Here is a 72,089-nt window from a genome sequence, read left to right as displayed (position 1 = left end):
TCGAGGATGTAATGGTGCTTTCTTTCAGCAACATTATTTTGCTCGTGTATGTGAGCACAACACCCTATGAGAAATTTCACACTCATAGAAAAGAATCTAACACCTTATATTCACCCCCTCCATCAGTTTATAAGGCCTTTATGTACCAGTTACCTTCATCCAATGTGTTGGTGGGGGCTTGATATGCTTGAGGAGATGGTGATTCTTGAGAATTGTTGGAGTTCTTCAGAAAGTTTTCAGCAATCTGAAGGCATCGCTTGGCCGTGTAGCCAGGTTTTTCACAGTATTGGCAATAATAGTGCCACGGTTTTGTTCATTTTGATCTTGACGTTGTTGTTGCTTTCCTTTATAACGTCATCTGTCTCCTTGATCAAAAAAGTTTTTGTTATTGGTTTGGTAGTTCCTTGATTGACCGCTAGAGTTTTGATGTTGCACATAGTTTGTTGTCGGACCAAAGACAAATTCATCATGATCAATATCTGAAATCTGAGCCTCTTCAATCAGAAGGAGGCTACGAAGCTCTTCAATGAGCATTGGTTCACTATGTGTGGAGATGGAGGTTTTAAATGCTTAATATTCTTGAGGTAAACCTCTCTATAAATGCATAATCATATCTTCATCGCTAACTAGTCATGAGGCCATGTCTAGGTGATGAAAGAGCAATTTGGCTCTCTGAAAATATTCAATAATGGATTTAGATTATTTCTTCTAAATGTGCAATTGTTCCTTTTAGTTGCAATACCTTAAATCTGGATTGCATAGCATATGTATTTTTTAGTGCATTCCATACTTCATACAAAGATTTAAGCCCAATGATTTGGGCATGCATGAATTTAGAGAGAGAGGAAATGGTCCAGCTAAGTAGAAGATGATCATGCCTTAGCTAGACCAAATAATCTGAATTAATAATATGCATTTTTTTAGCGCTGGACAAAATATTTTTGTCCGGGCTTTTCTTTGACCCATCTACGAATCCATAAAGGTTGTATGAGAGGAGAAGGGGAGTAAACTGAGACTCTCATAATAGAAAATTATTTGTTGTCAGTTTTGTGCTCAGAAAATATTGAAGACTAGCCAGGGCAAGTAAAATGGGTAACACAGAAGAACTTATATGTGAGGAAGACGCTGACATGGTTTTGGCCAATGATAATTGGCAATAAAAGGCTTCGCAAAAACATGAGACTGCAGTGCTCATTGTTGGCTCTGATACCATAAAAAAAACTCACACTATGCAGAAGATCAAAAGCACACATAAGAATAGATAGAAGCACAACAATGTACATGGTTCAGTGAGAAATCACCTATGTCCATGACAGTTCTCACACACTCAATGACCGTTGTGTGTGGTTACCACTATTTAAAAAATGGTTACACATCATTTGAAGGTCCAAAAGATATTTCTTGATCAAGCCTCCTACAAACATGTTTATTGGTTACATTTTGCTAATTACATTTGGTAGGATTTTTATCTTGAGTAGGTGATTGATTTCTTAGAGGTTTCTCACGGTTTCTTAAGATAGAATTTCTATACTGAGAGGAGATCATTGTATCTGGATAGATCTTCTTATCTCTATCCTTGAGTGGTGCCATCTTATCTTCACTAGCTTTCGTCGGTGGATCAATTGGATCTGGGTATGCATGGATCCAATTATCAATGGTTGAATTCATAGCTTTAACAATGGTATCCAATTCTTTTTATGTAAATTTTGAAAATTGATGAGTTTGAATTTTAATATTGAATAGTTGTTAACAAAAAATTTTGTGACAAATGAAATTCACTTACCTTTGGTCTAGAAATTTCTTTTTCAAATCAAATTTAAAAGATTTAAGACCTCATTTCAAGCTGCAGGCATCCTTCTCCACGAGAAGGTAAAGCAAAGATAGTTTTGGCTTTTGCATTTTCAAGTCCACAATATAGAAGATCTAGATCCGTGAGTCCCACAAATACCGCATACAATTCAAACAGAAAAAGATGCATATATATCTTTTCCACAATAATAGAAATAGAAATAGAAATAGAAATAAAGACTCAAATTGAAGGAAAGATGATAGAATGAATTTGGATATTACCTTTTTTAAACTTGAGGTCTGTTTGGTCCTTCGTGCCTCAAAATGCAGGTTTTCTCTGGTGGGTTCCCTTCCTGGGGCTAGATGGGCATTCTAAGAGTCACTTTTCTACTATTGGGCAGCAACTTCATGTAGGGATATGAATCATAGCAAGGGAGTTACAAAGTGAGGACAAGGTTAGGAAACTCTTTTCTTTTTAAGGCCAACACTCGAATAAGGACTTCTTCCATGCCTCGGTCCTGAGAAGCATTCCTTATTTATTGGTCTCAAGAATAAATTATGGGTCATAGGAGATTTGAACTTAGATCCACTCCATCAAGTTCATCCATATGGATAGGATAGGGTTTATCTAGAAGTTTTTCACATAGGATCTTGTGTCTGAAATGCATGTGGAGATTGGGGATAGAGGATAACGGTGAGGTCCAAAGCCTATCGAACATTCATTGTAACTAATGGCAAAAGTTTTTTGTTGTCTCAAAGTAGATGGTAATTTTTTTTGCCGTCTGAATTAAAAAATGGGCAAAACCAAGGGGGGTGGAAAGATTTTGTTGTTCGGCTAGTAGACAGCGAAAACTTTTTGTCGTTTTGCAAATATTAGCACTTGGGCATCATAAAAAATTGGGTGTTTACAATAGTAAATCTGGTCCATCTGGACTCTGTAGTCCTTGAGGCTTTGCTCTCCAGCTTTCAATAACATCATCATAGAAGAATAGTAGATTGTTTTTGTCTATTAGAACAAGCATATTCCAGTGTGGAGTGTATGGTTTCAACCTCAAGTGTCATTAACAGACATGAATCTCAACTATTTTTATGAGTATGAATCCACATAGACGTAAGTTAACTCTTCAAAAAAGTTTAGGTGTGTTTTTAATTATTCTTAAAACTTAAGTGTGCTTTTATTTTGGCTAATAGTTTAAGCTCATTTTTGAAAATTTTGCTTAAAAAACTCTCCTTGTTTATTTATCATTGCAGAAAGAAGATTCACAACCTCCAAAAAGTAGAGAAACTTACAGGCCTTTCCAATAGGCCTGCCCCTTCTGCGTGGGACATGAGTGCACTTGGAATGCCAAATTATTGTTGTCCAAAAAGGGCTACTTTAGATTGATCATAAAGGTTGTAATGGGGTCGGTTCTAATATTCCACAATTGTTAAGATTTGATCCAACGACCAGCACATTCACTATAAAGATTGAGCAGAATATCTTTCTTTATGTCTCACTATATATATATATATATAGGTTACTAGAATATATTTATTGGAAATATGCATTTTGTGTGTGATGTGAACTGCATCCATGTAGTGATGTGAACTGCAGTGTGAACTAGGCATTTTGTGTTGGAGCCATTGCTCGATTGTGGAATATTAGAGTCGACGTTGTACGACCTTCATGATCAATCTAAAGTAGCCCTTTTTGGATAGAAATCATTTGGTGTTCAAGTGCGCTCATGTCCCACGCAAAAAGGTCAGGCCTATTGGAAAGGCCGGTAACTTATTAAGATCCAACGGCCAACGCAGTTGCTTTTTGATTTAGCTACTAAAGATTGAGTATATATATATATAGGTCACTAGAATATGTTTATTAATTAGAAATATGTGAACTAAGCATTTCGAATACCTTTTTTGCAAATCCAACCCTGCCTGTGCATTCGAAGTGGTCTATTTGCTAGGAATTGACTGTTGGATCATGTATTTTTTTTATGAAAAATGTGATTTTTGAATGCTTGAATATTTGTGAAAATTTTGAGTCGTTGATTTTGAAGCCTTAAAATATTATTCTTATGCATCGTAATCAGATGATCCAAGCACCTGTTTCTATAAAACCAAATATCTAGATCACATATGCAAGGTGAAATTTAAGAAAAAAAATCATAAATATCTCGTTTCATAATCCAGTTCATATTTTTCCAATTAACATATTATAGTGGCTCTCTATATATAGGGTTTATATTTAATACAATGGATTATAGGTACAATTTAGTTGAAATCTCATGATGCAAGTTATTTTTACTCAATCTAACGTTGTAGATGTGTTCAACATGCTTGAATTAATGGGAAACAACCCTATGATTGATTTGTTTTATACTTCGGTCCAATATATGTACCAACATGCACATTTATAATTATGAGAGAGAGAGATCAAAGGTAGTAAGAGCACATTTAAAAATGGGAAAGATGTAGGAAAAGTGATACAAAATGAAAAATTCTTACGGATTTTTTAACCCATCCAAACGAGAGACTTTTTTGTTGAGAGATTTTTTTCTAAAAAGTATATTCTTTTGATAGGAAATGTTCCTCCATCGAAGGTGGAACCCTAATTAAAGATATTTGATTCAAATTTCTAATAAATAAATAAAAAAAACCTAATAAATGAAAATAAAAAATACCCTAATAAATGAAAATCAAATATCATAAATAAATCATAAAACCCTAAAATATAATAAAATAAATCATAAATAAACCAAAAAAACCTAAACTACAAGAAAAATTAACCATAAAATCAAAGAAATCATAAATAAACCATAAGTCCTAATCAAATTAAATATTTAAACCCCTAATTAAATATATTTGATTCAAAGCCCTATCAAATCAAAGAAAGTTCTAATAAAATTGAATAACAAAAGTCCTAATTAAAGATATTTGATTGAAAACCCCATCAATGAAAATCAAAGAAAAAAACCCTAATCAATGAAAATCAAAGTAAAATTCTAATAAGTGAAAATTAAAGAAAAAACTCAAATTATTTAGAGGATCTAACATAATCAAAGAAAAAGAGCCCTAAGAAGAAGAAGAAGGGAAAGAGAGATAGGAATGAAGAAGGGAAAAAAGAAGAAAAGGGAGGAGAGAGAGGAATGAAGAAGGGACAAAAAGAAGAAAAGGGGAGAGAGAGATAGATGAATGAAAAAGGGGGGAAATGAAGAAAAGGGGGGGAGAGATAGATATAATGATGGTAGTGGATCGGGGAAAACGGGGCCCCACCCCTCCCTGCCCCGTTTAGATCGGAAATGGAGGACATGAAATAGGGATGGAGGCGGGTTGAAGGTTAAAATCAAAACCCGTGCAGGGATTGACTTATGCTTTCACCCACCCTGTTTGGATCGAGGATGGAGGACATGAAAGAGAGATGGAGGTGGGGATGGAGGTTAAAATCAAAACCCATGTGGGGATGAAGGCGGGGATGGAGGGTAGAATTTTGAGATGGGGCGAGGGTAAAGACCTTGTCCCCAGCCTCCGCTCTTGTCCACTGCCATACAGAGAGAGAGAGAGAGAGAGAGAGAGAGAGAGAGAGAGAGAGAGAGAGAGAGAGAGAGATGGGGTTAGAACCCCCTCCGCCTGATTTTTTGTTTTTAAGTATGTTCCTCTCATTCCTGATCTCGACATAACAGGGGGGTGGAACAGTGAAATATCATTCCAGAGATGTAACAGATGTGCCTTCTGCGTGTTTGCTGCATCCAATGATTGGTGGCAACCGTGTGATTTGTGGTCGTGCCATGCCAAATCCCATAGTGAACGAGCCATCAAACATGTCATTGAGGTCCTCCCTACCCATCAGGAAATATACCCAGCTTCGACCTTGCGGCAAGGGACACCTTCCGTGTTTTGAACTCATTGTGTCCCCTCAACTTGGTGTCGTTCACAAATCAATCCTGCCAGATAAGCACATCCCTTGTGGCCTACGTCCATTTAGTCATAAGTTTCCCTACTTGTTCAAATGAATAACAAATTTATTGGATTTCAAAGTTTTGGGACTCTTACCACATGAGGGTCCAAAATCCTCTTACCAGGTCCGCCTATTATGTAATTAGCTAGAGGCTAAGTGAACCTAGGACTTCAGATCAGGCAGGGCTGCCTGTATCCCACTCTAAACCCAGATTAGTCCTTAAGGGTGTGTTTGATGCGCTTTGTTCTGGACACGCCAGCCACAACCCCCCCCCCCCCTAGAAGTGTGACTGGTATGTTGCACCAATTGCAAAATAAAAGGGGAGGGAACAAAGTAGTCCCCACGAGGATCAATTTATCCCATAAATTAAATACGATATAGTAACCCGTGAGGGCGCTTTGTCCGTGTGCAGGTAAACCCGATATCCAACCTGTATCTAAATGTGATCAGTCAAATTTGGATCCAATTAAAAAATGGATTGAGATTCTCTATTAATTTTGCATTGAAATTCAAATTCAAAACTGATTAAAACTTGAATCCAATTAAGTGTAAATATTGTGTTTTAAACTAGTCGGATCCGGATTCGGTTTTATCCTTTCTCCATCTGACTCTAAATTTCATTATATCAGATCTAATTAAGTCAGATTCTGTAATATGCATAGATCCGATCCTCATCTGACGTGTTGACATCCCTAGAATTCAAATTGGCCAGATGTCTAATTTGGACCAAACCCATAGATATCTTCTATATAGTTTCAAAGAAGGATCCAGATTAAGCTGATGTAGCCAGCTTGATACCAATCTTCTCAATTGGCTAAAAAAGGAAAAGAATAAGAATTACCCACATTTAAGAGGATCAATATCAACGCCTAAAATACTAATCAATTTATAAACGTACACGTCAAATGCACATGCCCCAGTACTCAGGTTATTGGCTATGATATTCTCTGTCCAAATCATAACACAGAAAAAGATGATAACGACGGATATCAACCTACATGTATAACGTACATGCATTGATTATGTGACTGCCAAATCACTATTATGATAAAAAAAAACTCTGATTTCTAAGAGAGAGAGAGAGATTTGATAGTTTGATTTGAAATATAAAATTAATCCTCTCTGCATAAAAATATTGGAGACACAGACACTGTAATTCATAAGAGAGTGAGTGAGCGAGAGTTGATACTTTGATTTGAAATGTAAAATTAATCTTATCTCTGCATAAAATCTTGGAGACATACTGTAATTCTTGAGAAAGATAGAGAGAGAGATTTGATACTTGGATATGAAATGCAGAACTAATCTTATTTCTGCATAAAATCTTGGAGACAGACACTGTAATTCATGAGAGAGAGAGAGATTTGATACTTTGATTTGAAATGTAAAATTAATCTTATTTCTGCATAAAATCTTGGAGACACAGACACTGTAATTCGTGAGAGAGATAGAGAGAGAGATTTGATACTTGGATATGAAATGTAGAACTAATCTTATCTCTGCATAAAATCTTGGAGACAGACATTGTAATTCATAAGAGAGAGAGAGAGAGAGAAAAATTTGATACTTTGATTTGAAATATAAAATTAATCTTATCTCTGCATAAAATCTCGGAGACAGACACTGTAATTCGTGAGAGAGATAGAGAGAGAGATTTGGTACTTAGATATGAAATGTAGAACTAATCTTATCTCTGCATAAAATCTTGGAGACAGACAATGTAATTCATGAAAGAGAGAGAGAGAAATTTGATACTTTTATTTGAAATGTAAAATTAATCCTATCTCTGAATAAAATCTTGGAGACACAGACACTGTAATTTGTGAGAGAGATAGAGAGAGAGAGAGATTTGATACTTGGATATGAAATGTAGAACTAATCTTATCTATGCATAAAATCTTGGAGACAGACACTGTAATTCATGAGAGAGAGAGAGAGATTTGATACTTTGATTTGAAGTGTAATTTGTGTCAATTATGGATTCTTAAATAACAAATACGTGTATGCACATCTTGTTGAACATATGGATCAGGTCCAACCCATTGGGTGACTCGGTTCGACATTAAAAGAAAGAAGTAGGCTAACGAGCATGATAGTGGAGGGCAGTTAATGCTATTAGAGAGGAGGTTACGTGAATGTGGATGTCCACATTCACTGTATCCCCTCTCCCTCCTCCACTATATATTGGGTTGGCTGGCTGCAATGGATGATGAGTGACATTGCATAGCCTTAGCCTAGCCCACGTTAAGCTCCAATTGGGTTCAGAGTCCTACTCACCGTCGATCTTAGGCCTGAGCTCATTGTGGGCATCGATCGGCTGAAGAGAATGCTGAATACCCTGCACACGCTCTATGGCAAATACAAGTACGCTTTTTGTGTTTATTTTACAGAAAATGCTAACACTGGATTATGAGCCCATAGTGAATAACATGATTTATTTTTAATCTGAAAAGTTAGATCCATCTAAACGGAGGATATTACTAGAACCTTCGATAAGAAAGAAACCTGATATAACAAGGAACAAAAATGAAAAGACATTACTATTATTGCTCAGTCGAGACTCGTGTTGAAAAAGGTAAAAGTGAGACCTTTTATTTTCACATTTTCTGAGACAAGTATAGTTGAGCCATTATCATTCAACTTTAATGGAAATGACAATACTCATAGTTATTCCGTCTCTTTAATTCTCAAGGAATTGACTTCAGTTGGTGAAACTAGCAGATCATGTATCTAGAAGCAATTCAACATTGTACCTTTAGGTACGAACTTGGGTTATGGGCCCACGTCCCACACATTCTGCTGCGCGTGTGGGCGCATTGGGCCTTCGGGTGCTTGTCTAAATTTTGGCCATGCATCGGTATCGCTGACCAACATGTCGTCGTGGGGTGACATGGGTCACCGATCATTCTGGCAGTCTGTCGCAAACAATTCTGGATAAGGCGATTGTTATTTCCAGCATACTGTCATCAAAAGGCGACAACGTTTCTGGTAGACTGTTGTCGTGGGGAGACAACCTTCACTGGCGACAGAGCCATTCTAGTCGGTGATCGCCCATCGTTGTGGGGCGACGTTGGTTGATGGACGATGACAACTATCACCGTGGGGCGACAGCCATTTCCGGCAGTCGTTGGCTCAGGCGACCCTCTATAAAAACAAATATGCAGAGAGTCATGGGTTTAACTTGCGCCATTAGGCAGCAGGGTAGTCTGACGGCGTAGGGATCGTCGCAGGATGTCGCCGGGGGAGGGGGTTTTGCCAGATCGCTGGATTGCCGACAAAGTGTGGCAAACTCCTTACCTGTTGTGCCGGTCGTCGAAAAAAGCAGGGTTGAAAAATCGCCAATTTTTTTAAAAACTCTTCAGCCATCAGGATGGGGATTTCGACCGGTGGCTTTTTGCCGAGGAGGTGAAGGGGCAGTGGCAGCCTTGTCGGTGCCGCTGGTTGCCCAGTGGCATTGTCAATTTACCGGTTGTTCTGACGGTAGATCCATAAAACATACTCTAATGGTCATATAGAAAGGTACAAGGCTAGGCTTGTTGTAAAAGGTTTCACACAGATAAAGGGCATTGATTATAATGAGATTTTTTCTCTTGTCTCAACTAAGGAATCATTGAGGATAATCATGGTCCTCGTAGCTCATTTTGATTTAAAGCTACATCAGATGAATGTGAAAACTGTTTTCCTGAATGGAGGTTTGAATGAGGAGGTATACATGCAACAACCTCTTGGTTTCAGTATAGATGACTTGAATAACTTAGTTTGCAAATTTAATAAGTCAATTTATGAACTTAAACAGGCTTCCCGCCAGTGGTATAAGAAGTTCAATCAGGTAATTATGAACTTTGGATTCACTGAAAACATTGTTGATCAGTGTATTTACATTAAGACTAGTGGGGGTAAGTTGATAATTTTGGTTTTATATGTTGATGATATTCTTCTTGCAACTAATGATTTGAGTCTATTACATGAAACAAAAGATTTTTTTTCCTCTCATTTCGATATGAATGATATGGGTGAGGCCACTTATATCCTTGGAATCGAGATCTGTCGTAAAAGAACTAAGGGTGTCCTTGACCTCTCTCAAAAATCCTATATCATTAAGGTTCTTAAAAGATATGGGATGAAGAATTGTTCTCCTGGTTCGACACTTATAGTGAAAGCGGATAAATTGAGCAAAAAGGATTGTCCTCAGGATGATATTATAAAAGCTCAGATGGATGCTATTCCATATGCTTCAGCAGTTGGAAGTTTGCAGTACGCGTAGACCTGCACTCGACCTGATATAGCATTTGTTGTAGGAATGCTTGGTAGATATCAGTCAAATCCAAGCATTACGCACTGAAAGGCAGCAAAGAAGGTCATGCACTATTTACAAGGAACAAAAGACTATATGTTGACCTATAGAAAAGCTGATCACCTAGAGGTCGTTGGATACTCTGATACGGACTTAGGAGAGTGTATTGACAGTAGAAAATCCACTACTAGATACATTTTCCTACTAGCGGGTGGTGTTGTCTCATGGAGAAGTGAAAAACAGTCTACCACTACTGCTCATACCATGGAGGCAGAATTTATTGCTCTATACGAGACTTTGTCACAAGCCATTTGGATAAAAAACTTCATTATAGGTCTTGGTATTGTAGACTCTATTGAGAGATCACTAAAGATCTTTTGTGATAATGAAACAGCCGTGTCATTTTCAAATAACAACAAGAGCTCAACATCGGGTCGACACATGGAGTTAAAATATTTTGTCGTTAAAGAAATGATTGAGAATCATCTGATATGTAATGATACAATTGGGATGAAGGAAATGACTACGGATCCCCTTACTAAAGGGCTAGCACCGGGATTGTATTCTCAACATGTAAATGGGATGAGTCTTTTTTATTCTTTCTGATGTATGACAATACATTAAGTGATCACATTTATGTATATAAATTTGATTCTCTATGACTTTGTATATCGTTGATTTTACATAAAGGATCTCTCATATGGGTTAGAGAGAATAGCAGAATAACAATATTAAAGGACCAATAGGATAAATAAGAGGCCAACCTATTCATAAAGGTAATTTCAATATGCTTAAGCACTGAAGGTGAATTATAGTATATTACATGAGAATATGACATTTCATAAAGAAGTGTTCATCTTTATGACTCATTTGATTCATCCTTGTGATAAAAGGTAGCATGTGAACCCACATGAAGAATTAAATCGAGATAACAGTATAAACCTCATTTTAGTACACTTTTAGTATCAATGGGTCAAGTGAGAGAATGTTGGACATATGGATCAAGTCCAACCTATTGGGTTACCCGATTTGACATTAAAAGAAGGTAGTGGGCTAATGAGCATGATAGTGAAGAGCAGTTAATGCCATTAGAGAGAAGGTTACGGGAATGTGGATGTCCACATTCACTGTATCCCCTCTCCTTCCTCCACTATATATTGGGTTGGTTGGCTGCAATGGATGATGAGTGACATTGCATAGCCTTAGCCTAGCCCATGTTAAGCTCCAATTGGGTTCAGGGTCCTGCTCACCATCGATCTTAGGCCTAGGCTCATCGTGGGCATCGACCGGCTGAGGAGAACACCAAATACCCTACACGCGCTCTATGACGAATACATGTACGCTTTCTATGTTTGTTTTATAGAAAACGCCAACACAACTAACTTTTGAAATTTAATGCCTCTGTAGCGAGAAAATATTTGCTATCAGCTAATCTCTTGTTTTTTTTTTTTTTGTTCTTTTGGTAGATCTGACCTTTTAGATATATATGATCTGCATTGCTTGTTTCATTAAGATCGACATTTGGACCTATCAGATTTTGACGTGTGAGTGAGTTTTCTTGGCAATCAAAAATTTGATGGCGTAAATTTTTTTTATCATAAGCGTGTTTGAATAGCAGGATTTACCCGAACGGGGACAGACCTGTCCCTGCACGGGTGTTGTCTCGCATTTGATAAGTGGGAACCAAGCGGCCCCAGCAGGAACCGCTTGCTTCCCGCTCATTTTATTTCAAAGGAGTGGGATGGAACCTGTGAGTGGGTTTTCTAGACAAACGCCACCTGATGAAATTGTAATTACAAGCAAATAAAATGATACAATTGAATATATTTGTTATAATATGTTTGGAGATGTATTCTGCATGGTGGATTTATTAAGAGTTGACCGATGAATTGTGTTTTAAATGAATATCAAAAACACAATTCAGCAGTCGACTCTTAATAAATTGACCATGCAGAACACATCTCCAAACATATTATAAAAAATATATTCACTTTTTATCATTTTATTTGCTTGTAATTACAATTTCATTTTATATGGTTCCACCAAGGCAAACCTATTAAGCAAATTTGGATCAAGCTGAATCTTTACATTATATTTGAACATGGATCTGGGTGGTGGATCCGAACTTGTGAAACGATCGAGTGCCACATAGAATTGGATACAGATCCAAATATCTTTTTACTTGATACGGATCTAAACTTAATTCAGAGTTTGATGTGAATTGTTTGCATGGTCCTTTATTTAGCTTTCCAATTCAGCAAGACCTTCCCAGTAGAATAATGGAAATTTGGATGTTGTCTTCAAAGTAAATCGATACTTACTATATACAACAAAACCTTGACATGTACGTACGTGTTGACCCTAATTTTCTTAGTGTTTGATTCGCGGACAGGGGAGGACAAGGACATAGTGTCCTGTCTTGTACTATCTGCAAACAGCCCTGGACAAGGGTAAATTTTTTTTCAAAAGTGTCCTCAGTGTCCTATCCTCTCCTGTTCCAAGGGGGGATGGCAGAACAGAATGAGGCAGCAAAATGGGCTGATGCGGGATGTAGTGTCCCACTCATCCGTGCATCCTGCGTTTGCTTGAGTGCACGGGCGCGTGTGGTCTGCCACCCATCAATTCCTAGGTAATAGAGAACATTTTATTGCACTTAACTTTCACCCATATTCTGTGGGCCTTGCTCTATTCGGGTCCCAAGCACGCACTTGGCGAAAGCACTTATTCTTGATCACGAAATATCATGAGTTTTGAACTTGCACCATCCCAACACAAGGTGACGTGCACTAGCTGCTCGAGGCCCCGTTGATAGTCCAACTTCTTGTTTGGTTATATTTAAAGTATGTTCTTTGGGACAACTAAAGATTCCAAAGTTGACACTACTACTGCTTTTGGGATAATGAAAGAAAACCACTTCACTTCCACTTTTTTTTTGTGGCTAAGCGAAGAGAAAACAACCCCATCACCAACCAAACATTGGCTTCCCTCAGATTGGTAAAATCCTTGAGGTCCCCCTTGCCCATCAGAGAGTGCACTCATCTTCGACCTTGCGACAAAAAGACGCCCTCTGTGGGTTCGTCAATTTGGTGACATTCACAAGTCGCCCCTAGCAGATGAGCTGAGCCCGTGTAGGCTACCACTTTACTGACTTGAAAGATTATTGGTGTAAAAAACTCAGTTTCCCTTGCCCACAAGAGAATACACCAACTATTTGTACTAACTGAAATATTTTTCAGGACTTGGGTCCTCTGCCTAGGCAATGCTGGTACACAAAGATCCACTAGGTTCAAGTGCAAGAATCAATGTTGTGTGTGCATTTGGGCCCTGTTGATAGGGATGTCCATGGGACGGGTTTCGATCAACCAAATAAGTTGCATCCAGGTTCCAATTGAGGTTCAGGTTGAGAAGATGGAATCCTAAAATCCAACTTGTAAAATCTAAGCATATTTAATTTGCTGAAATTATACACAAATATATTAGATCCTCCATTCAGGTCGGGTATCCAGCAAAAATCAAAGCTCAAACACAAACCACTTTACCTGAGACAGGTCCAGATTAACCGCGTTTTTATGTCCATACCCGGTTGATCAGGATATATAGGTACCCAACCTGTTGCCAGTGATAGTTTAATTTTAGAAATGCAAGTTTGCCACCAGTACTGCTTGTCTAATGAAAAGGAGGGGGGGGGCCTTAATCCTCCAGCTTGATCATAAAAAATGTCTGGATCTGGTTTCGAGCTCGACCTCTATGAAGTCTTAACTACTTACAGAACTAGATTAGATCCTATAAGTCGTGTTTCAATCATGGTAGAAAGTTGTCCCCGCATGATGTGTACCATGTTTGAAACGCAGAACCGTTACTTTTGAAGGGATGTGCTGGTGTGACTGGTGCGTTCTGGACAAAAAGCCACCTGGATGTCCAGGAGATGATTCACCTTTAATTATTTTTATTGACACATAATACTTTTAATTGTTTTTTGACCCATTCAGAATGATTCACTTGAGAATCGGTATCCGTAGATTAACCTGAATGGTTGGCCAAACGGTACAGGTTCAAGATACTGACAACATTGGCCGTGACCCTTTTGATTAGGGAGAGGTGTGGGGCCCCTTTTTTTATGGACCGGAGCAGTCACTCGACACCGAACATAGGATCCGATTTGTTGTAACAAGAGATACATGCCTATGGGTATCCTACATTTCATTTCTGTATTGATGGGTATACAATCCCCAGGGATGTGTTTGGATGGATGATGGGAATAAGATGGTCTTCCAAATTTTTATATAACATATGATTTTTCAAATTCTTGAGCTTATCTGCCTAAAAATAGTGTGATGCCGCCTCCAAAGTTTCCATTCACCTGGTGGGGAGAGACAGGTGTCTCTTTGGCTGCAAGGCGGAAGCAAGGTATAATTACTAATGGGCAAGGGGTACTTGGTGTTTTTACTAGGGATCCCAGTGGACTGGGACCTGTTTGGACTGGGGATGGAGAACATGAAACAGGGATAAAGGCGGGGATAGAGGTTAATTAAAATCAAAACCCATGCGGGGATCGACTTACGCTTTCCTCTGCCCCGCCTCGCCCCGATCCCCGTCCCATCCGCAATCCTTCTTTAAGGATGGCAATGGACCAAGGGAAAACGGGGCCCACCCAGCCTCGCGCTGTTTGAACCGGGGATGGAGGTTAAAATCCAAACCCGTGGGGGGGTGGAGGTGGTGATGGAGGTCTGGATTTTGAAACAGGGCGGGGGTGGAGACCTCCATCACCCCATGGATAGAGGTCGGGTGCAAAATATAGACAACAACAACAACAAACAACAACTACGCCTTCACCCCAAAACAATTGGGGTCGGGGATATGAACCAAAAAAAAAAATCATTCTAGGTCTTTCACATGAATCCTTCTCTCCCAATTATTTCTATCCAATGCCATGTCTTCAGACGTGTTCAAAGCATTCATATCCTTTCCTATCATCTTCATCCAAGTCTTCTTAGGCCTACACCAATCTCTTTTAACTAATATATTTTTTCATTTCTCTGTCTTTCTAACTGGAGCATCATTAGGCCTTCACCAATCTCTTTTAACTAATATATTTTTTCATTTCTCTGTCTTTCTAACTGGAGCATCATTAGGCCTTCACCGAATATGTTCAAATCATCGTAAACGATTCTCTCTCACCTTATTTTCAATGGATGCAACACCTACCTTCTTACGTATCTTCTCGTTTCGAATCTTATCTTTTATTGTATTTCTACACATCCATACGCATCTCAGCTACACTCATTTTTTGAATATGATGTCTCTTGGCAGCCCAACATTCCGTACTATATATAGTAAAGCAGGCCTAATTGTGGTCCTATAAAACTTTTCCTTCAATCGCAATGACATTCTACGATCGCACAACACTGTAGGTGGTTTTCTCTAATTTTTCAAAATAAATAAATGGTGTGAATTGTGTGATGCACCGTCTTATCCAGAAACAAGCATAAGTTAAGATACTTTATTGTATTTCATAATGCAATATCCCAAATTATCAGACCGACTAACAACCTTGTTGTGTAGACGGAATAAGGCCATTGCGTATAATATTATTTAATAATTTTAATAAAAACACTTTAAAATTTAAAATTATCAAAAAAATAACATTTTTTTGATAGGCTTCTCTCGATCCATTGGCTACATGGAAAATAGGATAAACCTGATAAAGTTCAAGTTCAAAAAGCAAACAAAAAAACTATGAAAAAAGTGTTTTAAAAAAATGTGGTATTTTTATAAAATATCATGTCTTTCCATATAGGCGTTTGTAAATATTATGATAAATATTGGTGATATCTGTGATTAACTGATTAGGGGCCCTGCCTCACCTAGTTTGGACCCGGGAATGGAGGACATGAAATGGAGATGAAAGTTAAAATAAAAAACCCATGGATGGATGGATGCATGGAGGACATGAAATGTGGATTGAGGTTAAAATAAAAACCCTTGCAGTAAAGGAGGCAGGGATATGGACTTATGCTTTCCTCTACTTTGCCCCGATTCCCGCCTTGTCTCACTCCACTTCGTTTTCGATACTTTTTTAGAGATGACAATGAACCGACGAAAAATGAGACCCCATTTTGTTTGGACCGGATATGGAGGTTAAAATCAAAACCCGAGGCAAGGATGGAAGGCAGGGTTTTGAGACGGGAACCCTGATGCGTTCCCTAATTACGACCTGACCTCATAGTTTTTTCTAATTAATATCCTAATTGTTTAGGATATATTCGTAATAATACTTTTTTGTTTTTAATCCTTTTTCCTTCCTCCTCATCCGCCGTCAAAATGAAATTATTAAAAGGAACGCCTCCCAATGATCAGGAATACATTCTGCCACTCTTGCGGGATATTCTTGGAATATGCAGAAATCATATTTAAAATAAAATAAGTTCCTGTTCTTTTTTGTGATCTCCCGTTCGGGCGCTTCAATCCATAACGCGAAAACTTCATTTCAAACGACCACGAGCGCTGCTATATATATATATATATATAACGAACTCCGCTGGCCTACAGTCTGCGGGCACTCGTACTCCGAGAGATCCCGTTTCCGAGGGAAGAGAAGGGAGCTCGCAGATCTTCGTCTCGTTCTCTCTCCTCTGCGAGTCGCAGAGTTCTCTTTTCGCTAAGGGAGAGAGCGGAAAAGCAGGAGGGAGCGAGCCTCGTCAGGTTCAGAGGAGGAATCTCTCTCTCTCTCTCTGGAATTCGATCTTATTTGTTCGTCTTCACTTAAGGTTGTTTTTTTTTATTTTAAACACTATGAGTTCGTCGAAATATCTTGCATGACCTTGGTTTTTTTCTCGTCTTCTTCCTTCTTCCGAAGAGAACGGGCTCTCATTGCTCTGTTTCTGTTGGAGATTTGAAAATCGCTGTGTTGATCTCCTGCGGGATTTGTGAGGCGCGAAATTCGTTTGTTTTGGGCGGAACGAGCAGATTTTCGCGTTTGGAACCCTAGGTGTTTGGTTCACAGGGGCGGCTCAAGAGAAGTTGAGGCCTTAGGGATATTTCATTGGAGGCTCATATTTCTCCGTATTTTTTTTTTCCATTGGAGGCCCTCAGCATGTGAAATATAAACGTTATATTTTTTTTTTCATTTGAGGCCCTAGGCGCTGGCCTCAAATAGAGGCCAGCCGGCCCTGTTGGTTCAGGTTCGCTTTGAAGCTCAGCGAGCGATCGGATGAGCTTTTCGATTTTTGCCGAAAGAGTCGTGAATGTGAGTTTCTTGATCCTCTTGTGAAGATGTTCTGCTTGTGAATCTTTCGCTTTTCGCTGAGTCGGCTTATGTTGCATCGGGAAGAAAGTTTTCGTCCCTAGAAGATCTTTGATGATTCATTTTCGGAGCTCATTTTGAATCCGGATGGCTCTGGTTTTCTTCTGCATGCCGAAGGATTCTCGATTGCTAGAAAATATTTCATCATTCGATCGATGAGCCTAACATTAAAACGTGACATCTCTAGAAAACACGGAAATTTCTGCACGGATGAAGAATTCGATATATATATATATATATATATATATATGTGTGTGTGTGTGTGTGTGTGTGTGTGTGCGTGTGTGTGTGTGTGTGTGTGTGTGTGTGTGTGTGTGCCAGAAGATCTTATAAGCCTCATTCACTTCAGAGAAGCGACCTATTTTCCTTGTATCTCTTCTAGTGGCAATGAAACGTTGTTCAATGTTTGACTTCGGTCTGAGCATGTCACTTTTCTAATTTTCTTTGGACAAATTTGCAGCTTATTTGCTGAAACTTGAAAATGGGATCAGCTTTTAGGTTTTCTTATTGTCTTTCGTTTTACAGTGAATTACTTAGCTCTTCCTTACATTCTTTCTTTGGCAACTCTGGATTTCTCGATAAAGCTTGAAGATTCAGGGAGTCGCTTATTTGAATATTCTTTAACATTTTCATATTATTTTGATAGATTTTAACATGTTTTCCGAAAAATTGGAAAAAATTTAGCTGTTGTGGATCTCAAGGCATTCTTCTGCTGATAAAATCTATGGCTTTTGACATCCGGATGGGTTCTGCTTTCTTGCTGTGCTTGTTGAACATCAAAGAATCAGAGCATTCAAATTTTTATTTCCTGGATAACTTCTTTTGCTTTGGAGAAATCAACGATCAAAGCAAGGAATTATTTCAAGTGCTTTCTCACTCGTAGATGCTAATTCTGCCATGTATCTGAATGAGCATTAATTTGAACGTTCTCTGGCATCAGAGGCACTGCCTTGAGATTGCCATTTTTTAATATGAATTTTTGAGCCTTTCTTTCTCCCATTATGCTTCTTTTTCCAAATCATCTCATGTTTTGAGGTGTATTTTTCCAGGATCTGTTAAAGAAATCAAGGACTGTTTTGTGTGCTTGTTGATGGTCATCTAAGAGGCTTCAAAACTTATAATCAGTTAAGCAGTGGGCATCAGTATCAGCACAAGGTGAACGAACAGTTTACACAGGAGTTTTTATCCTTTTGTGCTGTTCAGACTCTTCAGACTGCTTCCAGACTTTTGGTGACGGGTATTAGATCTTAAAACTCTGACCATTTCATTAATGAATTTGGGTCTTCCTTTCTTGAAAATTTCAATAATCATGGATTTGTTCATCTTAGCTTTTGTTTGAGAATAAGATTCGTTGCTGGTTAGCTATGGTTTATGGCTAACTTGATTAACATGGTAAAATGATTCCACTTCGCATGTAAATCAGTTCTGGAATCTCTTAACATTGAAGGGAGACTTCTAGATGCACTCTTGCGTCATAATGTGTGCCTTTCAGTGAGGACCATATTCTTTAATTGTTTTCATTCAACCCATCCACTGTTTTACTCGAACCTCTCCTGGTACTGTAAATTCATTTTGTATTTGGAATTGCCCTATCCTAATACACTGAAATACAGATTAATTAAGGTCATTCATGATCTTAGTAGCATGAACCCCTCTGGCATGATATGCCCTTCAGTCATGAGAATTGAGGCACTTCCTATTTGAAATGGGTTTGAAAGTATATTCCTGTTGTCCGTGTGCTTTATGGAGAACAATGTCTTTTCTCCCTCATGCATCATTTAGGTGTTCCCCAATCAGGGTTGCCATAGACTTGTCATGCACCTGGCAAACCACCCAAGAGTGGGCATTTATTGTTAGCATTTTCATCTCGCTATTTACCTGAAAAGGTGCTCCTCATCAAACCTGCATGCTTGACAGATTGAGAAGTTGTTGCTTAGGCCAACTATGTTAAAGACATTGCATGTAATCAAAAGGTTGTTGTTTTATGGGCTTTCCAATTTAATAACTAATCTATTTTTGGCATAATCACATGCATCTCTGATATTCTGAAAACATCATGATATTATTGACAAATTATCCTGCTAAATAATAAGTGCATTGTGTCATGATTGTGTGAAAAGATTGTCAATTTCCGTGTCGTAATATTATTGCAATAGTCTAAATTAAATAAAGTATTTGTCTTAAATCATTTTTCTTCTAATTGCTTGGTATATTTATTTTATCATTAGAAGTCATCATTACTCTTTTTCCTTTGATTTTGTTTTTTTATTTTGAATTTCACTTTTTTCAATAGCTTCTCGAATATTCCTAGGAAAACATATCATTTTTTTAACTCTCTCGAAGAATTGCCAACATTGATACTTGTAACTACTTTTTGAATTTCAAATAATGCATAATCTTATTCTCTTCCTGGCCATACTTTTTATTTTGCATCTTTTTAAATGTTGTGAACTTCTGATCAATTGTACCATTGTAATTTTTTGGTCAGCCACATATTGTACATCCTGCTTCTTTAATTTATATTTGCATGATTAAGTAAAAACTGTTCATTTTAATGTGAGGCCTTGGTAGGCTTAATTTTGAGGCTTCACATTTTTCAAATATATACAATAAGTCGGAGCATATGATGTGTCAAAAATTGTGATTTAGTTATAGAGTATAGACTTTCTTTTCTTGGTTGTATCAAATCCATCTGGATTTGGGAGATGAACCGCCTACTTTGATTCCAAACCTTCGATAGAGCATATGATTATCAGTCAACAGGTAGAGCCTGCCCAAACCCACTGCAGATATTGCAAAAATCCTTAGAGTTTTATTCAGTCATTTAATCTTTTTATACCGAAATTTCAAGTTTTTCTTTATGGATTCTTTTGTCTTTTTCGCCCTATACTATACCTATGATTGGCTTAGTTTTATTGACCACCATAATCTTCTGTCTTCTGCTTCAATTTTTATATTCAGTAGTTATCGTGTATGTGAGGTGTATATCACTATCCATGTATGTTGCACATTGTTTATCTGAATATATTCTTCAGTAGTCATGCTTTCTTTTTTGTTCTAGTCCATGGAATTATATTTTGTGTAAATGCTTGGAAGGTGGAGGATTGTGTGGAGGTATTTTTTTAATGAACTAGTAGTCTCATGCTTATAATTGTGAAATTCAAGTTTTCATCAAATTGTTCAATCTTATGTTTTAAAATCTCTTCCACCTTTGGCTTTTTGACTTCTGTTATTTGTACATGGTTTGCGCTTATTATCAACCTTGATTAATAAAAAGTGTTGTTGGATTGTTTTGCATATTGATTTAGCAGCCTTTGTCACTGAACCACTATTATCTTCTGTTTTTGTTGCTTGCAGTTCATTCTTTTTGACAACAAAATGGTAGCCTTTGGGAAAAAGCTAAAGGCACATCAGTTTCCAGAATGGGAAAGGTATCTTTTGTTATGTAGTTTTGTAAAGTATGCCAATTCCATTGTGGTTTGGTACCTCTAGTTTGTGATTTGTGGTTAAAGCTTTAGTTTAAGGGAAGTTTGATTTCTTTTTTTTTTTAAATGAATCCTTTGCACTCACTTGGTATGATTCAAATTTACAGAACAACAGGATAAGATATTTTATATTTGTAACTGTACTAGGTACTATATTAACTACAAGCAAATGAAGAAAAAGGTTAGACAGTTTGCTCACCAGATAGAGGTAGGGGAACAAGACCGTCGTCAAGTTATGAAAGAGTTTTCAAGGATGCTGGATCACCAGGTTTGCATATAGAAGCCACACTGAGCTATTCTAATATGGATAGTTTTAGTCTTTCTTTGTTGCAGTTGTTTGGCTACCATGTTATATGAATTTTAAACCGTATGAAAATGACATCCTGATGGTACCTATTTCCAAGTTCATGTTGTTGTGTTTATATTTTATTTTTGTGAATTCAACATTCAATTTATTTTCATTCTCAGATTGAGAAGATTGTCTTGTTTCTGTTGCAACAACAAGGAATTCTTGCAAGCCGTATAGAAAAGTTAGGAGAGCAACGCGAGACTCTTTTGCAACAGGCTGAGATTGCTCAGATATGTGAACTTCAGGAAGCTTATAGAGCTATAGGACAAGATCTTTTGAGGCTTTTATTCTTTGTTGAGATCAACGCTGTCGGCCTAAGGAAGATACTGAAAAAATTTGATAAGCGGTTTGGTTATAGATTTACAAATTACTATGTAACAACTCGTGCAAATCATCCATATTCTCAACTTCAGCAAGTGTTCAAGCATGTGGTAATGTGTCCAAGTTAGTTATTTGGAAATTTGTACAAATAAGAATAAGAGAGTTTTTCTTCACCTATTCTGCTTCTCATTATTTTATTCTATCGTTTGTCAAATGTAGTTCCGAATGAAATATGAAATAAGAGGAAAATGTAAATGAATTTCTATTGAAAGTAAGTTGAATCCTTATGTTAGATTGATCATCTTGGGCAATGATGATATGAACAGGGAATTGGTGCTGTAGTGGGTGCATTATCTCATAATATTGCTTACCTCCAAGACTCTCAAGGGAGCTACTTATCAATTTATGACCAGCCGGCAGTTGCTCTGCAGGTCTTTACCCTCTGCTTTATGATTACTCTATGTAAGAATCTTGCATATATTATTAGATAATATGTTTGTCCTCTTGTCTTTGTCTTTTTTTTTTTGCATAATAATTGCTAAATTTTCAAGGATATACGCTTATGTGATCTGCAGGATCCTGTGATTGATTCAATTAAAGCAGCTATAGACAGGCTAACTCACTCGACACACTTCCTCAAATTTTTAGGGCAACATGCACTTATCATTCAAGATGAGTTGCCAGCAGCACCATCTGAAGAACTTGTTGATGAGCAGAGATACCATTTCATGTCGTTGGTCTTGAACTTAGCAAGCACTTTCCTTTATATGGTTAATACCTATATAATCGTCCCTACTGCAGATGAGTATTCAATGAGCCTTGGAGCTGCACCAACAGTATGTGGGGTAATAATTGGGTCAATGGCTGTTGCTCAAGTGTTTTCTTCTGTATATTTCAGTGCATGGTCAAACAAATCATACTTGAGGCCACTCGTTTTTAGTAGTATTGTTCTTCTCTTGGGCAATATTTTGTATGCATTGGCTTATGATCTTGACTCAATAAGCATACTTTTAATCGGTCGTCTTTTCTGTGGGTAGGTGATTTTTCTTTCTTATGATATATTATTATCTCTTTTTATGTAATACAATATACAATTCTTGATTTTGTGTATATTCCATTTGTTGTTTGTTCATTCTAATTGAAAAGAAGAGGAATGAGTTAACTTGAAATGAGTTAGCTTTTCTTATTTAATATTTTCTGTAGATATAATTATATCACATCTTACAGGAAATTGAGTTTTCAATATTTATTGCTCGACCTGAAGGACACTTTAAGCAATGCTCATCTAGCAGTTTCTTAGGTTGATTTCCAAACTGTCCCTATTAGGTCAGTCATAAAACAAGAAAGGAAGATTCAAATTTATTTTCAAGAAAATACAGTTTAAATAAGAATTTTGTTAATTAATATGAAACAGCTTTTTCCAGCAGCTCACTCATTGTTTTTTAAGGAATAGATTAAATTCTAAAATGAAATTAACCTTGAGTATCTCCCAACTAAAATGGAGCTCTTCATTTCATGTTTTGATGTTATGTCTCTTGACTGACTGCCAACTTCGTTACCTTAAATTTCTTTAGGCATAGTGATCTGGAGCATCATTTCCGCTTGATTGAAAACCGTTACAAAAGTCTCCCATCCCCTTTACAGGGAAAGTATTCACCTAGAGATAAAGATCAAAGGTAATAAGATACAGGCTGCCAAAGGCCAAAAAAAAATTCCTTTATTCAGAAGTTGGGAATAACCAAAACGCCAAGACTGAGAAAGAACCCTTCTAACAAACCAAGAAACCATCCATGATAAGGCTCTACGCAATCTGCACACAAGTTAATGACAACAACTTTAGGTTACAGGTATTGCAGTAACACAGTTATGCTTTCTCATACTGATTAATGTTTGAATCATTAAATGCTACATTGTGTGGACTTTCTATAAAAACAGATATCATGCATTTTCTGTGGGTTTTTTTAGGATGATTCAGATTTAGATGTGATGATTATGTTTCAATTGTTCTTTCAAGATTATGTTCAATTATTCATTTGGCATGTCCTAGGGTTTTGCATTCTGTTATTTGGTCCTGTTGCAGTTGTACATTGTAGGTTTATATTCAAATGGTTAATGCATGAATACACATAGTAATGTTGGTTAAACTGCAGATTGGGATCTGCCCGAGCTGTTAATCGCCGCTATATTAGTGATTGTGTGCCTGTCAAAATTCGAATGCAAGCATCTGCAGCATTTGTTAGTGCCAGTGCTCTTGGAATGGCATGCGGTCCTGCTCTTGCAGGAGTGCTTCAAGCTAATTTTAGGATTTATCTACTCACTATCAATGAAACCACTTTACCAGGGTGGGTTATGGCTCTGGCATGGTTAATCTATCTCCTTTGGTTATGGATATCATTTAGAGAACCTGTTCTTGAAGCCCAACAACATAAATCAGCTAATGAGTCTAGTACTGGTAATATGTTACTATTTAACTTGACTGATTTTCAAGAAACTGCTTTCATCTGCCTTTTTTGTGTTTTATATGCATGTTTAACAAGTTAAATACATCTGACAGTAACCACAATTGATATTCAATCAATTGAAAATGGACTTGCACAACCTCTTCTCCTATCTTCAACTGCGGAGGAGAAGCTGCATAATGGAGATGGAGATCAAGAACTTGATGGCAGTGAAGAAGCTTCAGAAGAATCACGCAGACCTGCCACCACTATTGCATCTGCATACAGATTGCTTACTCCATCGGTGAAGGCATGGGTTTTCTTATTTTGCTATTCCTTTCACACATGATTCACATTGTCTCTTATAGTTTCCACCTTGTAGACTTACATTTCCTGATTTTCTTCTATTAAACCTCTTCACCAACATAATTGTTTGGGCACTGTTGTTTCTTTTGTTTGTGTCTGTCGTCCTTGTTGATAGTCTAATTCTCTTGACTACAATGAAATATGCTGAAATACAAAATGAGGGCATCTAAGGGCTTACAAGATCATAAACACAAAGTGCACATGCACATGCATAAGTCCAACTAAGGGACAATACAAGAGTATAAAGGCACAACATAAGCACTAAGTGCATTCAAGACATTAAAGAACTAAAGAAAATAACACAACATAAAAAATATTAAATGTTTAAGCATTAAGAAATGAAAGGAATGATATTTGCAAATCTTAACAATACTCACACAACAAAAGGAATGACATTTGCAAATCTCAACAATAGTTCGACCACCACAAACAATCACCTCACTAGACTTCCAAACCTCAAAAATCAAATGTATCAGCTACTAGAATAAGAGCATAATCACAATACCACTGATGCAGAGCAGGATCAACCCAGATTCATACCGCCTGACCCAGGCAGGAGACCGGACCTGCACGATGGGATCGAGGATCGGACCCAAGTAGTGGATCCGATCCAGATCATGGCACCAAGACACAGGGGCGATGTACCTCTGCGTACCTATTCCAGACGAGCACAGGCCCAGGCCCGGACGACACATACCCAGCAGTAACATGAAAACGACTCGGGTCCCAGACTGGACCCGAGACCCGAATCCGCCAACAGTCTTTAAAAAACCCTCTCCTAGGGTTGTGTGCGGCAGACTTGGATGGATTTTTCAGCAGCCTTCTTTTGATTGTTTTTTTTCTTTAGCAGCTTTCCCTTTAACTTTTATTCTTTCCCATTGTTTATTCTTTTTTTTTTTTGTTAAAAGTTGTTCCCTTGTGTGATTGAAGACTATATTGAAAATATAAATAAGTATCATTGTTCGGTGGTCATTCTTCTTGTTACTTGCACGTCGCACGACTGGGAAGGTCGTGCCATTATTTTCTCCCAATCAAGTGCATCGAAGCTGATTCTTCCCACTGCATCAGAGTGGTATCAAGGCTCAGCCTTCCTCCTTCGTCAGCGGCATGGCTCAAGAGGCGAGGAACGATCCTACAAGTGGAAAACAGCGGGAGGAAACCGGCACCGAAGATCTGATGATGCGGATGCTCGACATGATGACAAAGATCCAGGAAAACCTACTGCGTGTAAGCAAGGATGTAGCCGGTATGTCGAAATGTATTGATGGAATCGAAGATCAGCTCGTAGTTCTCGAATCATCGGTGGAGACGCTCGCAATGACCATGATGAAAGTGAGTGTTGGGTTGAGCGACGAGACTGCAGACCCCCGTGGCTGCGATGGCGCTCGAACAGGTCCACCCGAACCCCGCCAACTTGTTGTGCAACCGGATGGCTCTGAGGCAGGCCTGCGCAAAAAATGTCGGTCGCGTGACGTTCCAGCAGGGGGTACCATTCCTGAACCTTGGCGCGACTGCCACTCGGGTGGTTGAAGCCCTCCAGCCGACCCAGGGGGCCATTGAAGGGCCTCCCAACACCGGCCTGGGTGCGCAGGCCTGGCCTCGTGTTGTTGGGCTTGTGCCGCAGCCTGGGCCTTGTTCGCAAGTTCCCAACGTGACGCTGGGCCAGGTTGCTGGCATAACAGTGTCAGCCAGGGCCAAGGCTGACCCGACCCGCTTACTCGTGCCCGCGCGTGGGGGTGCTGCTGCAGCCCACCAACGTGCAGTAGGGGTGGCAAAACCTGACACGACCCGCCAACCCGCTTCTTAGGTGGGTTAGGGTTTGGCTTAAACGGGTTCGTGTCATAAACGGGTCGACCCACCTAACTCGTTTATTAAACAGGCTCGTGTTAGGGGTATGCCAACCCGGCTGACCCGTTTAATAAACGGGTTAGGTGGGTGGGTCAACCTGTTTACCCGACCCACCTGCCAACCCGCCAACTCGTTTATTAAACGGGTTAACCGGGTCGTGTCGGGTTACCCGTTTAATAAATGGGTGGGTTTCGTGTTTGCCACATCCAACCTGTTTAATAAACGGGTCGGTTTCGTGTTGAGGTATACTGACCCGCCGACACGACCCGCCAATCCGACCCGATTGCCACCCCTAGCGTGCTGGGGCTACCAGGTCCCCGTGGATGGGTCCGAACCTGAGAGGGTCCGGACTGGACTATGTGACAGCGAGACCCATACCCGAATTTCGGGGACCATCCTTTATGTCCCAAGGAACGGGTCCGAGCCTCGAACCCTCCTACTCGACCTACCCAGTTGGGTCCGGTTCACGGGTCCCCTCGAACCAGATCCATCCTATTATTTTTTATCCTTACAATGGATCCAATGCTGACCCAAACCCATATCGGACCTAGACAAAGCTCCAGTTTGAATTTGAGCCGGGTCAAAACCCGACACATCTTGTTGTGGATCAAGGATTGAGTTCAAATCGGGCCTTCTCACATCATAACTCGATTCATGATCCCACCTACCCCATTCTGAGTCCGACGAATAGTTTAGGACTTGGCCCGATCCAGATCCAATCGGGAGAATCATCCCAGTATTACACCAATCAAACCCAATACCCGTACCAGACCCAACCCATTAACCCATCCCCGATCCAGAACCCAATACCATACCCGACTCACTACCCCTATCCTAACCCAACCCATAACCCAAACCCATACTATCCCAATCCTACCCACTTGGAGTCTGAGACCCGACCAACCCTTCCACCTTTAGCCGGACCACCTGTCATAGTCTGAATGCCTACCTCCTTGAATTGCCCGAAGATTGACATATTTCGCCTATCTTCAATGTTTCTGATCTATATGCTTACTGTGGAGACAACAAGTTGTCAGAGCCGACTTCTTCCCAACCAGGGGAGAATGATGCAGAGCAGGATCGACCCAGATCCATACCGCCTGACCCAGGCAGGAGACCAGACCTGCATGATGGGATCGAGGATCAGACCCAAGTAGTGGATCTGATCCAGATCATGGCACCAAGACACAGGGGCGATGTACCCCTGCTCCCTGCGCACCTATTCCAGACGAGCACAGGCCCAGGCCCGGACGACACAAACCTAGCAGCAACATGAAAACGACTCGGGTCCCAGACTGAACCCAAGACCCGAATCCGCCAATAGTCTTTAAAAAACCCTCTCCTAGGGTTGCGTGTGGCAGATAGGGGTGGCAAAACCTGACACGACCCGCCAACCCGCCTCTTAGGCGGGTTCGGGTTTGGAAAAAACGAACCAGTTTAATAAACGGGTCGACCCGCCTAACCCGTTTATTAAATGAGTCAGGTTCGTGTTAGGGGTATGCCAACCCGCCTGACCCGTTTAATAAACGGGTTAGGCGGGTGGGTCAACCCGCCAACCCGTCTGCCAACCCGCCAACCCGCGAACCTGAGAACCCGTTTACCCGACCCAACCCATTTATTAAATGGGTTGGCGGGTCGTGTCGGGTTACCCGTTTATTAAACGGTCCGGGTTCGTGTTTGCCACAACCGACCTGTTTAATAAACGGGTCGGGTTCGGGTTGAGGTATGCTGACCCGCCAACCCGTCGGGTCGACCCGCCAACCCGACACGATTGCCACCCCTAGCGGCAGACTTGGATGGATTTTTCAGCAGCCTTCTTCTGATTGTTTTTTTTTTCTTTAGCAGATTTCCCTTTAATTTTTATTCTTTCCCATTGTTTATTCCTTTTTTTTTTGTTAAAGTTGTTCCCTTGTGTGATTGAAGACTATATTGAAAATATAAATAAGTATCATCGTTCGGTGGTCATTCTTCTTGTTACTTGCACGTCGCACTGAAATGAAATGGGGATCTTCGAAACACGAGCTTTGATTAACAAGAGCAAGTGTCAAGAATGACACTAAAGCATAACCCTTAAAAGGGTATAACTGGAAACAAAATAAAAATAAAAATGTATTCTTTATTGATATGAAAAACCAATTGCTTAAGAAGCATTGGAGAAAAATACAAGAGGGGCTGCACCCCTTTATATACACAGCTGAAAGAGGACTCAATAGAGCTGTTGGGCACAGTCCAACAGCTCTATTAAGAGCTGTTGGACTGTGTCAGTCCAACAGCTCTATTGCTAGTCAAGTCTGGACAGGACTTGACTAGCAACAGTCATTCTAGTTCAAACTGAACTAGATGACATAAAGACAAAAAATAAAAATAAAGGAAAAAAAATACAGAAAAGAAAGAAATTAAAAATGTATTTATATATATATAATAATATAATATTATTATATATACATATATGTACAGTTTTACATTTTAACACTCCCCCTCAAACTTACGGTACAATGAGCGAAAGTTTGTCTAAGAGAAAGTGAAATCGGGGAGCAGCGAGAGGCTTTGTAAAGAGGTCTGCTAACTGATATTCTGAAGTGACATATGGCAGATCAATTATCCCGTGTAGATATTCCTCTCTGACGTAGTGACAATCCATTTCGATGTGTTTGGTGCGTTCGTGGAATGTTCTGTTACTGGCAATGTAGATCGCACTTTTGTTGTCACAACACATTTGTGAAGCCTTTGTTGCTTCAACTCCCATGTCAGCAAGCAGTCGTCGGAGCCAAACTACTTCCATGGTCGTGGTTGCCATGGCTCTGTATTCAGCTTCGGTGGATGAGAGAGATACCTTCTGCTGCTTTTTACACCTCCACGAGATTAATGATTCCCCTAAAAAGACACAAAAGCCAGTGGTTGAGTGTCTGTTATTGGGATCACCTCCCCAATCAGCATCAGTATATGCAATTAAATCAAGAGAAGAGGAGGAAGAGAAGAAAAGTCCTCGTGAAAGAGAGGACTTGATGTATCTGATAATACGCATGACTGCTCTCATATGAACAGAAGTAGGAGCATGTTGAAATTGACTTGCTGTATGAACAACATGTGCTATATCTGGTCTGGTAATGGATAGATAGGAAAGTGCCCCGACAAGCTGTCTGTAAGGAGTAGGGTCTGCAAGAAGTTCTCCATCATCAATCTTCATTTTAACATTAACAACTTCTGGAGTGTCAACTTTCTTATCATCAGTAATACCAGACCTGAAAACAATATCAAAAGCAAATTTAGTCTGAGATAATAAATATCCTCTAGGAGAATAAGCAACTTCAATGCCTAAAAAATATCTCAACAAGCCCAAATCAGTCATTTCAAAATGAGATTTAAGAAGTGTTTTGATTGTTTCAACTCCCTGTTTATCGCTTCCGGTGATGATCATATCATCCACATAGAGAAGAAGACAATGATCCCTGCATCAGAATTCTTAATAAACAAAGCAGTGTCAGTTAAACAGAATTGAAAACCAATATCAATCATAACACGACTAAACCTATCATACCAAGCTTTTGGTGCTTGTTTAAGTCCATAAAGAGCTTTTTCTAAGCGAAGGACTTTACCCTTAGGAATACTTAGACCAGGAGGGGGTTCCATATATACTTCTTCAACTAGCTTTCCATTTAAAAAAGCATTTTTGACATCCATTTGAAAAATAGACCATTTTTTTATAGAAGCTAAGGCAATTAAGGTTCGGACAGTAGTCATACGAGCCACCGGAGCAAAGGTTTCTTCATAATCAATCCCATATTCTTGGGCATAACCTTTGGCTACTAAACGGGCTTTATATCTTTCAAGAGTACCATCACTCTTGGTTTTAATTTTATAAACCCATCGACATCCTATAGTTTTCTTCTCTGGAGGAAGATCTTGAATATTCCATGTAGAAGCCTTTTCAAGTGCATCTAATTCAACTTTCATGGCTTCTATCCATTTGATATCATTTTTTGCTTGAAAATATGTGGATGGTTCTTCATATGAGTGAATTAATGCAATAACTTCCCTATATGTGGGTGAGAAAGACTCGTATGATACAAACTTTTCTGGAGGCCTCGAGATTCGGGATGATTGTCTAGTTGGAATGTAAGAATATTTCTCAAGTGCACATGGAGTATTAGACTCTTGTCGCCTGGAATATTGAATACTAGTATCTCTATGAACTTCTTCATTTTCAACATTAAGATCAATAATTCTTGGATCATCATCAAAGTTACAATCAAGGTCATATTCATCAGATGTTGATGTTAGATCTAGCAAAAAGGAGTACTCAGTGACGTCTTTTAATTTTCTAAAATCAAAGAAGCTCTCCTTTTCAAGAAAGGAAACATTTCTAGACACATATAGTTTATTATTTTTGAAGTCAAAACATCTATAACCTTTCTGGTTTTCAGCATATCCTAAAAAGGCACAGGGAATCGCACGAGGGGAAAGTTTATCATTTTTGTCAGTAAATATGAAACATTTGCACCCAAATATTCTTAATCTAAAGTAGTCTGGAGAAATGTTCATAAGTTTTTCAATGGGAGTGATATTTTGTAACGAAGAAGATGGCATCCTATTAATGAGATAGGTGGCAGTTAAGGCAGCTTCTGCCCAAAAGTCTTTAGGGACTTGATTTGCTATTAATAAAGTTCTAGTGGTTTCTATAATATGGCGATGTTTTCGTTCTGCCAGTCCATTTTGTTGAGGTGTATAAGGACAAGATCTTTGATGTGTGATGCCATGCAATTTAAGATAATTTTGAAAATCTGTGGATAAAAACTCTCCCCCTGAATCTGTGCGAAAAATAGTAATATCATTTTGAAATTTGTTTTTAACCATATTATGAAAAGTTTGAAAGTATGAAAATACTTCGGACTTATGTTTGAGAAAGTACATCCACGTATGTCGGGAGAAATCATCGACAAAAATAACATAGTAAACAAATCCTCCTTTAGAAATTACTGGTGCAGGACCCCAAACATCCGAGTGTATTAATTCAAGTGGTCTTGAAGAGAAAAAGGTTCTGTTCTGAAATGGTAATCTTTTCATTTTACCGAGAATACAATCTTTACAATCAAATGATTCAGAGTTACAAAATTTCCCTAGATTTGGAAAATGTTGGATTTTGGCTATATGTGGGTGACCAAGTCTCTTATGCCACAGTTCCAACTCTATTTTTTGAATATTATAACAAAAAGCTTTCTTCGGCATTTCCAAAAAATCCATGTAATAGAGTCCTCCTTCTCTATGGCCTTCCCCAATCAGCTTGCCTGACTGGCGATCCTGTACCCAACAACCATGAGAAGAAAAAGAAATATTACACCCATAATCAGAAATTTGAGATACAGATAAAAGATTTAAATTTAATTTGGGAACATGTCTAATTTCTGGAATAAAAAATTTTTTTGTTTTATAAATTTTTTCAAAATCTCCTATTCCTTCTATTTCAAGAGAAGTCCCATCAGCAGTAAAGACTTTTGACACACTTGTTTTATTTTTAACACATTTGGATAGACTTTGATTATTTGGGGTCATATGAAAAGATGCACCAGAGTCAAGAAGCCAAGAAATTTTACCTAAATCAGAAAAAGATGAGGCTGCTGCGCCGGTTGAAGCTTCAGATGAGGAAGATGCACCTTTGATGAGAGGCTGAAGGATCTCCATTAGTTGGGCCAGGGAAACTGGTGCATCCTGATCTTTAGGCTCCGATCCAGCAATTGCAGCTCTTTTTTCTCTCAGCTCCTTAAGTTTGGGACATTGTGGCCTGTAGTGTCCCGGTTCATGACAGTGATGACAAATAACTTTCTTCTTATCATAGTCACCATTTTGTCGGTTAAAGTGAGGAGGCCTATATGATCGAACATGATTCCCTGGTCTAGACACGGCTAAAACGGAATCATCTTCAATTTTTAAAGAACCTTTCCGGAGACGATTTTCTTCCATTGTTAACTCTTCAATAGTTTCAACAATAGAAGGAATTTTTCCCCGGTGAAGTAGGGCCGATTTAGTGGTTTCAAATTCCGGCCTTAATCCAGTGATAAACTGGTAAAAATGTTCAACATCGAGTTGTTTCTGACGAAGCTCGATGTCTTCGGCACAATGCCACTTTGGTTCTAAAAGGGAAAGTTCTTCCCAAAGTTCGAACAACCCATTGTAATATTCACGAATAGTTTTGTCTCCTTGTGTCATCATTCGAACTTTTTCTTGGAGGTTGCACACGTGTGCAATATCTTTAAGGGAATACATATTCTTAAGGTATTCCCATGCCTTATCGGCATGATCAAATTTGGCAAGACTTGAGCATTTTTTAATGTCAACGCTATTGATAAGCCATGACATTATCTTCGCATGAGATATTCTCCATTCTTTCCATTTCTTCTCGTATGAGGCAATAGCCTTGATTTTCTCTTCTTCCGATAAAGGGACGTCTTTATCTCCCTCCTTTTTAGTAAGAGATAGCTTAGGTTCCGAATCGGAACCATCCACAATCCCTCATAAGCCTTTTCCCCATATATGGTGCTTCATGATTGAAGCCCATGTTACATAGTTCGTATCGCTTAGTTTCATAGGCATGATGGTGACTTTATCATTGTCATCCATCGATTACAAGGAGAGAAAGAATAGGGATAGAAGAGAAACAAGAAGGAAAATGAGAAAGAAAGAAAAAAAAACAATACAACAAGATGTGAAATCTTCTCCAATGAAGTGATAAAACACTTCTCTTCAAGTGGCGAACACTTTTGCAAACGGGCACGGAAACCAAGGCAGCTTTTCCTCAAGATTTAGTACTTCCGCGGCTCTGATACCATGAAATGAAATGGGGATCTTCGAAACACGAGCTTTGATTAACAAGAGCAAGTGTCAAGAATGACACTAAAGCATAACCCTTAAAAGGGTATAACTGGAAACAAAATAAAAATAAAAATAAAAATGTATTCTTTATTGATATGAAAAACCAATTGCTTAAGAAGCATTGGAGAAAAATACAAGAGGGGCTGCACCCCTTTATATACACAGCTGAAAGAGGACTCAATAGAGCTGTTGGGCACAGTCCAACAGCTCTATTTAGAGCTGTTGGAATGTGTCAGTCCAACAGCTCTATTGCTAGTCAAGTCTGGACAGGACTTGACTAGCAACAGTCATTCTAGTTCAAACTGAACTAGATGACATAAAGACAAAAAATAAAAATAAAGGAAAAAAAATACAGAAAAGAAAGAAATTAAAAATGTATTTGTATATATATATAATAATATAATATTATTATATATACATATATGTACAGTTTTACATTTTAACACGCACATCTAGGAAGGTTGTGCCATCATTTTTCCCCAGTCAAGTGCATCGAAGTTGATTCTTCCCGCTGCATCAACCACTAATGGGCTAAAAAACACACAAAAATTGTGAATAACTAACAGCTTTTGTCTACATAAAATGACACTTAAACAAGTGCATCAGCTACTAGAACAAGAATATAATCACAATGCCACAAATGGGCTAAAAACACACAAAAAAGTGTGAATAACCAACATCTCTTGTCTACATAAAATGACACTTAAACAAGTGTTTCAATTACTAGAACAAGAACATAATCACAATGATACATATGGGCAAAACAAACACACAAAAAGTGTAAATAATCAATGGGTGCACATAACTCACCACATTTGAAAACCATTTCTTGTCTATATAAATTAAATAAGAGGCATGATAGGAGGAAACACATGAGGTAACAGAGCTTGTAATGAAAACAAACTAATGTCATCAAGAAGGTAAGAAAAAGATTTACAAATAAAGGAAGAAATATTAAATTTCACAACCTTTCGAAATACCATAGTTTCAAAAATAGATAGCTATCATAAATAAATATAATTATAAGCATCCATAATACAAATGGTCAAATATCCAAATGAGTGATACAATATACTCGCGGAACCAGAGATTAAACATCAATTAGAGCCAAACTATAAGCCGACAATGTAATCTGACAAAACCAAGGTGCACACAACTCACCCCAACAAACAACTCTAGTTCAACAAAAGCAACAAGGCCAAAAACAAAAGATACATCCTATAAAAAATTTGTGATGGACAAAACAAATGCCATAAGAAAGCAATACATACTCACAAAAATCAATTTTTAAATAAGTGAGTTCATATATAAGAACCGATTTGAAAAAACAAAGTTTCAAATCAAATCCAATAACAGTAGACGAAAACTTAGAATGCATATAGTGCAATCATATGCACAATAAGATGTCAATTGATGCAATCATGTGCATAATCAATATAAGCAAGTTATGCATAGAGATAGCTCAATTTAGATCACAAATCTACTGTGAGACAATAATGACATATAATATTAAACAGGGCCAAAACATATATAGAGATTCTTAAATAACTTATAGAAAACCAAGTGCATACACAAGTACAATTAATCATGGATACTCACAAAGAGATCAAAAACTCATGTATATGCAATAATCTTAATAACTTAAAGCCACATATCTTATACAAAAGTTATGAAGAATCATATAAGATATGCATAGGAACATATTTCAGCATATATGCAAGTGACAAATTAAGACAGTAAGGGTATATACCAAAGAGGCCGCAATATAAAAAAATAATATTTTATAAACAATAAGTATGCAATTAATCAATAGTCTTTAATCAAGAACACACATGTCTACCAAAGATTTAAGTGGACAAGCACGTCCATCAATAATGGACAAGTACTAAAGTGTACCATGAGGGAAACACTACCCACAAGAAGTTTATCATAATTCTCAACTTAATATTTTATTAAAAAACTAAGTATATACTAAAAATATAATATGTAAATCTCATGCAAAACTAGAGTTACCAGTCGAGGAAGCGGGAGCGGGAAGCGAAGCACTTTAAAAAATTTAGGAAGCGGGAAGCGTGGGATGACTTAGAAGAAAATTACGAACCGTCTCGGAAGCGACCTAGGAAGCGAGGGGGAAGCGAAAAAAATAAAAAATAAAAAAAATGAAAAGAATGGGGAAGCGCGCTTCCCATTTTTGGGAAATGTGTTTTCCTACACGTTTTGGAAGCACGACGTTTCGTGCTTCCGAAACGCGCTTCGGGGAAGCACACTTCCCCATGCACCTAGGCGCTTCCGGTAACTCTGTGCAAAACATGTAAGATAATTTTCATTAAAGAGTCACGAGATTAAGAAAACAACACAATCATAAGACCAACAAGAGAAACACTCAATAACATAACTATTGTCCCACAAAAGGCATTTATTAAAGTGAATTACTCCCATAAGAAATCATGTTCAATACCTTATGCATGAATAGACAATCTCATTTATCATGTAAGGCAATCACAGGTGCACAATGATCAAATATCAATATAAAAATTATTTATTCATAAGCTAGGTCATAATTTTTAATACTTCATAAGCTACTTTAAGTTTCACATAAGAATACACCATGAGTAAAGAGAAAAAAATTAAATACAAGTTAAGTAAAATTTCATAAGATTATACTTGTGAAAGACATATAAACACTATTTCAAATTATTTTAAAATATATGGCAATTTTTCAAAAAGAAACAAAACAAAATTCGATAATAAATATGAACATGATTTGACATTTATAACCATGAATTGTTCAAATAAAACATCTAAACGACAACAATACATGTTCAATAATACTAGATCATACATACATATCAAATAAAGCAAGTTTTGAAAAATTATGATTCAAACTAGATCTCATAAAAGTATACACATATATAATTTCACAAAATCAAACAAATATTATAAATCTTACAAAATATTTAATAAAAATAAATCCAACAATATTTTTTTTTAAAAACATTTAAAGATTTTAGTTTTTTATAAGAATAACAAATATTTTTTCAAAGATAAGGAAAATGAGTGTTTTCTCATGCATAATGCATGAGATAGATAACACAAGTAACACTTAAAGATATAAAATACATACCGGGTCAAGATTTTCCTTAAATCCAAGCCACACAACGATCACAAATCTTCATGAAGCACGAACTCGAACCAAAGAATCCCAAAACCTAAAAGTGGCAAAATACCAAGAAGGATTTCTTGGATGAAATATGCTAAAATACAAAATGAGAGCATATAAGGGCTTATAAGATCATAAACACAAAGTGCACATGAACATAGATAAGTCCAACTAAGGGATAATACAAGAGCACAAAGGCACAACACAAGCACTAAGTGCATTCAAGACATTAAAGAACTAAAAAGAAGAACACAAATCATAAAAAAATATTCATCTTATTGAGCATGAATGCTTAAGAGAAGCATTCAGAAATGAAAGGGGATAGAAGCTCCTATTTATACACATATAAGAGAAAGGGAGACTTCAATAGAGCTGTTGGACTGTTCCAACAACTTTATTGGTTAGTCAACTCTATGTTGACTAATCAAAAAAGAACTTAACAGCTCTATTTGGTATTTGACTAAATAGTCCCTATAAAAACAGAAAAAGACAAAAAGAAAAGAATAAAGTAAAAGTATTAATGTGCCTCTAATGGGCACAACCTATTACAAGGATTGAAATGATCAAAATACCCCTAATGAGTATTTACCTATTACATCATTATAAATAAAATATATATACATGTACAACTTAACATTGACCCTATGTCATATCAACCTTTATTATTTGTCCGAAGATTTCAATAATGTGAACCGTTTCTCATTTCCAAATATATATATATATATATATATATATATATATATATATATGGGCCCTGCTATTTCCAGCGAACATGGCCAAAATCAAAAGAAATGTTCTATTCATATAATTGTATCTGATTGATGCTTCTTATACTTTATCAGACATTATTAGCGACTATTTTATTTTATATTGCAGGTACAATTATTCATTTATTTCATGCTCAAATATGCAATGGAGATCTTATTGTCTGAATCAAGCGTCATTACAACATTCTACTTCAACTGGACAACAAGCAATGTGTCTATATTCCTTGCATGCCTTGGTTTCACTGTATTGCCAGTAAATATAATTGTTGGCACATACATTAGCAATATGTTCGAGGAAAGGTAAAAGACTAGATTTTTGTATAACAATTCTTTTGATGTGGTTCAATTGCATCGGGGAGAAAAAGGGAGCTGCTATTTTATTGGGACTAGAACAAACTATGAACCTATTTCACAACACATTTTTTGTTCATAAAATCCATCTACCTTGGTCTTTGTAAAGGACATTATTTTGCATCTACATTTACTTCTCTGAATTTTTGCAGCTGCAATATTAACATCATGGATTTGGAAATGGCCTTGTGGTCACAATTCTCACATAAATTTAATTAATTCTCTGTATAATAAAGATTTCATCATTCCCTGGTGTCCGTCAAGTTTTTGTGTAAATCCACCCTAAGATTCTTGTTTTGATGAGGATGTTCTTATTGTGTTGGATGCTTCTCCACGAATGATTATTTGCTGATGTTTGTCCTTTATTTTTTCTAATATTTTCCTTTTTGGTTTGAATATCTGCAGGCAAATTTTGCTGGCATCCGAAATATTTGTATGCATTGGCATCATTATGAGCTTCCGTGTTATAATCCCGTACTCTATCACTCAATATGTTTCATCTGCCCTTATCACATTTGTTTCTGCAGAAGTCCTAGAAGGTAAATTTCATTTAGACAATAATACTCATTAACTTCTGAGAAATCTAGACAACATGGTACTTCTATCCGTACTATTGTCAACATGGTACATCATAGTAGGTACTCCTAGGGCATGATTCATCCCATGGAAGGGAAGGGCCTTCCATGGGAAAGAGCACGAATTTCTAAAAATGTTGCCTGCTCAGACTTCTCATGAGAATATTTTCATATGGGAGGAAAAGGTATGGAAGGATTTGCACATGAAAAGTAGGTGGTGGAAAAAACTGGGGCCCACTTGTGCCAGCATGACATTTTCCTGCCATGCTGATTTGATATTTGTTTCACTCATAGTTGGAAAGGGAGGGAAAGGGATTTCATCTCAGCCATTTCTACAATTTCCCATGAAAATTGCATGAAACGAACGTACTCTTAGGTACACATGCAGTTTTACACTGCGGACAGCAAACTGGTCCACAGTCAAAGTGGCACCTCTCAGCCCATAACAAATGTCCAAACCAAAGTAGTAGTTTCTCCCTGTCAAAAAAAAAAACTTTGCCCTGTTTAAGACATCAGCTACCCATAGTAAAGATGCATTGGGTTGGATGTACTTTTCCTTGGAAACCGATCTGTCATACTTATCAACCTTCAGTTTTCGATAAAGAGCAGAACTGCAGAAATCTTGCTCTATTGTCGGTGTTTTTCTTCCTTTTGTGGAGCTATTATTCAACGTGGGTGCAACCTTCTTAATTTGGTCCTATGAGATGCATTCCAATTAGACAACCACAGTCCAAAGGCTACTTTCTGAGATTACACATTGCTGAAGACTTTGCTATTTGAGCTCGTTTTTTACTTGCATTTAACCATGCTTGACCTCAGGTGTGAATCTATCGCTGCTTTCTCAAGTTATGTCGTCAAGGCTAGCCAAGGGAACATACAACGGCGGTCTACTCTCAACCGAAGCAGGGACGTTGGCTCGAGTGGTCGCAGATGGCACAATCACATTGGCAGGCTACTTGGGCGAGAGTATGCTCTTAAATATTACTCTTCTTCCCTCATTATTAATATGTGTGACCTCAATAATAGCTACTTTTTTTACGTACAACTCTATGTATTGATCGCTTCCAATGTACCAGTTTGTATATAGAAAGAACTTATTCGTTTCTTTCATATGCCAATAATATAAAAAAGCATCTATTACTTATTTGGGTTGGCCAGCATTGGTGATATTAATAAGAGAGCATTGTTTCTTGCAGTTAGTGAGGGTCGATGCAAGATTGTCTCATTTTATGTTTGGAAGAATGTTTCCAATGTAGTTCTTGGACGTTAGGGAATATGAATGTACAGGATTTCTGGAGCATAATGACATGTCTCATGAACCTTTACCATGTCTCGATGGTGACATCGGTGATGTTAAAAAGATGGGAAAAGCTATCACATAATGAAATGGTTAGTGGTGAGTAATCACCCAAAGAAAGGAGAGAACAGAAAATGGAAAAACCAAAAAATAAAGAGGTGCAGCATTGAGACAGAAACAAAGCAGAAGTCCAAAACAATTCGGAAAGAAGGTCGTGTGGCCACAAAATATTGCAATACGTGAAAATCTATGTAGACAGCCACGCATTTGAGGCCTTGTAGTAGATACGTGCTCTCATATTCAAACCCGTAAGAATTAACAGTGATTAACACACAGTATAATATGTCGACAATGTTAAATAATATTTGAGTTTTAAGAATGAAAAAATAAATATCTTTAACAACACCAACAACCCGGTTATGTTTTTTCTTTCACTTTTTGCACTACTCAAACTTGCATAAAGGTGTGCAAGTGAGGTTGTTTCCCATGCATATTGATCGACATGATTCAGGTCTTACAAAAATTGAATGTATGAGGCATGAATTGATTTTCTACCAATATTGATAAATAAGCATGTCTTAAAGAACTCTCACTTTTTTTTTACCTTACTACCGACCTTCCCTCCAACACATGGTAGCTTCTCCTTCTTAGCCCCCCTCCTCCCCTATTGATGTCAAAAAGATCCCTCAGCTATGACAATTTAGTCATTTTTCTATAAAAAGCATCATGTGCTTCGAAATGAAAATCACACAATTGCTTGAAATCTTCCTACTAGTGTCTACTCACTGCCTTCTCATGGTACTTCTGGTGAAAGATTGATGGGTCGTCACATGAGATTTGCCCAATCTACAAAATTTTTGTGCAAGTCGAGCATGACAGATGTAAGTTTTGTTGATAATTTTTTATACGTTCTAAAACTTAACACTATACAGGACTACCCATGAATTATTTGAGCTTCTATAGGTAAAAAGTGATGCTCCTATGAAGACACGATGATGGAGGAGGAGAATGCCGATGTAGTTGAGGGGGCGAAGGACATCGTAAGGATGAACATTTGGTTGGACAACATAAATGAAATTGAGTGCCAAATGGCCAACCGAGTCGTATGACAGTTTGAGTTTGTTCAAAACCCTATTTTTCTTGCATCGTATCTAAATCTGTCTAGCTCCAAACAAAAGATTACCTCATTTTATTCATCTACGAAGTTAAAGAGTGGCACAACGATGATGAAGACATCAACTTATCATCTATGTCGTGTCTCACCGATAACAAGGATGTAATTGTTATATCCCAACAGGTTGCAGCCAATCCCTCTGCAAAAAGGGCTATTGAGGAAGTTGGGGCGAAACAAAAAACGATTGATTCTACAATGTATACTCAGTTAGCTTTTGCACTTAATGAAATCCGTATGTTGAAGATGTTACCGACTCAAGTTAGCTTTCTCGAAAACGCAAATAAGGTCAATGGAAATCTACAAGGGCATATAAGGCATCTACAACAACAGTAACTAAAGAACCTTCAATTGTTTTGTATTTTTTACTATAAATTGTATGTTTTTATACAAACATTGAGATTCATTGTATGTTTTTTCTGTTATAAACGTAAATTTGTTAAATGTTCTGTAATTCTAACTCTGTTAAATTTGAGCAGTATAACTGAGATTCATTGTATGTTTGTAAATGCATGTAATTTTCAAATGAGCAAGTTTTGATTCTGTAAATGATATGATTACATCATTTTCAATTGAGCAAATTTTGATTCTATAAATGATATATTTTTTATGAACTGAACACGTTTTGATATTTAAAAAATGAAGTCTATAATAAATATATGCAAAAAAACAAAGTCCACAACAAATACATTTGAAAAAACATAGTCCGCAACATATATATGCGAAAAAAAGAATTTTGCAATAAATATATGCGAAAAAAAAATCCACAACAAATATATATAAAAAAAAAGTATCCAGCAAATAATGATGAGGTTGTTGAGGAAGTCCGCATAAACGATATCGGCGAGGTTGAGGAAGTCCGAGCCCAAGTTCAACACAAGACTCATTTCCCGCCGAATGCCTGCTATGCACAAACTAAAGAGAGCATTGACATTACATACATCATAAGCCTGGTTTTCGGACCTTAAAATTGAACATAAGTCCAGATCCAACTCTAAGTACACACACATTTTTGCCCTAAGCCCGAGCCGAACATGTTCAAAACTGTACTAATATTATTTACAATGTTACCCTGGCTCAAATAGGGATGCAAATAGGCTGATGCTCTGACTCAGGTCCAATTGTGGCCCATATTATCAGATTTGGATGGCATGTATTCGCATATGGTCAGATCCAAAATAAACATGATTAGGACTACCTAAATATGAGTCAAAAACTCAAAAATGGTTAAGCAAGTGACCATGAATAATTGGATCCGTGAATATCGGGTCTAACCAAGGATTTTTACCTTTTTCCCTGTAAAGAACAAAAGGTTGCACCCATTTTCATCATTACCTATTGATAGGAAGTACTCCAGTCCACAGTCGGAGTCGAGCTGTTGGAATTAGGGGTGCAAAGGGGTCGGATCCGGGCCAGATCTTGGCAGATCTAAATCCAAATCTAAAATATGGACAGTAGATCTAAATCTGGATCTGGATCTTAATTAGATTTGAGGAACTAAGGTCGAATATGGTCCAACTTAAAATGCTGATCCGATTCTGACCTAAATATGAAAGTAATCTGACTGAAATCCATTATGAATGTACATTCAGATTTTACTCAAAAGATCCAGAAATAACATGTTGGACTCGGATCAGATATCCGACCATATCCGTTTCATTTGTAGCCTTAGTTGGAATAGGTTTGACATTTGGCAACAGATCATGAAATCTTGATGATCTTTTCTGTCTAATGAATGGAAAACCCCGTTTTTAAATTATTCACCATACACCCAGCCCCAAGTAAATGGTTTAACAGGGACTAAAATCAGTTTCACTCATCACTGTCTTCATATTTCTCATAGATGTGATCTACATCATTTATTTAGTGATGATAGACATTTAAATCACTGAAATCTGACTTGTGTGCTGAATTTTTTGGCGATTTAAAATCCAACGCTAAATGGACCATGCTGAATCCATCTATAAGGTCAGATTAGGTCGCAACAACTTGCATCATAAGATTTAAGAGGGGTATGAAGATGGGGGGATGACATAGGCGATGAGTAGAACAGAGTCATATTCATAGATAAAAACTTTCCATTCCATGAAAGTTCAAATCTTAAACAAATCTAGTATATTATTGTGAGATTCAAGTCGGATCCAATTCTGATTAAGAACCACTCCTAAAAGAAGCAGGTACAGATCAAGCGACCCAACCCATATCTGACCCTTTTCATCCCTAGGCTCAAATAAAGCCCTAATTAGGGATGGTCATCATGAAGTAGTTTTGGTTTAAACATAGACCTTACTATAATCACAGACATTCCTGATATATTGAATCTTTTGACAATTTTATAGCAAGAAATTCAGATGCCATCGCAATAAGATTTCAAGTAGGGGTGTCAACCAGTCGGGTTTGGTGGAACCAGACTTGGACCAGATTTTCGGGTATGGTATTGGGTTTGGACTCGAGTCTAATCGGGTCTACTATAAGAAAAACCATACCTGGACCCGATAAAAACTACATAAACCAAACCCGGATCATACCCTGTAAAACCATATTTTTTATGATTTTTACATTGAAAAATTATGGGTCTTAATTGGAACTCGGGTCCGGGTCTGGTATATAATTTCACAAACTATACCTAGTCCATATATTAATGGAACCTTTGGGTCTGGACCTGAATCTTAATCAGGTCTTCTTATTTATCACCATATTCGGGCCCTATAGGGTTTGGTTTCGGTCAGATCCGGATAAACCAGGCTCGTTGACACCCCTAATAGCAAGAAACCCAAAAATATGGCTATTTCACGTTATGTTTTAAATACATCACCCTATTATTAAAATATCGTCAACAATTTTAAATTTACTTTTTAATAGTTTTTCATTATTTTTCTTACAGTTTCTAAATCCATACAGTCCTCCCCACCCCCAACCCCCACAAAAAAAAATACCAAAATTTCCCAACCTCTGACCACGTCACTAACCAGAAAAGCAAAAAGTTTCCCGTCCATGTATTTGCTGTCCATCTGAAAGATGGACGGCTATCAAAGACCTTAACGCATGGTACTGGGCCTAGATACCTTGGCAAGGAAGCAAGCAAGGCACTAAAAACACAACCCTCGACACGGCAGGGTCCATGTAGGAATCCAATTCCTGTTTGGCTTCAAAAACAACAAATCTGAACGAGGAACGGCTTCTAGAAACCCAAAATCCCAAACTTTTTGCCTCTCCATGGATCCCGCCAAGCACCACCACCTCTTCTCTCCGTGAGTTTGATCGAGAAACCGCGCGTTTCGATCGGCTTCTCGCCGTGAAGATGGCGGAGAACTCGCAACCGTTGGAGAGGAGCTTGAGGAACATTCTGGAACAGGACCAACTCAAGTGGGTCTTCGTCGGTGGCAAGGGGGGAGTCGGCAAAACCACGTGCAGCTCGATCCTCTCGGTCCTCCTGTCGAGGGTTCGATCGTCCGTGCTGATCATCTCCACGGATCCTGCGCACAACCTCAGTGACGCCTTCCAGCAGAAGTTCACCAAAACCCCAACCTTGGTCAATGGTTTCTCGAATCTGTTCGCCATGGTGTGCATCGGATTCTGGATATCTTCATCCTTTCCTGTTTTTTTGGGCCCACCCACTTTGATTTTTGGGGTCATAATGATGGGGGTGTTTGGGTTTTTTTTTCGTGTTTTTTGATTGGTTGGTGGTGTTATTCTTCGTAGTCGATTGTGTGTTTGGTCTAGATTTGTTGCTTCCCGGATGTTGGTTTTTGAATTGATCTAGGTCTGAGTGTTTGTTGATTGAGGTTTAGTGGGTTGTTATGATTTGGGTGGTTTGTTCGTTTTGTTCTTTGCTTAGAAGGTTGGTTTTTCGTTTGTTGATGGTGTGAACAACTGTTTCCTGTGAGGATTTTTATACGGGATGAATTGGGGTTTTCAGGAAGTGGATCCGAATGTGGAGAAGGATGAGATATCCAATGTAGAAGGGGTGGATAGTTTTCTTTCGGAATTGGCGAACGCGATTCCGGGAATTGACGAGGCCATGAGTTTCGCTGAGATGCTCAAGTAAATTGCCCTATTCACTTCTCCCTTTTTGTTAGTTCTTCTTTGATGTGCATTTTTTGCTGTCTGTGGTCCTGTTGGAATGTGCGAATTTGGACTTTTTGCTTGAGATCTACTGAACTTAGTTACATGCCGTTTGGAACTTTAAACCAGTTTTCCAGCTATATTTGTTTTCGTCAGGTTTTGTGTTCCATCTGATATTCAGTCAGCGTGCTTGCCAGCTTATCTGTTCAAATTTGTTGATCATCTTGTTTTGAAGTTTGAAGCAGCACACAAAAATAAACATGCCTTAAGATTATCTTAACTACTGTTTGTTGGTCTTCCAGTATGTGTATGTGGTAGAAGTGCTCTGTTTCCCTTTGCTTGTATAGTTAACTGATTGGTCATGCCTGCTCTCTATAATAACCTGGCTATAGTCTGCAGAACTTAAGCATATAACTGGATAATTGGGACTACATACCTACCTTGGTTGATCAGAATAGTTCAATTTCTTTTTCAGCTGTTCTGTTGTTTGGAACAACTGGTTGGGCATGTAATTAGATTTGCTTAATGTTGCCGAGAGGATAATGTGAAAAGACATATTAGTGCCTGGGGGATATCATGACTAAAAAAAGGAAGCAAGACTTCCGAGTCTTCTTCTACTGAAAGTGCACACACTTGACTCATAACAGAATGAATTGAGTTGGGAAAAAAGGTTTGAATTGATAGGATGAAGCTCGAACTAAGTGACCTAATCCTAAAGGATGTACTGAGCATGATGATATTTCATGCCAAATTCAGCACCAAGAGCTTCAACACAATTACTTATGTTGCAATAAAGATATAACTAGTAACAGACAATTGTATAAGTGGATGTGCAATACTAAGAATCATTCTTCTATGGATCAATATTTCGGATTTCTTATGTCCAAATGTGGATCAAATAATAAGCATTCCTTTGCAGGTGGTTTACGAGTTGCAAATAATTATGTTGTCGTATTGTATTAGTTTTATGTCCGATAATCGAAAAATTGGAATTTAAACTGCATATTCTTGCCATTCAGCCATTACATTCAACACAATTCTGTTATTAGAGCATGTCAACTTGGTTACAAGCTTTTGTGACATGGTATCTATCGATAACATTGAATTCATCTGGAGCAAACATTGGAAAAAGAAAAAAGATTTGGAAGATGTGGGAAAGAGTTCATTGTAACTAATCTTGACATCCTTTCACTGTCTTTTTTTTTGACATATTCTGTCCTCTACTGGAGTCCCATCTCTGGGATAAGCTAGGCATAGATTAGTTATTTGATTCCTTAGCAGGTTATGCTTCAATTGTTGCTAAATTGAGTTCGTTTGGCACTGAAATATTATTTTGTTACAGATTAGTTCAAACAATGGACTATTCAGTCATAGTGTTCGACACTGCCCCAACTGGACATACATTGCGGCTACTGCAGTTTCCTTCCATATTGGAAAAGGGACTTGGAAAGATTATGGCCTTGAGGAATAAATTTGGTGGCCTCATAAGCCAGGTAATAGAAACATCTTATTATAAGTGAATGTTATGTTGTTTGTTTCTTAAATTTGTAATTCCTCAATTCTTAACCAAATCACTACAGCGAGTTTCATGCTGTAGCCTGTAATGATTCATCATATATTACAAATATCAGTTGTCTTTCTCTCTAGTTTGGAAGATAGTTATTTTATCAATTAGGCTTGACACTATGAGATTTGGTATTCATTGAGGAGATGATAACTTCTTTTGTAGATCCCAACATGATTGGCCTTTTAAGACAGGAACAGTCTAAGAAGCTGACAGTAGCGGTGAAGATGTTTATCTGTATATTCCTTTTGGCCATGATATATGCGTCACTGTGAGTATATAATAAGTAGGGATTCAATCAGTTCAATAAACCCCCCTGTAACTTTTGTTGATGAAAGTATGTTGGATAGGGATGTTACTGTTAGTATAATTTAGTGGTCTGTTGTTAGAGTTGGATCACTTAAGGAGGGAAGGGAAGATGGTGCATCATCAGAAAATCACCTAATCTGTCTTCCTTTTATTATTCTTTCACATCATGGTGTCCATCCACTGTAATTGAGAGGTCTTGAATTTCGAATGATGACATTTACATTAGATTTGGCAGAGTTGTGGCACATTGTCATTACTTTTTTTCTTTTTACATCAAATAGCCTATGTCTGATGCTTGGCATGTCGTGTCTAGTGTATTCAACACTTGGCACCCGTTGTCCTAGTCATTTCTGGCACTTGACACAATGTCTCCATAACATGTCTGACACTTGACATGGTGTGTCTAATGTTTTGGACTGTTTAGAGTTCAAAGTAGACTTGTCATTGCCATATCCTACTGTGTCCATATCCAGCTGTGACCATACCAACACTTACATGTAAATTTAGATTCGATGCAGTTAGTTGGATAAAGTAATTCAAATATCACAAGGATTTGCCTAGGATGAATTAAAATTTGAATCTGGAACCAATAAATTTGGAGTTGGTTTGCACTTCCCCAGTCTCCCTATGAATACATCTAGACTGTAGATTCCTCAACTTGATGGTGGTATATGGCTGCATGTGATTCATCCTGTACAACCACACAAAGTGAATTCCATATTAGAAAAGCAAAGAAGCCTGTCTGTGCATGAACTGCAGAGTATGCAAGGGAGTAATACTCCATATAACTAGAGAAAAGCCCAAGAGATTTTCAATCTCTTTTCAGAAATGCAATCCTTCTGCACATCCATGTTTCATGGTAAGATCCGTGCTCACCATGTCCACCTAGGCAAACTGATAAGTTTGTGTGGTAAATCCAAAAGAACAAAGTAAGCATACAAATTGTTTGATGAAATGCCTAAACCAAAGGAACCTTATGAAGGGTGCTCATTCAACCATGGATGCAACTGCATTTATAGGTGAAATCCAAAAGAACAGAGTAAGAGTACACATTGTTTGATGAAATGCCTAAACCAAAGGAGCTTTACCTATGTAACCTTATGAAGGGTGCTCATTCAACCATGGATGCAACACATTTATAGGTGTACCTTGATATGCTGCAGCAAAGAGTTCCACCCAACAAATTCACCTTCTCTCCATTGCTAACAGCTTGTGTGACATCTTCTAACTCAAGGACGGGAGGCAAATTCGTGCCATATAATGAAACTGGGATTTTGGTCAGGCTCAGGACTTTTATTGCCAATGTTTTTTTTGAGATGCATATGAATTGCAATGCTGTAGATCCCCTCATTGAGTTGAATAAGCTTGGCCAGATGGATGGTTCGGAGCCCCATTGACCTTTCCTGCATAGTGTGTGTGCCTCATTTGGAGTTGCAGTCTCAAGGCGTGTGTGCATTTTTAGGCCTGTGAGTCTCATTCTTCACTGCAGGTTGCACCTTGATAGGTCCCCTTGAGGCATGACGTTTTCACCACACCTTGAGATGGACGCCTCATGCCTTAGGAGGAGCTTTTAGTAAAACTGCTTGAAAAGATACTGATCTTTATATGTTTCTTAGTTCTTGTCTAGTGTATAAATCAAACTTTCTTATGTAAGCAATGATATGATGCTGTGAAGCAGCTTTATGGAGAAATAAATAAATCAATACCTTTCATATGTGTTTTTGAATTTGTTTTGAGATGAATCTATATTGACCAGCTCTCTGTGTTAGGTAACACGAATGTTTGGTGTTGATGATGAATTTGGTGAGGATGCCCTTATTGGTAAGTTGGAAGGCATGAAGGATGTGATTGAACAAGTTAATAGGCAATTCCGTGATCCGGTAAGCTGAGAAAACTGCCTTTTAGTACTTCCCAAGTTCTTTTTTCTGTCTTCCTCCACTATTTTCGCATTGTTTAGTTATTCCTTTGCTTTTGCTTCAAAAGGTGTAAAAAATAAGGAAATAAAAAACACAATCAATTGGCACATATTCATTTTGATTCTTATATTTATCTTTACACTCTGTAACTGTAAATGATCACATTATGAAGAATTTAGAGAGGTAAGAGCAAACATACTCTTATTCTACACTGATTATGATATTAAGCATTAGTTGAAGTGGTGATGTGGAAGTGATTTATATATCTTGGTTCCGATGTTTAGGAATGGTGCTGGTAACTTGAAAGCATAAAGTTGCCAACTATGTCACATAGGTGCGGGTGTGGCGATGCGACACTTCAAAAAAACATGGATGCGGGGGTGCGGGAGGGTATGTATGTATATATATATATAACAATTAACAGTAACACTAATGAAATAAAAAGCAATTATCATATCATGAATTCATCATGCATTCAATAAATCAAATTAACAATCTACAATTATATTCTTCATCAATAAAAACTAACGCCACAATTAAATCAACCTAAATATATTATGGAAACAATAAAACAAATAAAGTAGAAAAGAAGTAAATTATACTAATAAAAGAAGCAAACAATGCATAATTACATACAAAAAAGCATATCCTACACAATGTATATAACGATAAGGTAATGATCCTAATAATTTTTTGATTCATTATCAAATTCATTGTAAGAAGGAAGAGTACAGTCAGATAAGTTCATGTTTATAATGTTGAAATCATGCTTTCTCTCTCTAAGTCACATCCATCTGGGTTTATATTTCAAAATTTGGATGATCCTTGTCTGCATTACAATTAAAATTTTAAAATGTTAAATACTTGCATATTTAAATGAAGAAACTAAGAAATAGTCAAATAACTAAGAGATTAATACTTGTATTTCTCATTGGTTCGCAAAAGTAATTGAATATTGAAATGAATAAAGACTAAATCCTCTGCATACTTGCTGGTGAGTTTGTTTTTCTTTATGTTGTGGATTTGAGCATATGTGATCTAATTTCTTTCACAACAAGATGAACTAACAGGCTAGGATAGCAATCTCAATGCAAGACGTTGGAGAAGCGATGTTTTTTATTTACATGTTGACCACCATCTGATAGGATCTATATCCTCCTCTTCTCTCGTTATTAATGTCTGTCCATATAACCTCAAAGATGAAAATTTTACAAACTCTTGTGTGACTTGATTTAGAATACGCGATTTTTGATAAAATCTTGCCATGCACATATTTCTATGCCTTGATAGCTCTGGGTCTAAATTTGGAGGAACACGACCAACACTACCTTCATGTCACTTCTTTGCATAATATTTGGGATTGAGAGAATGTGCCATGTAATGCAAATGAGTGTTGCTCTTATCCCATTTTTTTATTAAAATTGAATGTATATGATTAAAAAAATTTAAATCATCTATTGTAGATTTTTTTTTTCGTGCTTGAAAACTACAACTTAAATTTTTTAATTATATTATCCCACATTTCATAAACTTTGTGAAGCATAGGCTCATCTATGTCAACTTCTCTCCGTATTTCCCAAATACGTTGCATAAACTCAAGGAAGTATACGACTTTATCCTAAATCTCATCATCAATAATGAATTTCTTAATTTTTTGAGCATTGACAGCATTGCCAGTACGATAGAATGTCCAATTCTCATCAGTCACCATGTTAACCAAAACATTCTTGACTTCCTTAATTCTTTTTACCATCATAATGATGGACGTAAAACGTGTTTCAACAACCTTCAATAATTTCATATCAGAATGCCTATTAAATATGACATTAGCATGACGGTGGTTGACAACAAAATTCGTAATATTTTTGCCATTTTTTATAATTTCTCAATCCATGAACATATAGCATATACTGGTGAATTTTCTTCTTTTGAGTTGTAGATGTTCTTGACGGTCAGATTCAAGTTGTGTGCTACACAGGAAGTCCAAAAAATATAAGGATACTCACTCTCCAAACTCAATGCTGCACTTTTACAAACTAAAGCGTTGTTTGGGATAATTTGCACTATTTTCTTATCACCCATTTATTTTATTACTTTTATAAACAACTCCTTCAAATACTCAATAATTTTATATTGCCCAAATGCATCTAGGTAGGTGATCTGACATTGAAAAGCAATGAATAAATAAATAAGATATTATTACATGATTAATGTTTCTTTCATTGTGATGGTGAGTGTTGCTAATTTTCTTCTCTCATCCTTGTCATGAGCTACATTGCCATAGTTGTAGGGAACAATCTGTCCAAGAGAGTGTATATGCCTCCACCAAGTAGTAGCGATCCGCTGCGAAAGAAACACGGAGTATTGGTTACAAAATTGACATCTGAACAACCACAGCTTATAGAATGGATTACAGTTCGTCTGTTTGTGCAACAGAAAATTCGCTGGTATAATTCCATATTGAACATTATATATAGGGATAGAACTGGTCCATTCCATGCTAGAAATCGTTTTTGCCGTTTCTGGTACCCTTTTTCATATATCTGACCCTGCACGTGTTCGGCATGGTCCGTTTTTTAAGAATCAGCACTTGGATTGTGTTTTTCGATGAAAAATGTTTTTTGTTTTGAGGCTTGAATATCTACAAAAGTTAAGTTTTATGGTGATGATTTTTGAGCCGTAAAAAAAAAATCTGATTGTGTCTTAATTGGACGACTATGTCACATGGGTGCGGGTGCGGGGATTCGGCACTTCCAAAAAACTCGAGTGCGGGGGTGCGGCAGGGGCAAAAATGTAATATATATAAGGGGTCCGGGGGTTCCCCCGACGCGGTTTTTTTCAAATTTCATTTTATATACAGTTGCATGATAGCGCACCCATCTCGTCAGGAGAACAGTGAATACTAATAGCCAGCAAGGCTACCACCATCATTATCATTTATTATGGAGAAAAAAAATCCTTTACGAAAAAGAAGGATCAGCAAGGCTACCACCATCATTATCATTTATTATGGAGAGAGAAAATCCTTTACGAAAAAGAAGGATCAGGATTGAAAATGCAGGAGCAGCAGCAACTGTCAGCAGAATTTTTTTTTTAAAAAATTCCGCAGCGCATTTCATAGGGCAATTTTTTTTTTTAAAATCCAAAAAAAATGGACCTAAATGATCTTGGGTGCGGTCAACGCACCCAAGATCGGGTTGACCACACCCGGTGCCGCACTCGTACCCGCACCCACGTCGAGTCACGTCGACGCGGGTGCGACACCTTGCTAGCCGAATCCCTGTGACATAGTTGGACGATCAATTTACTTAGAGGTATAATTTGTGCAACAACCCTTCCTACCTGATAGAGAAGGATCTCATGATCTTGAACAGGTCTTACCTGGGATTGGAAATCCCAAGTTGAAAAACCACAAGACGAGGAACTTGGCACCTCCTCGCCTATTAAAATCGGAACTTGTAGAACTTGTATTTTTTCAGTAGGCCTTTTGGGCCTGACAAATTTAGCCTAGTTCATCTAACTCTGGCTAAACCTGGCTAATCACTTCGATGGATTCAGATGCACTCATCTGATCCAAGCCTAGATGCACTCATCTGATCCAAGCCTAGTTCATCTAACTCTGGCTAAACCTGGCATCTACTTGGTTGCTTCACTCAAGAGGCTAACTACGGTCACCTACAGCCAAGCATGGTGAGGAATCAGGAATTGAAAGCCTGGATCCTTAAAGGAGTTATGCTTCCAAACAATAGAGGGTATCTACAACTCCTTTGAAATGCATTTCTCTTGAAGTCTAGTTTTTGTATTTCCCCCGACTCCCTTGCAAATTCCTCCAACACCGGTTCTAGTCGTAGACTAGTTTTTAAAAATATTGGGCCACTAAGCGAAAAAGTAATGAAATTAATCAGTGAACGCCTTTGAATATTTGTTCACCCATAAGAAACAATGGAAGTTCCATTTTGTTCTTATGAAAATTTCTTAATCTCTAGCAATCTCTCAATATTTGCCATCTCTTGTGCAAAAATTGTTGTTCGTAGTTTTTCTGAACATGGAAGTACATAGTCACTCAAGTTACAATTCGCCAGTGAAGTAATTAAATCCTTCAAATAAGGATTTCTAGTTCCATTAAATGAAAGTGAACTAAAATAAAAATATATTTCTATTTTTCTAACCTTTCATATATATTGAATGATGCTTGTACCGTTCCTCTTCCTTTACTTTTTATATCCACTTTTCTTTTCTTTTTTAGCATCTTCTTGGTGGCTTAAAAATGGTACATTGATTGCACAAGAATTACTCATTGTCTTCCTCTTCTCATATTCATCTTGTATTTTGTTGTATTGTCTCTGCATTGCCTCATCAACTCTTTTGCATCTTGAAATGCCATGTCCTGATATCTTCAACAAATGAGCTCTAACTTTTCTATAAGACCCAACATAATCTTTCTCACAAAGTTTGCATCGAAATCTCTTATTTCCTCCACCTCCTCTAATTTTTTCATGCTTATCCACATGTACCCATAGTGGCCCCCATCATCACATGAAGCAACCAACAAACGAGAATCAATACTATCACTACCAGCAACACTAGCCCCAAAACTTACATTTGGGGATGAGGATGACGCAATTTATTTTTCTTTTTTTGCAAGTCCTTTCCTTTTATCCGCCATTTTTGTCCTTAAAACAAAAAAAAAATTATTAAAATAAAATTCATATAAGATTCTGCAGAACCAAATAAAATAAAAGGAAAGGGAAATGACATCTGCTAAGGCGAACACCTGGGTTCAACATTGCCAAACCCAGCAAGGCTGGGAGCCGAACCCAACCCAGAAGGGTTGTGTTCGACAACCCAGGACTGAGAGCCAAACCCAGCCTAATAGGGCTAGGTTTGACAGCCCGGTGTTGGGTTCAACGGCCCAGGCTAGGAGCCGAACCTAGCCTAACAGGACTGGGTTCAACAACATGGGGCTAGGAGCCGAACCCAGCCCAGAAGAGTTGTGTTCGTCAACCCAGCCCAACGGGGTTCGGTCTGTCGAACCTAGGGTTGGGAGCCGAACCCAGCCCAATAGGACTAGGAGCTGAACCAGACCAACAGAAGAAGAAGAAGAAGAAGAAGAAGAGAGAGAGAGATACCTTGTAGTCACCATCGTAGGAGAGGAGGGCTCGGGTTCGACAACAGTCGTGGAATAGGAGTATAGGAGAGGAGAAGGAGGGAGGCATCGGGATTGGGGGGAGGGAGATTCACCCTAATCCCGCCCAGCCCCTTTCGTAGTTTTTATTTTTATTTTTTTTATTTTTGGGTCCAAAATGGACAGTTATGACCCACCCAGGGTCGGCTTGACCGCACCGGGTGCTGCACCTGCACCCGTGTTGCGATGCGGGTGCGGCACCCTGATGGCCAAATCCTTGTGACATAGGTTGCCAACTCTACGAGTAAAACACAATTTACAAGAGCTAGTATAGTGCATTAGAAAATGCTCCTCAAGCTTTCTCTAACATTATGGATGATATTAAATTTTTTTATTTTTGACAGTGCTAGAAGAGTAAAAAAATGTTATACCATGATTAAGAGTGGTAGCTTATGTCACCGTTTATTAATACCCTTATAAAAATCAAATAGCTGTATTTGCCAATACTGAAAACATAAAAACAAGCTTCTTGATAATTCTTTCATCAATGTTGTAAAAAGAATATCACATGTATCAGAATTGTGTAGAATATACATTTTTATACCATATCTTATTGTAAGATATAAAAAATGATTAAAAGTGTAAATTGTAATTTTCAAATATCAGCATTTAACAAATTTAAAATGTTTAAACCGTAGAAATAAATAATAATGTTTAAACAACCATAACTCAGACATATTGCAATAAGAACTAGGGATCAGATACTTGTAAAAAATGCATCGACCATAAAATATTAAGAGTGTATAAGTTTGAAAAAGTGTTAAATACGATATGTTATATAACAACAAAAGGGTTTCTTGTCAATATAACAATAAAAAAGGTTTCTTACTGTCTATTAGTGAATGCTTTTACCAATCACAATGAAAGAAAAATTGTGATAATGGTCTTCTTTCTTAGAGTAATTTCATTCCTCCCCCCTTCTTTTCTTCCAGTGTTTCCACTATGTATTTATGTCATCATAAGCTAGGGAGAAGTTTTTTGTTTTGCTTTTAATATAAGAATAGAGCCAACAGTAGACCAAGCTGAAGGTATGTAATGAGTTTGAAACCCATGGGCGTGTGTCCCTTGCTGTGAGGCCAAAGCTTGGTGACCTCTATGGTGGGCACAGGGGACCTGGGATTTTTACACCAATGAGCTTGCAAGTGACTGAGGTGGTTTTCCCCTATTATCCAAAAAGAAAAGAAAAAGGGTCAACAGGACATTCATAGTCTTTTTGTACAGGTCTCATTAAAATTTGGAAAAAAAGATTTTTGCTTGAAATTTTCTAATATAGAAAATTAAATGAAGCTATATCTTATGATGCAACAGTTCGATATGGTATGACATCCCTTTTCCCAATAAGAGTGGCGTACCCGATTGTATGGAGTGTCCATTCCTTTCCAGAAAGATGATGTGTGTTTGAAGAGTCCTCAGAAGATTCTGGGAATGTATTAACTCTGGTCAACAATGCTAGTATTGGCCAAGTAAAATATCTGCTTGCCATGGGTAAGTTCCATAAAATGTGGTTTTTGAATGAAATCTTAGAATTAAGGCACATGCCTCTTATTCTCATGTTTCATGTAGACCAGGACATTGGACTTCCCTCCCACAAACCACTGGTATGGTGACTGACGTGGTGCCTCCTGATCCTTTCTATGGGAACAGTAAATATTTGTTCATTACCTGGAGTGAAAACAGAACCAGTGGAGGCCTATAGAGTCAGGATCATGATGTAGTTTTAGGTTGCCCCTAGAATCTCTTCCCCCATAGCTTGACTGCCCATAGCTGGTTCCGAGGAAAACTTGCATCATCTCCATATCTGATTTATTATATCTAGTCCAGTACTAGAAGTAGTTCTCTCTTGGAGTCACGCCATGTCTCCTTATGTACTTAGGTCTGCCTTTCTTATAACTTTTGATTTTCCCTCACTGAATTTGTGCATAAATTTGTCTGGCAGGATTTGACAACTTTTGTATGTGTCTGCATCCCGGAGTTCCTGTCCCTCTATGAGACAGAAAGGTTGGTCCAAGAATTGACTAAGTTTGAGATTGACACACACAATATCATCATTAATCAAGTACTTTATGACGAAGAAGGTACTTATTATCTTAGTGTCCATCAAAGCATACAAAAAATATTTCTCTAATATGTTCTGTTTCTGCATCATTGTGTCAGGTGGTAAGTGTTAACTATGACCATGTGCTTCATTTATGTAGCTGTTGAATCCAAGTTGCTGAAAGCACGGATGCAGATGCAGAAGAAGTATCTTGACCAGTTCTATACATTGTATGATGACTTTCACATCACTTTGCTGCCATTGCTTCCAGAAGAGGTAATTTTCCTCCTCTGAGCTAAATCACTCGGTTATTTTTTCCCTTCAACATATCACAATTATGGACCAATCCTATTGAGGATCAGCTAAACACATGTTTGGTTTCTACAAATAAATGATTGTCCCCTGGCAATTCATTTCCTGGTATGGTTCATGAATCCTCTAATTCCAAGCATTGTTTTCAAAATGTATAGTCCAGATGTCTTCAGCAAGCATAGTATTTGGTTGACTGGTCTCAAGACGAAAAAAAAAAACAGATTTTATTCTCTGTTTTACTATTCGTTGGAGAGTGTACTGGTTCCATAACAGCGCAGATTTTCTATTTTCCCTGTCAAATTTTAACCTGATATTAGTCACATGGCCATTATTCATTATCATGATATAAAGATTCATACTTATATCCCATTCACATTACCATCATCATCATCATCATCATCTTATAGACATGCAATAGGATCACCGCAGTGTCATCACCTTCATAATGTGTCATCACCTTCTTGAAGTTTCCAAATATGTTTTCACATATGTAGTAATAAGTGCGTTTTTGGAAACATCTCAACTTTATGATGGTATTTAAAAAAACTGAAATATTCCCAGACTTAAATTTCTCCTATTTGAAACTATCGTGATTTTATCAGGATATTGATACAACATTTAAATGTTTATACCTTTGTATCTTTTCCATATTTTTTTTTTTTCATATGGTCCATTGTTTTCCGAAGATTTTCCCAAGAAATGGAATGTTTTTTACTTATTGCAAGATTTCCCCTCATGGAGAAATTTTTGATACTGAGATTTCTGACATTGGTTTTTACCATTTGTAAATCAAGTTACAAGAGTAGATTCCTACTGGTATCTTAACAGTTGGAAGAGGTTTCTCTTTTCCTTAAATCATAGAAAACATGGTAAAATGTCAATTGGATTGTAGGGACTCTTTTTTTTATCGATTCACTTCAACAAATGCTGCAACTTTGAAACTTAAAAAAGTGAAGAAAAGGAAAAATGAAACCTGAAATAACTGCCTCTTAGGTCTGTGGAGTTGAAGCTCTAAAAACATTTTCTGCTCACTTCATAAAAACATACAAGCCATCAACAACCAAAGGAACCGTCGAGGAGCTTGAGAGAAGGGTGTCCACCTTGAGGGTGCAGTTGAAAGAAGCCGAGAAGGAGTTGGACAGACTGAGGAAAGGGAAACAGGTGCTCTGATCTCTCAGTTTTCTTCTTTCAATTGTTTTGTTGAAGAAAATTAGACTCTGGTTTATCATTATTGGAATAATTTAGTTTGTCAATTATCCATAATATATGAAATTTGTTGTTTTTTTGTCTTTGGTGGGATCTAATATCCCCGAGTCGACGTGGTTTAACACTGGCAACATAACATGTTTGGGTCTTTCTTAGATAGAATTGAGCAACTCAACCAACGCCGGTCATTCATCAATTAGGTGGCCATACCTTTTGAAAGGGAGCTCTAAAACTCCAGACAGGGACCAGCGTATCTAGTCTTGAGACTGGCCTGCTTGCACATGCATCTATGGACCACCAGACTTGAAAAACGACTATTCAGATGTGCAAGAGGGCGGGGAGGGAGGGGGGGGAGTGGAAAGTATTTGGTATCCTCGTGGGTAGGAAACCCCTTAGCTGGAACTCAGTGGACGGCTGTTTTGACCAAATCTAACCCCATGAATGCATTTAACATGGTCAAAATAGCAGGAATCGACTCTTTGATCATATTTTTTTCAACATAAAAATACAATTTTATGATGGTTGAAAATTTGGTACATAGGCTGTTGATTTTTCAACCCTTAAAAATCTTAACATGATCCAAACAACAATTTCTACTAACCCAAACATATAGATCAAATCTGGAGGAGTGTTGGATGCTAAAAAAACATTCAAAATTTTAAAAACATTACAGTTTTCTACTAGGGGTTCCTTACCCCGAGGTTAGCAAACATTAACCCTGCAAGGGGCCACCAAATTTATGAAAAATGATAAATCATAACTGGTTAGTATTTTGGATTGGAATCATCGATGAGAACCATGCCCCTTTATAGTTATCTTCAAGTTCATTTATCCTCTGAAACTTTTATGATTAAGATCATAAGAACCCCTGAACACGAGTTAAATTACCATGCCCCTTCATTGCTGTGCCAAACGTTTGATCATTATGTATTGTTACTAGGGCTGGTAGAACCGAACAGGGCATGTTCAAGCTCGACTTGTTTACCAGTGAATTGAGCTCGTGGCTTGGCTCATGTTTGTGTTTAGCCGAGCCAAGCTTGGGCTCATCTCGTCCCTGAATGAGACCATCCAAACATGAGCTGGCTTGTTTAAAAACATTGTATTTTATTTATACATGGAATATATATATACTTGAAAAAAATATATTTTTTATAGATTACACTTGATAGTGTATATTTTATGTATATATTTTTTATTCATCCTTCTCTTTTTATATATATTTTATGCATTCTTCTTTTTATATATTACACTTAAAATATATATTATACATAAAAATATAGATATTATCCATACAAGCTCTCCCAAGCCAAGCTGAGCTGAACACCATGTGTTTAGGCTTGACTTGTTTAAGCTAAACAAGCTGTTCGTGACTCGGCTCACCAACTATACTAACCGATCATGAATGAGTTCATGACGAGCCAAACCAAGCCGACTCGCGAGCTGCTCTGTTTGTTTACCAGTCCTAATTGTTAGGACTTATAAAGCTCTTTGGCTGGACTCAATTGAAACCAACGTGCAGTAAAGTTCAGTCTAACTTGCTGGTGCTCGCACTCTGCCTTTTTTTTTTCCTGGTGAACTTGATGTAGAGGATGCATCTGGTCACTGTGCTCCATCTGAAACGATTAACATGCTTGTCCAAGACAAAGGATGAATGCTTTCATAATATGAATTATATTGCCAATTTGCATATTTATCATAATCCAATCAGACTTGTACAAACTTCTAAGAAGTAAAATTCACCCTCATTTCTCTATATCCTGTTCTGACCACCACCTGTCTTGGATTTTGATCATCGCCCCGAGCTATATCCAGTCCAGCAGCGTGAACAACGGAGCATTGGTGGTTGCCATGCACATAGATAGTATCAAGCTTATTGCCACAAGCCCGCTGCCCGGCTCCTTCTGAGAATTGGAACCATGAGGGGTGGAGATCTCTCTACCTCCATTGCTCTGGCCATGATTGCTGAGTGCACGGTGTTGATTGAGGTGGGCTTGTCTATTTATAATGCTAAGTTGTTCAGGTGTGAGCCGTTGCTATCGGTCAGCATTAATGCTAGAGCTTGGAAGGTTCGCTGGGCTACGAAATCGTGGTCTCCATGGTTGCTGACGTGGAGATTTTCTTTATGTCCCAATATCTTGGGATTTTCTTGGTGAGGAGAAAAAACTCGCGATAATTTAGTTGTTTTTTGTTGCGTAAAATTGGGCTAGTATCGTCATATCATATCTTCAAAATATGCAATATCTTTGAAAATATCCCTATGTAGGGATTGTATGGTGTCTTGAGATATCATAATAAAATCATGATATTTTCAAAATATCGGGCGATATTGGTTAGAAGAGCATGGCCAGAAGAGATGCAAGACGACGTCATTGTGGAGGCAGTGATTAAGTGGGGCCTTGCTAGTCCACGGGCCCACATAATGTGGTCACTTATCCTAAATTGATTTTATAACCAAAATGTGGGCTGCCTTGGGTTCACAGATGAGTCCGGAGGGAGGGAAAACAGGGGAGTTGTTCAAGGTCATGTGATAGGAGCCGAGGTACATCAAAGATAAGCTCGTGCTGACATCCTTGTCGTTATGGGTTTGTGGGCCCATGCCTGCTTACCTACCCATTGTTAGGACATGGGTGGGTCCCAATGATGTGTGGGTACATGTTTGTTTGTGTTTATAGGCTTGCAAAAGGTGATAGGATGATGGGTAGGCCGGCAATGAGAGTGGATTTCACGACAACATTTTTGTAAGTCTAGATGCCGATGGCTAAAGGAGGAAGATCGTAACACAAAAAAAAATCATGCAGTAGGCAATAAGAATATTATGAAGTTGAATATTTTTTTCATATCAAAGGCAATGAAGATATAAAAAAAAGAGTCCATAACTTATTTCAGGAGATTGTTTACTGGAGAAGATATACAGGTAGAAGCTGTAGATGACCAAGACAACCCAAGGGTAACTGAAGAGGTTAAGGTGGAGGAGGTGCACCAAGCAGTTTTTGAGCTGGACCCTGAGAGTGCTCCAAGCCCTGATGTGTTCTAAGGCAGGCGACCTATGTAAAGTAGTAATGAACTTTTTTAAAACCAAGAAAATGATCAACAAGTTCATTCAGTTCAGGTCCATCAACCTATATAATTTTGTGTATACAAAAATATTTGTTAGTAGGATGAGAGGAGTGTTGGAAAGATTACCTTCCTGAGGGACAGATCGATTCATGACAATATACTCTTAGCCCATGAGATGGTGGAATCAATGGCAACAGGAAAACAAAAATGTGTCATGTTCAAAACAGAATTGATTAAAACATATGATATAATTGGGTCGCACTTCCTGGAGGAGACTCTCAAAGGTGTTGGCTTTGATAACAGATGAATTGAGACTATCATGCAATGCGCGAAATCCCCCCAGTTTGCGGTGATCATCAATAGTGAACCTAGTGATCTTTTTCCTAGCAGTAGCTAGGGGCATTAAACAAGGGAACCCAATGACACCCTACCTTTTTTTGTTGGTAATGGAGAGAGCATCTCGCAACATAAACTGAGAGGAAAGCCTGGGTCGATTATTCTCAATCCATGTGAAAGGATTCAAGTGGCATCACAACTTCTGTAGATGATGCTCTATTCTTTATGCAGGATAGAAAAAGAGTCTGTAACTTCTTGTCTGTGATTGATTCTTTTGAAAGACTATCTGGACTCCAGGTCAGTAAAAAAAGCCATTCTGTCCCTTTTTAATCTTTTCCAATGAAAGGATCCTCCAAATTCAGCAGGTGAGTGGTTGGCATGCAAAGAGTCTTCCAATCACATATTTGGGACTTCTTTTATCTAAAGGAGCCCTAAAGAAGGGTTGTGTGTGGGAAGCTAGTGGAAAAGTTTTATGCAAAGCTAAAATTATAGCATGGTAAGTTGTTGGCCATGGCGGCTAGAATAATTCCTTATTAGATCTGTATTGAGCTCTTTCCCGATCTACTGGATGAGTTGTTTTCATCTTCCTAGTGCCACCATCCAAGAAGTTGAGAAAATCATTCCTATTTCTCTAACATGGGAAAAATCACATACACCATCACTTCATTAAGTGGAAGAGGGTATATAAACCTAATTAAGGAAGAGGAGAGATTTGCAATTAAAAATCTAGATGAAACCAACATGATCGCAAAGATAGCAGGTAGGATATGTCACAATGAACATAACCCATTGATTTCTCTGGTGAGAACCAAATATTTAAAAAAGGAATCTATGCAGGTCCCCAAGAAACATCAGGCAATATCACATGGCTGGAGGATGTGGTGGGAGGCATAGCCCAAGTCCTAGAAGGGAGGGGACCCAGGGCGAGCGTCCATACACTACTTGTAGACATCCTGTACAGTTTTAAAAGGTTACAAAGTTAGATTCAACTATTGTAAATCTGAATTTTTCAGTAAACTTAGTTAAGTTAGCTAAGGGGGGAATGTATAAATCATGGAAAGATCACCTCCCAGATTGGCACCCACTTATGAAAGGGTGATTTTGTACACAAACTACAGTTATTTACTACATTCAATGAACTGATAGGAGTCTGCCTAACCCTAGCTTGACTATCCAAAAAAAAGAGAGAGGAAGTAGTTGAAATCTAAAGATGATGATGCATCTCGCTTGCCAAACCCCATCCCATATTCCGTCTCAATCCAAATCCAAGACACCAAATGTCTCTGACCCGTGGGGGTTCTAGAAGCTCGTCTCCCCTCTGAACACGGGCTCCCAAATAGAGACCTAGTCTAGTTCAACCCATTCATATAGTGCATCTTCATCGTCTTCACAGAATTGACGAAGTAATTTGGATGTAAAAGTTTCAGGTTCGGTTCCGTATTGATATTTACCAAGTAATGAGATGCAACCAATGCCACTTATCTCGATCTCAGGAAAGATCTCAAGATATTTTAATTCCTTTTGCTTCTTAAAAAATTCTCAGAAAAATATCTGCACGTATAAAATGTAATGACATACAAATGATGTATAAAAACATGGATAGAAATGTAATGTAAAAACTTTGCTTTTGGCATTAATGTTGTAATAAGAACGTGATTTTTTACAATATGAAGTAAAATAGTAAATGGTGACAAGGGCTGGGAAATGAGACGAGTCATTTGTGGCTTGGCTCTTGTTCGGCTTGTAAAGAGCCCATTTGAACTTGTGAATAGGCTTGGCAAGCCGAACACGAACAACGAATGTTCAGTTCAGCTCGGCTTGGCTCAGATAAGGTTGTTAACAATATGCCATGCTGTTGGTAAAAATTACAATATACCATGTAAATAACAAATACATTTTTTTGGAGCACTTTATGGAGAGGGGCAAACAAATTTTTAATGACACTATTATAAGACATGATGAGAATGTCATTTTAGGAAAAGTAAAAGCATGCAATTTTTGGCACTAAATGGCCCTGCTTCTGCTTTTATAGTATTTAGAAAGAGGAGATTATCACCACCTCTGTCCAGTTAAATCACTTTCTAATCATAAGCCGAATAGCAAGTTTAGAATGATTAAACTGTCTTTTGAATTTAGTATAATAGGCAGGTCTTTCAAAAGCATAGTTACCAGAAACTCGCATCGAATTTGAAAAACTTATCACTACCCCAAAAGGAAGGAAAGCTTTGGGATACCCGCTTCCTAAAATATGATAAACTTGATTCCCTTTAGTGTTCTAGTTTCTCAAATAAATTTTCTTTAGCTTCCTTAATGTGTCTCTCTTGCCTCTTGTCACTTCTCACTTGCTTTTCCCTTAATTCTTATGTTATTCATATTAAAAAATTTATAACAAGCTTGCATATTGGTATTATATCTATTTATATTTGTGTCTGCGTCATTTCTTATTTGTTTCTACCTGCACTTCATATTGTTTTCTATGTGTTTCTTTTTCTTGCATAATCTACAACAATAAAATTGGTCTTTAGCCATGGCTAAAACTGTGGCTAAAGATAACAAACTGCTGTGGCTAAAAAGTAGCAGCCAGGGACTAGGCCATGGCCAATGGCTCCGTCGCTAAAGTCATTGCCCACAGTTTGGTCAGCGGCCACTATGTGTTGTGGCAATAAAACATTTTTATAAAATACATATTGTTATCTTTAGCCATGACTCAAGGCAGTGGCTTATATATATAATTTATTTGTGAATTTATATTAGCATTAAATATACATGTTTACATTTTATTTATTTACATACTTATTTGTCAATATTAAAATGTTAAATTTAATAAACATATAAATATATTGAATGTTAAATACACATATATTTCCATATATCAAAACCATACATTATTTCCATGTATGTATTAAATATAAAAATGGATATGTTTAATACACACACACACACACACACTATGTTTTCTTATTGAAGACTAATTCAAAGAATTTTGATGATTGTTTTTAATGCACATTGTAGATCATTTATTACTAGCTTATATTTAGACTGTTATATTAAAAAGAAAAAATTGAAAAGATTTTTTCCCCAAATTAGAAACAGCCAACCTCACTTACTTTCTCATATTGACCAAAGAAAGATTCAACATCTTCAAGCTAGACATGAAAAGGAAAAGGTGATCTAGCAATGGTTCTTACATCTAGTTGCTCTATAACTGCTTCTGGCTCTAAAAGTCTGCCACTCCTACCGACTCTCTTTCTTATTAATAGCAAAACATACTAATAAGTGGACATTGCTTGAGCATATGTAGCAACTCAACTAGAAACCAACAACAATGAAAGACTTCTAACAGAGAAAGTGCACTCAGGAATTTTGAACATGTGAGCATACGTTAAAAGCATACTACATACGAACCAAATTTCACCAGTTCCATTTGTCAAATAATAGATCCATTAGATTTCACTGCTAAGATATCAGGATAAAGGAACACAGTTTATTCTAGATTCAGAAGATCACCTCACAGAATAGCTGAATAGAAGAATTTTATCCCCTCCTGAAACCCACATGGCCATTTTTCTTTCCAATGCTTTCATCTTACGACAATGTTCTACATCACTCAAGCCCATAAAACTTTCATTTTGAATATTTCCTCTGTTTCTCTACTTCATCTTTTGGGTTATGGTTTAATTAGCTCTTAGTGATTGCTTTATCCAAAAAAATAAAATCCAGCTACACATTATTTCAAGGGCAAGGAAATAGCTCAAAGTAATTGCTTACCTGATGGAGTTTGATGAGCCAGGGAAATACAAGCCAAAAGGGGCATGAATCACAACCATATGTCCATGAAGATAAGACCAAATGATCCAGAAAATTTAATTTTTTACCTAGAAAAAATGCAACATTGCTTCATAGACCTAGAAAAAATATGTAAAACATTGTCTGGCAGAAAATACTGTCATATTTTTCTTCAAAAAGAAAATACTATCATATTTTTGCATTAGTGATACAGTACAAACTGCATTCAACCTATGATTAGAACAGAATCGTAGAAGGAAAAAATGAGAAAGTAAAAGAAGCAATAACACTAGAAGAGATGAGAAAAGAATAAAAATTATTGATCGCCACTCACCAAGTATGTAACCAGTAGAATCAAGCTCCGATGTACTTGATTGCTTTACTCAGGGACTGGATCTCTGATCTGACAAACTCAGGCAGAAATTTTCAAAAGTAAACGCTAAAGATTGATCTGAAATAACTGAAACATGTGAAACACCAAAAAAATCACGTGATTCACTAAAACACTATTAAAACTCTGGAAAAACATGCATGAGAGAAAGGGGGAAATAATGGAAACAGAGTTTTAGGAAGATCTGCTGGTACAATACCATGCAAACAGAGGGATCTACATTGCCCGAGCAGATCAAACGCCAAAGCACTATCCAATCCTTAATTCCTTCCTTTTTCCCTTTTTTCTCTTCTCCCTTTGCTCAGAATTCTTCTATCGGTGCAGATAGAGGGATAGGCAACCTTCCTGTTTGATTCTCTAGCTCGATAATTTCCTCCTCGATCTCTTGATTGTTTCTGGTAAGAAATCAGAAGAGATTGAGAGCTTCTGCCTTTGCTCCGCCCCCCACCCCCCCCAGTCTCTACTATAAGGGCACTTTTGGAAGAGAGAAAAACTCTCATAGGAAAAGAAAGTTTTGCCTATGAGAGTTTTTGATACGAGAAGTTCTCCAAAAGAAAGTTTTTCACTTGTTTGTATAGCATGAGAATAAGATGGATGGTAGTGGTGGTGAGACGGTGGGTGGTGGTGGTGGTGAGATGGGTGGTAGGCAGAGTCGGACCTGTAAAGAAGCCAATGAGGCTTGGGCCTCAGGGCCCTTAGGCCCAAAAAAATTTTAGGGGCCCATTTTTAAAGCCAGTGAGTATTGTTTAGGTAGTTTATATAAATATTTTATATATTTTTATTTAATATAATATAAATATTTGGAATATTATATTTGTTTAATGTGAATGCAAATTTTATTGTTATTTTGATTCTTTAAAAAAAAATAGAAGGCGCTGCCCCGAACTCCTACTATTAATAGGGGGCCCATTTTTTCCTTCCGCCTCAAGCCCCATAAAACACAGGTACGGCTCTGGTGATAGGGGGTGTAGAAATAAATTCTCTTGGTAGGAAACATTCCTCCACCACTCTCATGGGAGAATGTTTCCTATCAAAAAGTGTACTTTTTAGAAAAACTCTCTTAGAAAAAAAGTCTCTTTTGGAAGGGTTGGAAAATCCGTGCATCACTTTTCCTACATCTTTCTCTCTTCCAAACTTGCCCTAAGAGAAGGAAATCACATGAAACATATTCCTTTGTCTCCAATGCTGTCAATTGCATAATAAGAGAAAGGAAAGAAAACCAGTATACTTGTTATTTGTTGAAACCAAGAAGAAAGATGCAAAAATTGGTAGGCAAATATAACTCCAAGCCATTAAAATTTTACCATTTTGATCCCAAATGTAAGGGGAAAAAACATAAGAGAAAAAAAGGACACCACCTTTAGTCGATAAGGGATATGACAATCAACCTCAAGAATTTCTCCATTGACAAGTTCCACCTTCCCAGGCAGAAATCTCCTAATGCTTGAAAAAATCGTGATATCTCCAGACTTAATCTTCCCAAGAGCACCATTATTCAAGATTGGGGTTCATGCCAAATCTATTCTTGAGTTGTAGGGGACCCAAGAGCACCATTATTCAAGAAGGAGGTGCTTTAGACCAAACTTGTAAATAATTCTAAGGTCCAACTATGCACAGATGAACAGCACCTTGTTAGAGAATAACAGAAACAGGAAACAAAATAACAAAAAACAGATGGAACAAATAGAAATGAAACTTAGACGGAACATGTGAATGCAAAGTATATCTAACCCAATGTTCATTTTCCTGCCCTAAACTGATTTGAAATTGTTGTAGCAGTAAAAAAGCTGCAAACCACCAAAAGAATTTGCACTGTAACCTTGAAACCATAAGAAGTGATGAAGCCCCCTTCAGAGATACAAGGGGCAAACACCATCTCCAACTGTGAAACTAGAAACCATCTGGAGCATGGCAATACCAAATAGAGAATTGTAGGGCTGCAAAATCCCTTGAAGTCACAATTTAGAACAGCATAAACAGAGAATACCAGAGCAGATCAGTCCTCTGTTGCATTCAACATCATCTCAAATGACACCAGGACAGTCCATAGCATCAGAAATGAACAATCATATCTGATTGAAGAGGGGAAGAAAGAGATTTGTAGTTGAACTGAAGAATGAATAAACTTGAGCATGGCACTGTGGAGCCTCAAAATGTATCAACCCATGGCCATGAGAGGAGAGAATTAATGTGGCACATTCAACGTCAACCCGCATTGATCATGAAACGTTAGAGAGCAGCATAGAAAAGAAAGGTAGAGCGCATGATCAAGCCGCCCTACGGTTCCTTAAACAGCAGAAGACGCTTCCCATGCAGAATCAAGTAAATCGATAATTTTATACTGCTCCACGAAGAAGAATGGCATGGAGAGCCTAAAAGTCATTCAATACAGAGTGAAGGCATGAAACGGAGTGTTGGATGTGCAACAACAGAGACAGAAATTACAAATGAGTCATTAAAGAATACACTCCACAAAAATGAGAGCAGATCACTATGATCTTCAATAAATCCATATCCAAAAAGAATAGGCAAAAATTATATGAATATATTGCAAACTGCTAGCATAAAAAAGAAAAGAGATCCTCCAATGAATTGAAAACCCTAGGTAATAATTACATTTTTAAATGCCAAGGGTGGTGTAGGTGTTCTAGTTTACAGAGCATAAACAATTAAAGGAACAAGCCATCGCCACAAAGATCTATATTGGGAACTACTCGGCAAGAGAAATTCTTATGATTAATTCAAAAATGTTTTTCTCAGGAAAACATCTGCATGTGATATTAAAAATATATAGAAAAACATATAAAACATAAAAGGCTTAAAATAGTCTTCAGATTGCATTGCTGGAAAACCATGGCATTTTACAAAAGTAATTAATATTTTGAAAATATTGTGGATTTTTTTATTGTCACAATAAAATAAGCCAATATTTCAAGATTGTTTGTCAACAAGGTGTCGCAGCTGCGAGACACTTTCAAAATTTTAAGAAGCGAGAAGTAGGACGACTTAAAAGCCAACCAAGAATCATCTCGGAAGTGACTTAGGAAGCGAACTGGAAGTGAATCGGAAGTGAGGGGAAGCAAAAAAAATAAAGAAAATAAAAATACAAAAAAAATGAAAAAAATGGAGAAGCAAGGAGCCGTGCTTCCCATTTTTTTTGTGCGCTTCCCAATATATTTTGGAAGTGTAACATTTTGCGCTTTTGAAACGCGCTTAGGGGAAGCACGCTTCCCAGGGCGCTTTTGGTAACTCTGGTCAGACCAAGTGGCTTGGTTATCGACCATTGCTTGCACCTATCCGAATCCAGCACAAGTCGAGTTGCATCTGATCAAAGCTAGTGGTACACAATCACGGAGAACCAACTCCAAAAGGGCCTCAGGTTTATTTCACTGTCATAGTACCCTTCTAAGCATGGGATTATAAAAATATATATAAGTTCAAGCATTTTTTTTTCACTTAACTTGAACTGCAAATATATTCTTCATAGTCTATTTAATGGAAAACATGCATTAAATTAGGTATCTTTTATGTTTAAATGGGTTTCTAAAGATATCAGCAAAACTTTGTAATAAAAAATCAAATGTTTTGGTTGAATTAATTTGATATTAAAGCATATTTTTAGTAACAAGCCATGGTAAATGCATCTACATGCATGTTCGGATTTAGGAAAAACACCAACAACTATGCTTTCTTTTTTAACTGGTGTTTGTGTGTACGTGTCACAAACATCACCCACATTTTAAAAATATTGCGATAAATTAGTGATATTTTCAAATGACAGTATTATAACAAAAAATACAATTTACTATTTTTAAATATCTTAACCTGGTATTAACACAATAAAAACACTTTTGCTTATTGTTTATACGATATGTTTATATATGTTAATATACTGATATTTTCTGAAATATTCGTTAGAATGCGACTGGTAACTATGATATATATATACGCACTCACGCACATACACACAGAGAGAGAATATGATAGAGGATATTCCCATATCCAAGTTCCCATCTGTGCTTTTTGCTCCCTTCATCAATTCATCCCTTTGCATCTTCTCCACTTCACCTTTCTCCTTCCATCTTTTCCTCAAACAAAGCAGGAGAGTCAGAGGCCTTTAAAGTAGACAAATTGACTAAGAGAGATTATGAGGGGACGACCAAAACAGAGAGTGTCATATCATGGTTAAGAGAGAATCACTTTGGTGGGTGAACTTTAATTTTGCAAGAATTGGACATCGAAGATGACTTTTGGCCTTGCCAAAGCTATAAAGTAGCTCAGGATATCCATGGTATAACCCCCATAATACTCTCTCTCTCTCTCTCTCTCTCTCTCTCTCTCTCTCTCTCTCTCTCTCTCTCTATATATATATATATATATATATATATATATATATATATATATATATATATATATATATATATATATATATATATATAATGTGAGTTGAAAACCCTAAACCTTGGAGGGTTTATATACCAACGAGTGGGGTGGCTCTGTATAGCAAGTTGGTTGTGTGAGCGAACCAATTGTAGGGCTTCTCTCCTTTTGGCAGATAACTGAAGCTCCATTTCTTGCTCCCATCATCTGCCAAAGGAGAGTTGCTCTGCAACTGCTTCTGCTCAAGTATTCTCAGCATGAAATGGTCTAAGCATTGTAACTCAAACTGTCCATTCTGAGGGTTGATGATAAGACATCAGGATCCTCCTCTTCTAGGTTGTTTACATGGCATTACTGATCTTTCACAGTTTCTGTTTTTTTTTTTTCTCTATAGTAACTTGAATCTCTTGGAAAAGATAGTTGGAAGCCAATATTCTTATTTTCCTAGATTGGTGCTGCAGCCATCAAGTTTAGAACTCTCAACACACTGAAGAAAAATAAAGCTATACATTTTCTTAAAGTCCACATGTATGTGGTTCTACGAAAAAATTTGCTTCAAACCAACACCTAATATTTTGCTATATTCACTCTACAGCTTTTATGTTTAAACTTTGCTATATGCATGTTCATGTGCATGTGGCCTTAGGTGAGCATGTACTATTATTGTTTGTAGATTCCTCTTAATTCCTTCAATCTTTTAATGTTGTAAACTTACTCCTACCTGGAACTGATAGGTTTCATGTGGACATCATGTGAGACAACCTGGCTGGCAAAGTAAAGTTTGTCACTTGGTGAACTTAATTAGTTTGTCCTGGTTCATGGACTCTGTCCGTTTTTAGGTGAAGCCAAACACCATCTTCTTGGAGAAACTTTTGACCATGATAACCCTTGATACATAGTGTACCTTCATCTTCTTGGCAACCAATAAGTGTCCTAGCTCATTGCCAATGCTTGCTTGCGAGCCCTACATGCATTTTGAGCGGCACCCGCATTCTCTTGCTGTGGAGCCCATGAAATACCGTCATGGTTGGCCTTGCCAAAATATTGTTTTGTCAAAATGTGGTGTTGGAATTGGAGTTGCCAAAAACCATCCCCTTGCAAATGGCGTTGAAATGTGGTGTCGGGGTTGCCAACTCTATCCCTAACTCAGTGTTTTGGCAGCACCCTTGAGGATGTTGGGGAAACCGCTATACACTGCTCCCAAACAGAGGATGTTGGGAAACTGCAAAACACCTTCAATTGAAGGCTTCCAAGTAAAACCTAGAGTTGGTGGCCTTTTCACCGAGTGAAATGTTGTTGATGGAAACGAGCAAATGGTAAGGTTGCACATTCATTAATTAGGTTTCCTTTGATCCAAGGGCATTTATATTATTGGGACACAACTTCTGGGGAGTTTCAATAGAGTTAATGTTTGATAGTATTTGCAATCGACTTAGCAAACATCATTATTTTTTTTCTCGCATCTAACACCACAGATATGATCTGTGATCGGAAATCAACAGCTATGAATACTTCTATTTTTTCTTACTCATAAAAACATGTATTTTTGTCAAAAAAAGATGATCCAAGGGTCAATTCCTACTAAATTGAGCATGCTGAATATATCTATGAAGTTAGATTGAGTCAAAACCACTTCGGTCATGAAATCCCAACCTGATGATATATATATATATATATATATATATATATATATATATATATATATATATATATATATATATATATATTGGCTACTAATGAAGGTACAAAAGTAATGAGTATAAATCTCTTTTCTCTTCAAAAATTTCTAATTTTTTGTAGATCAAATATTACATATGTAACCTACATGGTTTGTTTAGTAAGAAATTTGTTTTGAATCATGTGATTATGACAAATAATTAGGTTTTTAAAGGGGTCCAAAAATCAACGGCCCATAATATGCCAAAATTTCATAACTCAAAAAATCACATTTTTATACACAAAAAAAGCATCATCCAAGGCGTGATCTTTAGCAAACAAGCCATGCGGAACACATCTATGTGGTTACATTGAGTCGATACAAGTTGCACCTATGATTTCTAACTCATTAGTTCCATACCTTCATTAGTAACCAATATTAACCCTATATATATTACGGTGATACACACTTGATTTACATAGATCTACACTCCAAAAACAAAGTCTAACCTTTGGATCATGTTTAGCATATTTTATTTATTATTTTCATGTATTAAAGTTGGCTCAAATATTATGTTTTATGCAATTCTTATTTTCATGAATTGTGAGCCATTGATTTTCAATGTCTCAAAAATGGAATCTTATGGTGCATTAAACAAGACAAAGCCTTCTAATACAGTAAATAAATCATGCTAAATGCATAAGTGTTGTTAGATTTACCATTTGAAGTCTAGATCTATGTAAACAAGAGTGTGTACCATTGTATGGTATCATGGTACAGAACCACACACACACACACACAAACATATATATATATATATATATATATATATATATATATATATATATATATATATATATATATATATATATATATATATATATATGGGTTAAGATTTTCTATAGTCGATTGTAGGTGCAATCGACCTAGCAAATGAGGCAGAAACCCCTTGTTTGTTTGTTTTTCTCACATCTAACACAATAGATGTCATCTACATGTTTTGTTTACTGAGAACCGGCTTTTGGATTGCCGGAATCCAACCTGTATATAGGTTTTTTCAGCTATTCAAAAATCAATGATTATAAAGGCATTAATTTTTTCTTACACATAAAAACATATTTTTTCGTCAGAAAAATTGATCCAAGAGCCGATTACTATTAAATCTAACATTCTGAACACATCTATGTGGTTAGATTGTGTCAAAATAACTTGCAACTATGATATTCAAACTAGATTGTAGGTACAATCGATTGTGCCAAATATAAACCCTAGTGATGTAGCTAATTTCATCATCTTTTGCTATTTTCTTTTGGCTTCTCATCCTTCTTCTTAGCAGCCGCCTCCTCCCTGTCCCCTTCTGACTCGCAACCAAAAAATATAGACAAATATATAACAGGTAACAACATGAAGTATATGTATCTGTGAAAGACCCAGAAGTATCAAGCACCCTGCATCAACATGGGTACACCTGGCATCTTAAAGTACCCATGTTATATAGGATGTATGTTCTCACCTGTATTGTTTTTTATTTTTATTTTCGTGACTCAAACAGTTCAAGAAGTGCAATTTATAA

At 37.4% G+C, this 72,089-nt stretch overlaps 2 protein-coding genes across 3 annotated transcripts; both read left to right on the top strand.

Annotated features, from left to right (window-relative positions):
- The first annotated feature begins 16,573 nt into the window (after positions 1-16,573).
- Positions 16,574-38,993, top strand: LOC149832998 (SPX domain-containing membrane protein At4g22990-like). 2 transcript variants are annotated; one of them, XM_090014833.1, is made up of 11 exons: positions 16,574-16,786; positions 20,680-20,753; positions 20,955-21,075; positions 21,276-21,587; positions 21,804-21,908; positions 22,053-22,510; positions 23,628-23,929; positions 24,032-24,225; positions 37,033-37,223; positions 37,680-37,813; positions 38,669-38,993. In XM_090014833.1, the coding sequence occupies exons 2-11, from the start codon at positions 20,701-20,703 to the stop codon at positions 38,905-38,907; spliced, it is 2,109 nt and encodes a 702-aa protein (XP_089870959.1). In that variant the 5' UTR covers positions 16,574-16,786; positions 20,680-20,700; the 3' UTR covers positions 38,908-38,993. The 2 variants fall into 2 exon arrangements, with proteins under 2 accessions (XP_089870959.1, XP_089870961.1); XM_090014835.1 differs by lacking the exon at positions 16,574-16,786 and adding an exon at positions 18,424-18,559.
- A 4,488-nt stretch (positions 38,994-43,481) lies between these two features.
- On the top strand, positions 43,482-56,994 carry LOC149832997 (ATPase GET3A-like). The gene is made up of 7 exons (XM_090014830.1): positions 43,482-43,879; positions 44,237-44,361; positions 45,725-45,875; positions 48,025-48,135; positions 55,293-55,431; positions 55,552-55,667; positions 56,697-56,994. The coding sequence occupies exons 1-7, from the start codon at positions 43,619-43,621 to the stop codon at positions 56,871-56,873; spliced, it is 1,080 nt and encodes a 359-aa protein (XP_089870956.1). The 5' UTR covers positions 43,482-43,618; the 3' UTR covers positions 56,874-56,994.
- The last annotated feature ends 15,095 nt before the right edge of the window (positions 56,995-72,089 follow it).

Source organism: Nuphar pumila, chromosome 7 (assembly GCF_984573655.1).
Source record: "Nuphar pumila chromosome 7, dmNupPumi1.hap1.1, whole genome shotgun sequence".
Classification (NCBI taxonomy): domain Eukaryota; kingdom Viridiplantae; phylum Streptophyta; class Magnoliopsida; order Nymphaeales; family Nymphaeaceae; genus Nuphar; species Nuphar pumila.
The sequence above is the reverse complement of the archived record's forward strand: the minus strand, read 5'-3'. Positions and strand labels throughout refer to the sequence as shown.

Excerpts from the sequence above, each read along its gene's own strand:
- LOC149832997 (XM_090014830.1), top strand. The coding sequence starts at position 43,619 with ATGGCGGAGAACTCGCAACCGTTGGAGAGGAGCTTGAGGAACATTCTG. Across the intron at positions 45,876-48,024 it reads TTGGTGGCCTCATAAGCCAG|GTAACACGAATGTTTGGTGT; the intron begins GTAATAGAAACA and ends TCTCTGTGTTAG. Across the intron at positions 55,432-55,551 it reads AGTACTTTATGACGAAGAAG|CTGTTGAATCCAAGTTGCTG; the intron begins GTACTTATTATC and ends TCATTTATGTAG.
- LOC149832998 (XM_090014833.1), top strand. The coding sequence starts at position 20,701 with ATGGTAGCCTTTGGGAAAAAGCTAAAGGCACATCAGTTTCCAGAATGG. Across the intron at positions 20,754-20,954 it reads CAGTTTCCAGAATGGGAAAG|GTACTATATTAACTACAAGC; the intron begins GTATCTTTTGTT and ends TAACTGTACTAG. Across the intron at positions 21,076-21,275 it reads CAAGGATGCTGGATCACCAG|ATTGAGAAGATTGTCTTGTT; the intron begins GTTTGCATATAG and ends TTTCATTCTCAG.